The sequence below is a fragment of the Thalassophryne amazonica genome, chromosome 21, assembly GCF_902500255.1.
Source record: "Thalassophryne amazonica chromosome 21, fThaAma1.1, whole genome shotgun sequence".
Classification (NCBI taxonomy): Eukaryota; Metazoa; Chordata; class Actinopteri; order Batrachoidiformes; family Batrachoididae; genus Thalassophryne; species Thalassophryne amazonica.
Window position 1 is genome coordinate 34,168,250 of NC_047123.1, and position 71,128 is coordinate 34,239,377.

The following is a 71,128-nucleotide window of genomic DNA, read 5'->3' on the forward strand; positions in this document are numbered from 1 at the left end:
TGGGTACATTTACATTTACAGTGTATCTTTAATATTTTTATGTATTTTTACAGTGTGAATGCACAATAATAATAATAATGATTTATGTATTATTTGTATGTATTATTTTCATTCGATTCAGTATCAACATTAAAAAAACTACAAATCCCTAAAATCTTCAACAACATGGGTCCATTGCGACATGTGACATCTGATTGGACAAACTGAGTAAAAGCCGTCACGATTGGTCAACGCGTGTATCCACAGCTGACTTAATGATGTGAAAAAGCTAACCGGTTAGCACACCAAGCTTTTTACTTCATTATTTCGGAGAAAATTGGCGCCCTTCTCCGCGGCGCTACCACACTAACATCGGGCTGTGTTTTAGTCGCCATGCCTGTTCATTCCCGGGAGAAGAAAGAAAGTAACCACGAAGAAATGGAGGTGGATTTTCCCGAGCAGGACGGCAGCAGCAGCGAGGAGGAGGACACCGTTAGCTCGTCCGTGTCTGAAGATGGAGACAGTTCGGGTAAGAAATAAAAAAAAAAAAAAGAAAACCCAGCAGGCCTTTTAGATCTCGGTGTCAGCCTGTTCAGAGGTGAGAAGTAACGGTGGTGGTGGTGTGTTTGTTGGCAGAGATGGACGATGAGGACTGCGAGAGGAGGAGGATGGAGTGTCTGGACGAGATGACAACTCTGGAGAAACAGTTCACAGACCTGAAGGAGCAGTAAGTTTCAGACAAGAAAACAGGTCAGATCTGGGCTCGAGTCCCCCGTGTGTCCTCTGGCAACCTCTTCTGCTGATGCAGCAGACAAAAGCTGCACTGTGAGCAGTGTCTCCAGCCACAGAGAGAAATCCTTCAGTGTTTGTCTTGATGGCTTCCCTCACCAGTCTCCTTTCTCATTTATTGAGCTCTGCCTCCTCCAGTATGATTTACCACACTGTTTGCATTTCATAATGGTTGCTATTAATGAAGTCACACCTATTCGGTGTTCATTTAGCCTGACTTTTTGCAAGAAAACTGGCTGTAAAAGTGATGAAGTGCGTAAAATAATCCTGATGTTTCCTTAATGTCCTGTGAAGTACCGTGCATATAAAAATGGGAAGTGGCTATTCGCACGGCTGTTGTGTCCATAACTCTCATTTGGCTATTCACACGGCAAGACTCTGGTGGTAAAATTTGGATATAAACAAACATACTGCATTAAATGAGTTATGGACGCGGCAGCCGTTCAAATAGTGTCGGCCTTTTGCCACCAGAGTCTTGCCGTGCGAATACTGAAATGAGAGTTATGGACACGGCTGAATTTAAAAAAAAAAAAAAAAAAAAAAAAAAAATCATCAAAATCAAAAAATATTAAAGGAGTTATGACATCTTGAATGCAGTATGTTGTTTATACAAGTAGTTTCAGGTTTTGCCACCAGAGTCTTGCCGTGCGAATAGCCAAATGAGAGTTATGGACACAGCCGCCGTGCGAATAGCCATGGCCATAAAAATGGCTGTAATTCTTAAATAATTAATGCAATATTTTTGCTAAGCCCGTTGATTTAAAGCTATAAGTTTACACTATATGCATGTCTTGATTGTCTCATTTCCTCTATATTGTGATGGTGGTAAGAAGCAAAATTATGAGTTGTTGTTGTTGTCCATTTACTTATGGGCCTGTCTGAGGATATATAGATGTTCCACATGGTATGCAGTCAAACGAACGCCTTGTGGTTCTGAAACTCACCACCATTTCTGGAAGGGGGCTGTGTGCTTGCTGTACTGGATTGAGTCACTAAAACAGGTTGCTAAACCGATGTTGCTAGGCAGATTACTTTTTATTAAATAGTTGAGGGTTGGGGTTGATTAAGGGTTCCAGTTACATTTTTCTGAATTGCAAAAAGAAAACTTTGGAAAATTGAGATTGCATCTTGGTCACAACTTTGTGCACTTCTGGAAGTCCTGCACAGTGTCAGATTTCTAATATGGTTTGTGTCCAATTCTAGAGTCTTTGACATTTGCATAGTGTGTGAACATCGATACTGTGTTTGCTTAGTAATCATGAGAACATCCTGAAGAGTTGATTCCAAGTGACAGGTTCAGTTCAAGTTGACAGTGTTTTTCATGACAAAAAAAAACACACACACAAGAATTACTTCAGAATGTTGGATTATGTCCAAAAACCAGCATATTATACAACACAAATCAGTATCAGACAGTTCCAAATTAGCAGGCAGAAGATATTTTGGTCCAAAAACACCCACAGGTGACAAAGGGATAAGTTGATGAGCTGATGTGCTTATTTTCTTTCGCCACAGGTTGTACAAGGAGCGTCTGAGCCAGGTGGATATCAAGCTGCAGGAGGTGATGGCCGGCTGTGCCCAGGAGTACCTGGAACCTTTAGCCAACCTGCAGGAGAACATGCAGATCCGGACCAAAGTGGCTGGTGTGTCCATGTAACCTGTTATCTTTCATACACTGGATATTGACACTAAAGTTTTCCTTAGACAGAGGAACATGCTTTGGCCATTTCTGTCACTGGGTGACTCGGGTTGGTTTACCACGGGTGCTGTTCTTTGCAGGAATCTACAGGGGGCTGTGTTTGGAGTCGGTGAAGAACAAATACGAGTGTGAGATGCAGGCTGCCTGTCAACACTGGGAGGTCAGTGATCACAAAATAAGTTGTTTTCCTTCATGTTGAAGTTTGAAGCTTTTCCTTGCTTCTTCACTTAATTGCCTCCACCAAGGAGGTAATGTTTTCAGTGTCATTTTGTGACCGGTGTGTCTTTGTGTGCACAGAGTGAGAAGCTGCTGCTCTTTGACACCGTTCAGAGTGAACTGGAGGAGAAGATCAGAAGATTAGAAGAAGACAGACACAGTATCGACATTACCTCAGGTATCAACAAGGATCTGATGGATTATCGGGCCACACTCAGAAATGCGTTAAAGTTGTGCAGTACAGAAGGAAAACGTGGTGAATTTAATGTCCTCTTTGCTTTGCAGAGCTGTGGAATGATGGATTGCATGCACGGAAAAACAAGAAGAAAGATCCATTCTGCCCCGTCAAGAAGAAGAAGCCTGTTGTTGTGTCTGATATCCTTTCCTTTCTCTCATTATCTTCCCATTTGTCATCTCTGCCACGCGGAGCACTTCAGTAACACTTTGTTCCGACAAATTTTGCTGCTATTTCAGAGCGCATGTCTCCTTAACCTCTCTGTTACGGCCATATATCGTCTACATGCTGCAAGATCTGGATATCCTTGAAGACTGGACAGCGATCAGAAAGGTATTATTGTGCAAATGCTGGAATTCATCACCAGAATTAGAATTCTCTGACGTTCATGAGTTGACCTCCTAGTGTGTGTGTGTGTGTCCTCTCCCACAGGCCATGGCGTCACTGGGACCACACAGAGTGAAGGTTGATGGTAAGAACTTGTCCTGGATTACAATCAATATTTAGCTGAAAGTAGGAATCGACCCACACTTCCTCAGGAGTTTACTCAGTGCCTTCAGCTAAAAGTAGAGTTGCTTGTAGTTTAATAAGAAACCAGCCTTAAAAATAACTTCCCCCTCACCTGTGAGTCATCGCTCTTTCCCTCTGTCCTGCATCTGTTTTGTTTTGTTTACGCTTCATCTTCTTCTCTGGGTTTTTGGTGCTGTATTTCTTCACTCACTTCTCTTTTCTCTCCACTGGTCTTTCCCCTTCTCTTTCTTCGGCTGTTGCTCTCTCCAGTTCCTGCAGTCAAGCCTGAGAGACATCACCATGTGGCGCGCTCTGAGGACGGACGACTTTTCTATGACAACCAATGGTACTGTAGGGGACAGGCCATCTGCATCCACAGGAAGGATGAGTACCCGACAAGGTGTGTGTGTGTGTATACACACACGGACATTCTGAACACTGCATGTGAGGCAGGATGTGATGGCTGTCAGCAGCCTCTCACAGTTGGTTATGGGAGGAGCCGAGCACTGATGGATTCCTGTTGTCTGACTGTTACATTGTGTAAAATTCTTATTCAGGGTTTCACCAATAAGATTGTTCCTGTTCCATCAGTCACAACCAGTGTGATGGGCTTTTGTGAGCATCCTGTCAGGTTGATAAGCAGTTGGACATTGATGCTTTTTATTAGTTTATTTACTTTTGTTATTTTGTTTTTATGCACAGCTACAATGGAATTTAAATGAAACCATGAAGATGTTCTTGCAGTGGTGACTTCCAGCTTTAACTTGCGGGGTTTATCAAAAATAACTCATTTGCCATTTATCAATTAAAGCCATTTCTGTACACAGTCTGTCCATTTTTCAAACACTAAGTAAATGGACAGACTAAAAAGCATCACTTTTACAGCCAGTTTTCTTTCAACAATTCAAGGAATGGATGCATGAATGTTTTTTTCCAAGTCACTGAATATGTCTGCAAACAGTATGGTAATTCTGTAGAGTAGGTAGTTTTGAAAAAGTGAGTGACCATGCAAGGAGGAGACTAGTGAGGGAAGACACCTATGGCAACTCTGAAGGTGTTATAGGCTTTTGTGGCTGTGACTGGAGAAACTGGGCATAGTTTGTGTAACCCCTCGAGTTGAGTTGTGTCTCAGGGCTGACTTTTTGTTTTGTTTGTGTGCAGTGCCATCATCACCACCATCAACAGCGATGAGGTGTGGTTCAAGCGTCTGGATGGCACAAAGTCAAAGCTGTACGTCTCCCAGCTGCAGAAAGGCAAATACACAATCAAGCACTCATAAAAACACGCATACACACGCTGCCATCATTGTCTCCCTTCACCACGTTGCCATAGATACAATTACACACTACTACCCTGGGATCTTTACTAAAAACTTTTAAGAAAAACGCACATTCATGTTCAAACATGTCGTGTCACTACCTTTGTGGACATGCCAGAAAAAGGCTCTTTGTCCTGAAGTGGACAGATATCAGCCGGCTCTCTCTGTAAATATGTATGTATGTCGATATTGTCAACAAGATCACAGTGTCATTTTCTCTGGAACAGAGATTCATGCAAAGTGCTGCTAAAAATCCACGTCGAGAGAAGCGGAGTCGTTGTAAACTGTGAAGTTGCAGACCATAGGTTGCGTGCCTTTGTACGACAACACAACGTTTTAAAGAAGTCCCAAACTGTCATTGCAGTCAAGCCTTAATCTGTACTGTAATACCACCAAGAGGACTTAAAGCAGGTCAGACAGACTTTATTTTCAAACTCTACAATTCCCCAAAAAGCTCATGGGAGGGGCGAGAGGCACATTTGGGGTAAAACTGTTCATAGCGACTGGACACAATGTGATAAAACATCAACATCCCCAAGTTTGTTCAGTGTGTCCGTGTGATTAAATGTCCTTAGAGTCACATTTGTGAAGGCAGGTGTCCTCTGAGGAGACAGGTGTGTGCACGCGGACCACAGCTGAGCCGCTGTCGTGAACGTTGATAGCGTTTGTGGTTTTTGCGTCTGATTGTGCCACATAATATTTCAGATCTGGGCCCAAACTCTCATTGAAAGGTTCAGAGAATATTCAAATGAAAATATTGTGGTGTACGAAAAAATGACTTTAACCTCACATTAGTAGGTCATAGTGCTGCTTTTTTTTTTCTTCTTAGATCTGTTGCGTGTTTTGTGTTCACTATGAATAAAACAGTGAAAGGATTTTTTTTTTTTTAAGTCGTACAGTTTAAATGTTCCATCTCCAGTGAATCTGTTGCTGTGTTTTTCTTCATTTTTGCTGTCTGCACAGTCAGTCAAATAATTTTTATTTATTGAGCGGTGCATTGAGCTGAACTTTTTTTTTTTTTAAGTGTGTACAATCTTTTATCTGTGTAAAATTTTCTGTTACTTTATTTTTGCTGCTCAACAGCTTCAGAATTGCACACAGTTTGTTACCTGCCATCAGGATTCTAATGTGGAGTCCTTCAAACAACCTCATGTGACTTAGAATTTTCCTTTTTTTTCTTTTTATTTTTTTACATTGAATAAATCATGCTCTACTTGTCCCCCCCCCCACTACAGTTGGTGAAAAGTTTAAAGAAATATGTGACATTGTGCCAATGTACAGATAATTAAAGACTTCTTTGTATTACGTAAAGAGTCGAATCTTCAGCTTTAGTTTGACCGTCGTAGTGTTCAGGTGATCTCAACATGAGTCCTTTCTTCTCTTGAATGTTTTAGATGAGAAATATTGCATCTCTACACAGACTTGTTTGTTCCAGCGTGCACACAAATATGAATGCAAATCATGCAGAATGCTTCACTGTGTAAAGGGAGAAAGTCCTTGATGGCGCTCAGCCCAAAGTCACCCCTGAGGTTCACTGAACTCCGTCTGTGTTCTTTGACAGGTCTTATTTGAGAGAAAAATGCTGAGCTGGTCCGATTTGATAATGGCTCTTTAGTCTGCTGTGCTGTTCAGTTTCTGAGTCGCTCATCACGCCACAGGGACACTCACTAGATTAAAACCACATTCTGGTATTGATTAAAGTTCCACACTGATGTTCTTTTTTCTTTCTTCTTTCTCTCCCTTTGCCTGCACTAATGCCCATCCTGACTTTTCACACTCAGCTGCAGCCTTGCAGAAATTTGCTGATATAAACAATTAAAAAGGAGTAAACTGGTTGCATTTTTCAATTGAGTCCATACACTTATATACACTCCAGCTAAAAACAGTTAAACTCAGTTTTCTCCAACTGCACTCGTTTCATGTTCCTAAACAACACGTTAAACCGATTTAGAAGAGAACTCCTAAATACGATACCTGGATACTGTAGCGTGAGGCGGCTGAGAGTCTACGACTCCCCCTGGATGCTTCGCCAGCCAAGGCCTGTACCCATTTACAGCTGGGTGGACTGGAGCGATGCAGATGAAGTGTCTTGTTCAAGGACAGAGGCTAGTAACCTGAACCACACACCTGGAGACAAACCCAAGTCAATATATTGGTAGTCCAACTCTGCTCCTATAAAGTCACCTGTTCTGTAGTTGATGGATTTCAGTATGTGCTCACTCTTTAGGCTTTTAGATGGTCAAATGTTTATATATAACAAGTTCAATTGTCTTATACAGGCTGGAAGCTTCTGAGTGGCTAAATCTTAGCATTAGGAGATACAGTAATTGGGACACCTACATGTATAACCTGTGTAAAATCAAAGAACAGCTCGACTTTAGCTTGAAAGTTCAAGCTTGGTTGCAACTGGGTTTTGCAACAGGACTATGAGCTAAACATGTCAAAAAATGTGAGGCAGTGACTTGGAGGCAGAAAAGTGGCAGTACACAAACTCTGATCTGAACATTGCGGAGAAATTTGCAAAGTGAACTGGGAATGGGGGAGTCTCCACAAAGAATACCCAAGTTTTCTGAGTTGCACCAGTAAATGTCAGGACCAGATTAACCAAAAGGCTAGATTCAAATTATGCAGTTAGAATCCAATACCACCAAATGTTAAATGTGTTTAAACTTCTGACCAACTGCAAACCTGAGATTGTTCAATAAATCCCTTAATCATTTTTTTAATAAGTAATGGAAATAAAGTGGGTATTCTAATGGACTTGACACCTGAATTAGTTGGTAACAGGAAATCTTGAGCTTGAAAGGTTTTGTTTCCCTACAGTGTATGTAAACTTATAGTTTTGGCTGTCTGGACCGCATGCTTTTGAATTTTAAAGGAACCTAATCTCATCCCAAATAGTCTATCATTGGTCATCGTGCTTGGTGATGTGCCGCCTTCCAAATTGCTCTTCATACCTCAGTGTTGCGTCACGTCATTCCTGACCAGAAGGTGGCAGTGTTGCTCCACTCCGGAGATCCGTCACCTGCTGCACAGGCTGGGAGGAGGTAAGTGCTCCGTGAATCTGGGGCACCCTGCTGCTGAAGCCTTCCAGCTGATGAGAGGGAGGAAGAGATGAAGGCACAGTTTGATCACAGCTCGCTGGCTATGTCTGCTACCGCAACAGAGAGGCAGTTACAGTGAGAGGAAAGTTCCCGTCACCACGTCAAAGGCCTCAACATGGCTGTGTGCACATCAAGCAGCGTCTGTAATGCAGTGTGCTTTGACTCGTTCATGATTAGATGAGTATGCTCGCTTTAGAGATCCTGAAGCTCGAAAAGGGATTTCCTTTAGTTTGTCTCATTGTGGTGAGATTTTTCTGTACCATCTTAGATTCTGGTATTCAGCTCGTACTGTGACAAGTCAACTCTGAACATCTAACAGGCTGGCCACCTTCACTCCCATCTATACTTGATAAGTAACCGGAACTGGAGGGTCACTGGGACATGTTTACTGCAACAACAGAGCGAGTTAGGCTGTGAAAGTGTTGCACTGTGCAAAATTATTTCCATCCCCAATCCTCTGTGTGATCTATTTGCACACGTACTTGTAAATTAGCTTTGAGACGGTGACGTAGTGGGCGAGGATCTTTTCATGGTTGCAGTCCAGTACATACTGTATTTTCTGGAGTATAAGTTGCACCTGTTTAAAAAAAAAAAATGCATCTTGGTGAGGGAAAAACCCATACATAACTCGCAGGACCTCCCATGCTAGTTAAAAAAAAAAAAAAAAAAAAAAAAATCATTTATACTCCAGAAAATCTGTTAAGTTTGGACATGTCAGTGAGCAACTTCAATGGACATGAAATGACATTGAGCTATGGTTGTAGTATAGACTTTCGCTTTTAATTCAAGGAGTTTAACAAATATTACTGTAATTATTTTGGATTTCCAGCAGTTTTTTTCATCTCAATTTTTAGAGTTCATAAGTAATTGGACAGTTGACTGATGAGAGTTTTGATGGGTTGTTCCCTTTTTTTAATTCCATGGGAAAACTGAGCTTAATTTGTATTTGTTGGCTGTTAATTGGAACTCTTTGCATGAGATCTAAAGCAGTGTTGATGGAGATGAGTGAGGCCACATTTGTGTTGAAGAACAAAGCAAACTCACTGCCGACAGTATGGACTTGAAGATTGGTCAAATCAACAATTTGGTACAGTCTGAAAAGGAAGGAATGGACAGAGGAGATAAGCAACACCAAAGGCCTGGAAGAGCATGGGATATAACTGAAGGAAATGATGGAGAAATTCTTTCCTTAGAACACTCTGGAGGGGGGTGGACAAGTCAAAGACACGCCTTCATGAATGTACATACTGAGTGTTTATGACCAGTTACAAGCTAGTGGGCATACTCTGATCAGGAAGGCCAGATTACACTTGCCCAGTTCGGGACATTCTTTGGACAGATGAAACCAAGTCCGACTGGTTCCAAAATGATGGGAGGCGAATAGTCTGGAGAAGGAATGTAACTGCTTATGATTTGAAGTGTTGCGCATCATCTGTCAAACACGCTGGAAGCTGTGTTATGGCTGCCAATGGAACTGGGTCACTGGATGTGAAGGTTGATGGAAAGAGCTTAATGAATTCTGAAGTGCATAAGGCTTTACTATCTGCTCAGATTCAGCCAAGTGCTGCCAAACTAATCTTCACAGTGCAGATGGACATTGACCCAAAACATGGTGCCAATTCAGCCCAGGAGCTTCTCAAGGTGAAGAAATGGAATATTCTTCAGTGGCCAAGTCGGTCACCTGACATCAACTGAATATGCATGTTTTAAAAAGACCCACAAAGAGCTGGAGGGGGTTCAGTAAATGGGAGGAAACTCATGTCAAAGAATTTCAGACTGCAAAGGATTTTTGTCCAGGTATTACCAATAATAATGAGTATGTTGTCTGAATATGAAGGGATCGTCTGTAATTTAGTAATGGTTAATGGACTATTTAGTAGACTGGTAGCCTCTCCAGGGTGTACCCCTCCTCTAACCCAATGACTACTGCGATTGGCTCCAGTTACCCCAATGACTTTTAATTGGAATAAGCAGGTGTAGAAAATGAATGAGTAATACACTATTTTTGTCGTAGACTTGAGCCTTGTTATGAATACTTTTTGATGCAGTAGCTTGAAACTGAAGAGCGCCAGCTGGACGGCAGGTCTGTGCGTGTTGAGTTTATTTAGCTGAACAGATGAGGTTGCAGTATCACCTTTCACTTCCACACCTACTGTCCTCGGACTCCACACAGGAGCTCCTCATTATGTCAGATCTCATATGCAAAGCAGCCTCTGCAGCGTGGCAGCAGCAGGCAGGCGCAACACGTGTGTGTGTGTGTGTGTCAGCATGCTGTGTATGATTTCAGTTGGGTATAAAGTTTGCCACCCTCTTCGTTGTACGCGTGCACACCTTATCCACTTCTGGCAGGCTTGGTCTCCTGTGATCAGTGCAGGTTTGAATTGGAAAATTTAGTCAAATGACCAACTGGCGTCTGCGTCAGGATCAGAGTTGCTCGTCTCGGCAATTTTCCTGCAGTAAAATTTCCTTCCACCTTTTTATGTGCGTCTATGCTAAAAGCAGGCAGGACCGTCTGTGCAGCGGCCTTGTTTATCACATGCGCATAACTGGGATTTGTGCTCGAGGTGGACGTGGAATCAGCGGCGTGAGAAAGTCAAAGCTCGTAGAGGCGTTTGGCTGTGCGTGGCTGACGGTGTGCTCACAGGTGCTCTGTTCCTCTCCGTTTCATCTTCTGAGATTGTGAAAATATTTCCTGAGAGGAATTCCCACTCTGCTCGTTTCCGGCCATGAAAAACTTAAGTGGCGATCAATGACGAGTAACAAAGCATACTGGGTTTTTTTGTTTAATTTATTTGTGTGTGGATGCAGGAAAGTAGAAGGGGAGAGTGGAGGCTGGAGCAGTTTTTAGTTGGATTACATATTATTCACTGAGTGGAACCAGTTTAAGATGTTTAACTGATTTCAAGCTGCTTAACAGCCATTAAATAACACAGTCTAGTGGCAAGACACATTTATCATCTTACCACAAAGATTTGTTTATTGCAGTAATACCCAAGCAGGCAGCCAATCCTTCCCCACGTCTGGGAAGTAACCTTCTGTCTACTGCAGCCAGGTGAAAGGTGGGTGTGTCCTTGGCCTTCTTCAGTCGCCAGTGTCCTTAACACTGAGACATCTGTGTGCTGGATTGTCCACAGATATCAGATCTGGCATTTCCTCACAGTGCAAGTAATACTCATCATCCGAGTCTCACTAAGTAACCATTCATTTGACACAATGTTATTCCAGTGGTAGTACTCAATGATCCCCTGTTCCCAAAGGCTTCCAGTTGTAAATCCAGAATTTGTAAAGATGGAAATTTGCAGATTTTCAAATTTCACATGGTCTCCAAAGTAATCCTGTCCGCCAAATGATCCCGTCAGGAATAGTAACTAAATGAAGTAATGCCCTTCGGCTGCTCCCTTGATTGCACTCGGGGTCGCCACAGCAATTCCGAGGTGGATCTGCACATTGAATTGGCACAAGGTTTACGCCGGATGCCCTTCCTGATGCAACTCTACATTACATGGAGAAATGTGGTAGTGGTGGGGTTTGAACTGGGAACCTTCCGCACTGAAACCAAGTGCACTAACGTCTTGATCACCAGCCCTGCCCGAGGAATAGTAACTAAATCCGATCTGTAAAATGGTGAGATTTTATCAAAATTACTTTATTTTACATCTCATTTAAAATTTTGCCAAAAATAATTTGCTCTGTCCAGATTTTGTTAAAAATAGTAATAAAAAGTGTGCTTATAAAGGCGACTGGAAAACACTGACATATTGGTGAGAGGAAACAAAAAAGAAATACTGTAGTAATAATAATAAAGAAATAATGAATGTCAGTTCTGACTTTTATCAGTTCTGTAAAATGATCTAAGAAATTCAGCTGATGGGTTTTTTTTTTTTCCATTCAGGACTGATAATTGTTACATTTTTATTTATTTATTTTAGTTCAGAGTTGTGCTCCTTCCAGAGGTGCACGACTTGCAGATGCAGTGAAAATGTGTCGGGAGGAACTGCTTGAGGGTTAAAAGTGGTTCAAATCATTTATGGTTTTCAGGACTGATGTGATCTGTGACCTAATCCTAATTATTCATTAGTTTGCTTAAATATGATCTTTGGGGTAATTATTAAATGCCTGAAATAGCAGATTTTTTTTTTTTTTTTTTTTTAGCAAGCGTGCGAACATTCCCAGTGATGTGGCGGTTTTTGCACACGAGACGTTGCACCAAACCGCCAGCATCCCAGACCAAAACACTGCCTCCCAGTGAGCATCGAGGAGAATCTGGAGTTCTGTAGCAGCACTCACAGGACTCTTTGTCTGGTTAAAGCAAGATCTGTGTTTAATTTAGTCCAACCACATTCTTTTGCAGCCTCTGAGCATTGTTTCTTGGGGGGAAAAGAATTTCTGGAAACTTGTCGCTCTCTGGCTTCTTGCATTCAGAGTACAGTGTGGGCGGTCACTCTCGTCTGAGTCTTCATAAATCTGGGGAGAGGAAAGTGTTTTGCAGGATGGACCTGCATGCTCTAAATATGCACGTCCGGCTGGTGCATCTTTGAAAACAAGGAAGAGAAAAGCTCTGGTTACAGTGCGCAGAGTTGCTCCACGCTGCATATAGGACACCACAACATCGTCATCGAGAAGAAAGCAATTGTGGATTGCTATGTTACTGTTTAAAATCTTGTTTAATGACTATTAGCATACGTCTGACATTAAGTTTGTGTTCAGGTTGTGGATATAATTGTATTTTGTAGGTTTCCAGCCAAATGCATGATTCCACAGAAACGACACACATGATGATAATTAATGAATGATTTGCTCAACATGATTTTGTCAAATCATTGGATTAGTCACCTAAAATTTTTCTTCGGTTAAAAAGCAGTTGCAAGGCATACTGTATTTTTGTTTGTTTTTTAATGCTTAGCACCCTTTAAATTAAATTGAATCGATTTAGTTAGATTTGTATTATTTCTATGTAGTGTTGTGGGATCACAGAGTGCATTAGTAATCTGAAGGTACTTGTCAGCGTGCAGACCCGTCGGCTCGGTCTTGTCGCAGCGCTCCCAAGCTGCCATCATTTTGGATGTCACCTCGGTTTATAATCGAGCGCTGGCCGCTGTACTGTGGAAGCTACAGTAGCGGCTCGCTGTTCTGTGACTGGAGCGCTGAAAGGCAGGTGTTGAGCACGTGGTGTGAAGCCAATCAAGGACATAATGAGAAGCACTGAGTCATAAACACGAGAGAAAACACAGTGGGAAATTGTCAAAGCGCTGCAGCACCTTTCCATATTAATTCATGATGCCACTCATTGCATTTGTCGTATGTGTGTCTGATATTAAAGCCAACAGCTGGACACATCCAAACCTCAGCATGATGACTGCTGAATCTTTGTTTTCGTGCATAATGCAGCAATCGGATGCATGTTGTATGCTCCCAGTGATCATGTCAGTAATATGTTTGTGTGTGTTGATCATTTGCCAAATACGGTAATTAAACGTTCTCAGGAATTCTGCAGGTTGGTCTCAAATATTGAGGTGCTGGTCTCATAATGATTTCTTGACACTATGTTCCACTGTGCACTGACAGTGACATTTTGATGATGGCACTGGAATGACCGTATCGAGGGGAAGCACAGAAGTGGTTCAGAGAAGTCCACCACAGTTCCCTTGATTTCTGCTGGCAAGATTCTTACATTTGGCCCTAATATGAGTTTACTGTTAATAGAAATATAAAGGGTGTTTTTTCTCCAATGTAACCCCTACTAGAGAAACTACTGCACATTTCTGTAAATCTGCTAAGCAGTAAGCCACAGCTCATAAGTTGTGGGAATCAGTTTGAGCACATTTCCTCTCTCTGTGTTTGACTATCCAGGTGTCTCGCTGATTTCTCGTCGTTGCTTCCGACTTAGCATCAGGGGCTGGCTGCACCAATTTCATATGTCTGTCAGGCTGCATGACCACATTTTGGTGTGTGTGTGGGGGGGGTTGCACACGCAGCAACACACATGCATTCTGTACATCACAAGTGTACTTGTGTATTTTTGCACAACAGGGACTTCTCAGCGCTGACCTTGGCTAATTCTGTTGCATCTCCAGCAGCGTCGTCACTATGAATATTCATGAAATCCTTTTGTCTCTGGTAAAAGCCTCGTGTTGTTCTGCAGAGGCTGGCGGAGACCTGAGGGACGGGTCAGCGACGGGGTGGCAGTGGGGGGGGGGGGGGGGGGGGTTCTGCTCTGGTGAATCAGTGTTTCGTTTGCAGGATCACATTTTTGGCATCTGGTGAGAACCAACCAATGGGAGGTCATGGCACTAAGGCTTTTGCATTTTGCAAGTGCCAGCTGATTTATTCTGGAATTTTTAAAAAAGAATCAAGCTCTCTGTATTCTTTCCTTTTGGAGACATGTGCATACAGCTCTTCACGGATCAACACAAGGAGCAGAACAGCAGCCCTCAAGCTCCATGAATAAGTAAATGGACTTTCTTGTCCATTTGTCTTAACCCTGCCCACCACTTCTGGTCCTCTCTGACACATGCAGCCATCACGCCTTTGGCTGAACAGGCCTGCTTTCACCGCTGGCTGCAGCAGCACCAGTATGCCTGCATCTTCCTTCTTACGTAAGCCTCATAAGGAGGGGAAGCAGAGGCAATGGGGGCTGAACGGGGAGGGGAAAAGGACTTTATTGCTCAATTGCTGCCTCCACGTTCCGGCTTCATTGAGCCCCACTGATGCCCAGGGGTGTGCGTTGAACCCTGCAGACGCTGCACCAGAACATACATAGACAGAACGCACTCGGCACACACAGAAACCCACCCAGCCATCCACATACGTGTTAAAGCAGAAATGAAAAGGTTGATGTTTTCGTCCATTCCAGAAGAAACATTCTGTTCCACTTAATGCACACTGCTGTGCAAGTCTGGGGGAAAAAAGGAGCTTTTATCAAGAAGCAAGCACATCCATTTAATGGGCTTGGTGTAAAGACTGGGGAGGATGCACAGAAAGAGAAACAGGAAGAGAGCGGAGGCACTAATGGAATCTGCCCGTCATCCAATCATTTAAGGCCAAATCATTCCAATAGGCTTTTTATAGAGACAAATTTGCTCTGCTTTTGAGGCGATTATAACTGTACACAGTCTGATGTAACTATATTATCATATGACTCAGTGCTTTTATAATGACTGGGATTTTGTTGGGGGTTATTAAAAGTACACAAGCCCTCATTAATAATCACCAGGCAACCAGAAAATTACAGTTTCTTTAAGCAGGTTGTAGTTTTTAAGCTTAACATCTCTATCAAGAGCTTGTCTCGCAGCAAGACGCTCCCGTATTCAAAACGGGAGCGGAGCTGTTCACTTGCACACATTTTGCCTGTTGTTCATGTGTTCACATAAACGTCCTTGCGGTGTCAGCTTTCCTCCCACAGATGAGCAGGTGAGGTTGGCTAGAGACATGAGTAATTAGGGCGACAGTCTGACAGCCAAAATTATATCCAAACCACAAAGGCCTACCTGCCCATCATCACCCACTAGTGAAGTTTTGTTTGTAAAACATGGTGAAAAGCTCATCTAATTTTGTATGGAAAAAATCAGTTGAGGGTATGTATGAGGCTATGTGTGACCACCTATGACTGGCCTGTTGCTTAGGAACAGTAACCTCGGGAAACCACCCACACACACAACCCAACCCTCCTACACACAGATGCATAAATTCAGTTTATTTTAATTCACTTTATTTTATTTATATAGAGCCAAATCACCACATTGCTCCCCCAAGGCGCTTCACACAGGTAAGGTCTAACCTTACCACACACACACACACACACACACACACTCCCCTGTACATGGGTATGTATGTTTGTCCTTCCTTCCGGCCTGTCTGTCCACAACATCCAAATACTTGCAAACATTAGCTCTGAACATTAACTTGATAAGAGTATTGATCCACCAAGATATAAGCTTTAATGTGACTTAATTTTGACTTGGATGCTATTGATGGCTTTAGTCTGCATCAGTTAAAGCATTGGTTGTCGAGCAGCCATTCACCTAATAAGCAGAGCGGGATGGGGATATCTCCAAATACTGACGGACTTGGGTGTACATCAAACAAGCATGAAGTCTGGAGTTTCCTCGCAACCATGCTGTCAAAGGCAAAGCAACCACAAATGTGTACAAGCTCTTCCGAGCATCTCCTGGGTACCCTGCTAGTGTAAAATAAAAGCCTATTTTTTGGACGTCCTGCAAAAAGCGGCATATGAATATGATTGTAGCAGTTTGAACCTAAATTTTGTTGCTCAGGGAACATGCACAAATATAAGTAGGTGTAACTTGTGGATGGTTAAGGAATGGAACTGAAATAAATCCTGATCTTGGTCCTGTTGACTGAGCCTTGCTGTCCTTGCTGCTGCACCATTGGCCTTTATTTGTCCTTCTCTGTACTTGCCCTTGTCCTGGCATGAGGTGGGAGACTCTCCATTTTGTCCTGGCTGAAGCTAAGTTCTAATCATCCCCCTGCCCTCACCAGGCTACATCCACTTCATTATTAATCAGCCGTCTCCAGTAACCTCTCATAAACACTGTTATCATTTACAGTCCCTTCACCGGTCTCCAGTGGACCGCCATCCACTGACTTCACCTGACCGGTGATCCCGGCCATCTGTCATTCATCAGTCAGCACTGTCAAGCTGCTGTGAACGAGTCTTTTTGGACAGCCTGATGCGTACCCCGGTGAGAACTGAAGACACCTCGGTCGGTGATGATGCTCAGCGGGTTGCTGTTATCATCACCTCATGTTGAACCTTCAGAGTTCATCATGCAGTGTTGCAGTGATTGGTCCTGTTTTACTGTGCTCCAACCCACCTCACAGTCTGTTGTAGAGTTTGTGTCCTCTTATGTCGGATTTGCCGTTTCTCCAAATGATGATTATGATGATGTTGTTTAAACACCATAAATGTAAAATCATGCAGATTTGATGAACTGGAGACATTAAGAGGTGTGCATATGTGCAGCTTTGTATGTGTTAGTCATGTGGTGATGGTCCAGCACCTCAAGCCCAGTGTCCACCAGATTTGGCTGAAGGCAACCCACTAAGAGATACAAACACCAACAAAGTTCAAAATACTTTATAATATGATAGACCTAGACATCAGTTTGTTCCAGGAAGTGCCCGGTGAGGCCCATAGGTGCCACTCCTTTGCACAGATACTGTAGTGTGAAGCACGTATGAGTCTACCAATGGATGGCGCGCCAGTCCACCGTAGGTTGCTTCGCCAACCAAGGCCGGTACAGTGATTGGAAATTGTAGTGTAGCATGATGGGGAATTAAACTCAGTCTACGTATTGATGGCCTAGCACCAATTTTATTTAGCTGCTTTCGCTAAATTGAGAATGTATATACAGTAACCCAAAACTGCAACTTTTTATGTCATTTTTAAACATTTATTTATCGAGAAAGTCCTTTGACTTCATTGTGTAGTCTGTCACGGCACGCTAATGCCATAGTCACGGCCATTCGGGATATTGACCTTCGGGCTCCTCAGAGGTTAGTGGTGGCTGGATGGATTGCGATTGAACTAAACATGAGCTATTCATGTGGTTTCAGAGAATTTGGCTCACCAAAGCCCAGACAGATCCCTGGATTGTAGCAGTACTGAAGCTAAGAGAATGTCATCACTGATTTTAAATGGTCAGCGTAGATGAGCAAATGAAGACTTGCACACGTACGGGTCAGACACATTTGACAGTTTGGCCGTTGTCGTTGATGTTGAGTAGCGTGGCCTCTTTGTCTGGGTGTCACCTCGGACCGAGTCTTTATTAGCGGCGCTCCGGTGTCTGCTGTGGTGTTTTCAAATAACAGTCCAGAGAAGCTGCTAATTAAGGGCCATGCTTCTGCTTCTGTTTAATGAGACAATCCTCCTCATTAGTTTGCCAGGCAGTAATTAGGGAGAAAACAGAAGAGACGAAGGAAATGAAAGTGTGAGTGACTCTGCTCAGCTTGGTGAGGTTTTAATTACAACTGTTTGTCCAAATCGCTAAACCCACAGTCGGCTCATGTGTATGTGCAGGCTCATGACCGTGACACCTTTTATGATGAGAGAGTGAAGGTGTTTCACTCAATACACAAATTACAGACAAACCTGTAAACACAACACAAAACATGTAATCACATATCTGACTCTGTCACATGTGAGATCCAGAACACCAGCTTGATTCCAGTGGATATGAGCACTTTCTCGTACAGGGTCCATCGAAACTGTCTAATTTGGTTTAAAAAAAAAAAAAAAAATTAGTTATGGAATTACCCTTTTAATTTTAATATTCATCCGAGTGTGTCAAAAACAGCAGTGATCCCCTTCAGAATTGTTGCACTTGGAAACAGAAGTGTCATGTGGAGAAATAGATGGTTGACTCTTTATGAATCAATGCTTTTTAAGAAAAAGAATTTAGCCTGCAGACGGGTGGCTGATTGACGCAGCTATTCTTACACTGTCACGTGTCAGCACCTTTCACATAAAATATTATACAGAGGCACATTCGGTCTGTTCACATCCCCTTCCAGTGTCCCTTTCTGTGATTTACCTTCCTCTCCTCCTTTTTCTGTTCTCTATCTCTACCCCCCTCCCCCTGTGTGTCTCTTCACTCCCCTCACCCTGGCTTCCTCCCTGCCACCTCGAAGGCAGTGAGGTTTTTACTGCTGCAGCCTTCAACTCCCCAAGCTAGGCGGCACGGGCCCCTCCTGCTGCAGCCTTCACCCACTTTGTCTCAATTCGGATGATGGACTGCTTCACGTTTAGTGCACATAAACAATGACAAATGTATGTGTGTTGTCTTTAATTCTGATGTGTGCCATTATTACGGTAAACAAGTAATATTGGATTAATTGCTGTATCTTGTCTGAGGTAATTGGAGTGTAAACGTAATTTCGTTGTTGCACTCGTGTAATGACAATAACAATAAATCTCATATCAATTTCAGCTAAATGCCTCGTATTGTTTTTATGGATCTGGAGATCTGTGGATAATATATTTGTTTCAGGTTTCTGAAGTGGCACAAAATCGTGTATAACACCTTTAACTTTGTATGATGACAGGGCAGTTTTTGGCTCAGTGTCTTGTTCAAGGACGCGTTGTTTGATGTGTCGTTCTGCCCACCGAGCTTTAGTCTGTCCCAATCACAGTGAGACTTTGAAATACGATTATGTTTGAAAACAGTAATAGGTTGAACTCTGTCACTGCAGGTTCCTGAATCGTGTGTGTGTGTGTGTGTGTGTGTGTGTGTGTGTGTGTGTGTGTGTGTGTGAATAATAATTTCCTTCATACGGTGCATATCTGCGTCTCCTGAATAATTGAGCGTGTTTGTACACTGTAATAGATGCTTGTCTGTACAGTCTCATTTGAATTTATGGCTACGGTTTCACTTTTCCATTATATATTAAAATGTAATTCATGATATGCGTCCACCAGGACGTGTTTCAGATTCCAAGAGTGGTGATTGGTTTTCTCTTTTTTTTTTTTTTATGTCCTTGCCCCATCTCCATCCTCGGCGCCTTTGCTAGCACCACTGCATTATGTTGCATCATGTTGCCTCTGCAGGACTGGCCCCCTTCACTCCCTTTCCCCTTCTCTTGCACTGTCCCCTTTGCTTTGCCACATCACTTCCACCCCAAATCTCAAGTCTGGTGCCAATCTGCAGCACTTGGCAGTGAGCTGTTATGCATAAGAGGCAGGACTGAGCAGGGCGTGCTTTAGTGTCTGCAGCAGTGTTGTGTGGAGTTTAGACAGCTATGTGCACCATGGGTATTGTCAGGGAAAATGCACTGAGCCAAGGAAAGATTACGCTGCAGTAAAAAAAAAAAAAAAAGGAAAAAAGAAGGGGAAATACATCAGAGGGAGGAAATCCCTAGCAGGATCCCAGCTCAGCGGTTTCTCTCTTCCTCCTCCTCGAGTTGCCCTCCTCCTCTTTCCATCCTTCTGAAGGATTTGTCTTCTCCCCCTGGTTTTGTATCTTTGTCCTCTTTTTCTCTGCGTCACTTCCATACCTCTTTGGGTTTCTCTCTCTCTCTCTCTTCCCTCTGGTTTTCTTGCACAGTCTGACAGTTTATCCCCTTTGGAAGAGCTGCCAATGCTGCCACATCCAATCTGCTCCCCATAAAATCTACTGCTGTATCTCAGATTGCTACATATTAAATTTAATACAAGACAAAGATGATCTGAGTAAATATCAGTACAGAATATTTTTATAGAAGGTAAACAGTTGTGCATCCTTCATGTCACCTGTACGCAAAAGTAATTCATCAACCAATGAAGCGGATATGATGGATTAATTATAAATAAGGTTGAGGTAAACTCTGCACAACCCGTCTACCAGCCCTGTTGAACCTAAACATTTTGTGGAACTGATTCAGTAAGTTGCAGGAGACCAAAGGGTGTGATGGACTGATCTGGACAGATCAAAAATAATCAGTGGATCATCTCAGACTCAACAACTCATCCAATACAGCTAATTAACTCTCAAGTGTTGCTCAGCCATTCAGGAGCACCAGTAATCTGGTTGCCATGTAAACATGAGGGGCAGGTGCTGTACAGAAGCAGGATCCTGCTAGAACATCAAACCTCATCAGCTTGTCCTGCTTTGGCATGTTTTAGTTCAAACAGGTGGAAGCATAAACTCTGATGGAAATCGTCAGATAAAAAAGCTGCTCTCCATCTCCTGAGATGATAAATTCTGTTAAATGTGTTAAAAAACAGAAGCAGCAAAACAGTTTTCCTCGGTCCATGTTGGGAAACGACTTTGTGAGCATATTTTGTGTTTTTGCATGTGTCTGCATTCGTTGTGCAATCAGACGCGTCGTGGCAGCGCCGGCAGGCCTTGCGTGCGCTACATGTGCTCTCACCATCACATTAACACTGTCTGTCATCCCCGCTGCCGCCTGAACGTGACATCTGAAGAGGAGCGTCCGCGAGGCCGTGAACTACACGTGTGACACGCTGTCTCTATTGTGCTGATGATAATGGTGGCTGTTTTGTAGATGAGCACGGTTTGTGCAGGCGGGGGCCCCTGGAACACATGGGTCCATGGGTGCTGGTGCCTGCACCTCAGGGGCTCGGTGTTGATGAACAGGTCTCACAGCCTGTGGGCAGAAGTACTCGGCTGCACTCCTGAAGCTCAGCGGGGAGCCGGCTGTTCTGTCAGCATGTTATTAAAGGACCGTTCCTATCGCCTGCTGACTTTTTCATTAGCAGGAATCTTATATCATCACCCGTGAATATTGCATGAGGTTCAGGGAGGCTTGGTTGTCGTGACGCCGCCGTAATATTTCACGATGGATGAGTCTGTGCTTCTGGATAAATAAAAGGGGGTTCTGACGGCGAGGAGGAAACGCGGTGACTGTGACACTGGCTCCCCTAAAAGGGAGGAGGGAGGAGAAGGACGACGAGTGGTGGAGTCTATAAAAATGAAAAAGCACTGTAAGACAAATGGAGCAGGCAAAGAGAGGGGGAGGGAAAGTAAATGAGGAGGGAGGACTGGAGATGGAGAGAGTGACGGTGAGCAAAAAAAAAGATGCAATTAGAGGCTGAGGGGAAGAGTTAGGGTGAAGTCCACGTGCACTGAGTAATTGAAGAGACACCGAGATTGATTTAGAGATTAGCTTAGCCGTGTTTGCGCGGAGCGAGGCGCGGTACGTGCTGCATTGCAGAGTACGAGGAAGCGGGAAGAGCTAAAACCCCCTGCAGAGCTTTGCTCCACCACCTCTGTAGTCATCATTAGCGCAACGCAGTGAAAACGACTCTCCGCAGACTATAATATGCAGCGATGCTGCAAAAACATGGTGGCGAATCCATATAAACTGATTACTGGAGCTGTCTGCGTTTACGGCGTGAATCAAACTTGGGCCAAAGAATGCCAACCTCTTCCCAGGCCTAACAGTCCGGATTTAACAGGAAAACTACATCCTGATGTTGCTTCCGTATATACACACACATCTCACGTACACTAGGGATACAACTTTTTTGTAACCCCATAGTCCTGTATCATATTCTGATGAGCTTTTGAAAATTGATGCTTTTTTGTCGTATTTGATCAACAATGTTCACCCATGACTAACTTTGAAATTTTTATACTCTGTTGCATTTGGGTGGATTTACGTAAACTAGAACCCTGGTTGACTAATACACAGAAAAGGGAAAAAGCAGGATGACTCTGCAATACAAAATAATCACCACTGAAGTCTTACAAATGCTAATTTATTGAAAGCCAAGAGTGCGATGCAACCTCACCCATAGTATTCAAACGCGTTTGCATAAAAGTACAAACATGGTTTCATGGGTGAACAGTTTTAAGGATGGCTTTTAGTTGCTTATGCATAAAAGCTTATCTACGGGTGATTCTTTAACTACGGGCACTATTGGCCTTGTAAATGTAATTTCCACCACACCATTGCCTTACAATATAAAGCGTCTTGGGGCAACTGTTGTGATTTGGCGCTATATATATGTGCTCTGATGTCACTGTTTATCTCCATAGAAACTACCCAAACAATCTTTCATACAAACTGTTTAGGGACATTACAGTGTTGTGGTGGAAATTACGGCAATAGTGTGGGACAACTACATTGTGTTTAAAAAAAAATCACAACAGTTGTATGACATTGAATACCCCAGTTATGTTTTGATTATTTTACTGATATTTTATTCAGAGATATTTTAAAACATTAGATAAAAACGTTTCTTTACCATTCATTTTTATCATTGAAGATCAAAAGTCTGGGTGTGGGACAAGCACAAAACGGCAATATTTGCATATAATGATGCTGAAAAAAGTTGAAAAAGTCATCATAGACTACTAGAACAAATTTCTTAACACACTTTCATTGTAAAGATAACTATAAAAGTGTGAAATTTCCCCTTTTTTCTGTTTTTCATACAATATGAGCAAAGGACATAATAAGTGCCCGTAGTCTAATAATCACCCCTACGTATGATCCAGGAAATTGTTTTAGAGGGAAAAAAAATGAGAAAGTTGTATCCCTAGCATACATGCATACACCTGCGGCACATATGTCGTGGCTCCACCTCATACCAGTGCTTGTTCTTTCCATTGGCGCTGACACGTGATACCTGTGCCCGGTCAGTCCTTCTCGCGTTACTGCCTCTGCAGTGTGCTGCTTCATTTACATGTGAATTATTGATGTTCTTAATTTAACCCTCCAGCCGCTCAGGTGTCTTGTCGTCTCCTGAGGGGAGGGCTGGCGTTTTGCAGGGAAACTGCTACCTCGCCGATGTAACCACGCCCTCTGTGTGCTGGGATTGGCTGACTGGTTCATGCATGGGGTTTGGTGAGCGCTGAAGTGAGGTTGTGTGTCTGTTAGCATAAGGGTGTGAGTACGTTGTTGCTTTTAAGTGCAACAGTTGTCCATGGTAAGTGGGCATGGTTTCAGGAGGCTTTTTCATCGATCTGAGGCAGCATCCTGAATTTGGAGAAAAGTCAACGTTGTTTGGGATCTGCTTGTTCGGTCATTGGCAGAAGAACTCAAAAAATAATGTACCTGTTTTCACAAACTTGGTAATACGATTTGGTCCAACCTGGAATACAAACCCCAAAGTTATGGGTTAGACCTGAAATAGTAATTTCGTTTCTACCCATTGAAAAGAAGAAATATCCACAACATACTTTTTCTTTCATCGTAACGTGTAGTGCTTTCTCACAAACCTGAAAAACTAAAGCCCCATTCTGACTTGGACTAAAATGCATCCCAGGAGGTCAGTCTGAGACCCGACAAACTGGGGTCTGAAGAATGAATGTTAGCTAGCCTGCAACAGTTGGATGTTGTAACTCACTGTTTTTGAGCCACGTAACAAAACAGCCATAGTACAACCACGCCGCTTCTGGCAAACCTCCCAGTGATGTCACAACACATACTGGAACATCATGGGCTCCATGGGGAATGCAAGGCCTTACCAAATGGTAAATGCACTGCATTTATATAGAGCTTTACAATAATGCCTCACATTGACCCCGATATCAGGGTGCTGCCATACAAGGCGCTCAATACACACCAGGAGCAACTAGGGGATTAAGGACGTTGCCCAAGGGCCCTTACTGATTTTCTGGTGAGGCTGGGATTTGAACCGAGGATCCTCTTGTCTCAAGCCCAATGCTTAACCACTAGACCATCACCAAAGTATGACGAAGTGCAATGGTGGAATTTCCCCGTTCATCAGACCTCCGAGGTATAGACAAGGTTTCATACAGTGACCTTCTGGGATGTATATCTGTCATATTAAGAATGGGGAACTCTGGGATTTTAGAACCTAGACTGTTGCATTTTGGGATCATCTTTTTGTTCGGGACAAAAATGAAATGAAATAGTATTGATTTGGAATGCAAATACCGTCACAGGCTAACTGGCTGATTAATGTAATGACGAAAAACAATCTGAAAACACTCTGTAAACCGCTTATTGTAATCACCGAAATGTCATTAGGAGTGTCTAGTGACAGAGAGGTTCCCTGTGCAGGTAAACTCACGGATATTTACATCAATAAATAAACTTTTTAAAACATCAGATTACACAGTTAGCCACTTACTGAGGCCGCTGTGGTCTTGCTGAGACTTGACCAAGTCAATGGTCAGTTTGTTGTATGTTCACTGGGACCTGTCTAGCCCCTAGGACATGTCCGGGTTGTCTGTTTTGAGTGTGTTAACCTTGAAAGACTCCTTGAATGGGGTCAGTGGTCAAGTTTGATTGATGACCTCTTGATCCACTTCGGAGGTCATAGGTTAACCAGGGTTGTCTGCTGAATGGTGTATCTTTTAACATTGTTAGCTGGGGCAGGTTATGCATTTTAACTCTGCAAGTAGCATTTTTCGTATCATCCTGATCAATAATGGCCTTTCATTCTCTGTCCAGAATGAAAGGCCATTATTTGAATATTATGCCGTTATCCAACACATTCTGTCAGCCGAATTGATTACGGAGGCTTGTAGTTATCGATTATATTGCTTAAAGAATTTTAGAGGAAGCGGTGAGTGTAAAAAATCAAAAGATGTGTGCTGTTGGAAAAATATGCAGAGTCCGACTATCATTGTTACGATAATGCTAACTGTAGCTTGTAGCGTTTAAAATGGCTTGGTGACTTTAAATCTGTGCATTTTCTCTAAGCTTGCATTTTAGCCACGCCTGTGGGATATTTACTGTTTTCAGCTTTGTGCCATCATCCATCAGTATCACCACGTGCTACGGCTTACTCATGACAATCACAGATCGATTTGTTGCATTTGTCAATATTTTTTCAAACTAGAAGTCCACAGCAGTAGACACTCGTCTTGGTTTCTCACGGTGTGGCGACGTACTTATCTATTTCCTTGTCCTGTTTTCCTTATTAATGCTGGCAAAGATCTTTTCACGGCAGCCAAATTACAGCACATCTGCTGAACTAATGAGTGAACGAGGAGTACAGAGAATGGTCTCTGTATTTCCCTTTGACAAAAAAAGCAACGCCTCCACCTCTCTGTGAAAATGCCTCTCTGAATGCCTGAAGCAGTCAGATTTAAGTGGCGAGCTCGCCGTTAGCTCGCTACCACGTAACCTTGGTATTTTTGTATGTCTCTTTTCCAAATATGGTCAAGTTGCAGCCCAAATGCAGTAAAGCAGCACAGGACATTTTGCACATTTAGGTGCTGTTGGAATACCAGCAGACGTGTGTGTGTGTGTGTCACGTCCCCACAGCGCAGGCGACGGTACGGTTGTGGCCTGGTTTGCCTTACTAGGACAAGCCAACACGGAGTCATCAGCAGAAGCGTACTCCCACTTGTCTTCAAAAACCTCGACATCCCAGTTACAGCATGCTCCTGTTGCCTAGCAACCAGCTGGGTCTTGAGAGGGAAGAGAGGCGTCATGGATGTGTATGTATATCCACGGCTGGCCGAGAACAAACACCCTCCCCTGTGACTGGTTCACTCTCTCTGTAATGGAACCAAGTGCACCGAATGACTCTGCTCAACTACTGGCAATGCTTATTTATTTTTGACACATTTATTGCTGCGTAAACAATACACAGACTTGTTAATGCTGTTTACACAAATAACTTACATCAGGCGGCTCACAATGGTAGTGTGTCTTGTTATATAACCCTCATTACAACCGGTAGTTTTCATTTTTCTATATTAAATGTGCATTCCTAAACAGTACTTTTTGGGGGGGGTTCACATTTTCAGTGTCAGACTTTATAACACTGATACAATCCTTCAAAGACTTCCAGGATTACCTTTGATTCTGGTACTTTAGATCAGCTGAAAACTGTGACTCAGGGACATTATTTTTCCAGTAAAAAGTAGTTTTCCATGTTGTACAGGTTGTTTAGATACTTAAATTGTTTTTAAAACAGCGTAATTCCATATGCCTTGGAAAATGTAGTGATTTATTTATTTTTCCCTTCAAGATGATCAAAACTTTGAACAACTTCAAGACCATGACTTGGCAAAAATGGGTTTTAAGGTACTTTAAGGCCAACGCTGAGAGTCAAAGCATGACTGCACTGGAAAATACTTTTAATGACATATAACTGTTTTTTTTTTGTTTTTTTTCATTTTATCAAATGTTTGGATCTTCTTTTTTGATATGTGGTGCGTTTCCTACCATTATGTGCATTATACCAATTTTAAGTGGGCCATTGGTTGAAATTGTAGTATTTTACTGCCCCCTACTGGTTGTATGAAGACTTGAATGTTTAGCAGCCCTTACTCGGAGTTTGAGGACACTGATCGACACAATGAGGAAATGACACATAAAGTTCATGGTCTTTTATTTGAAAAAAAAAATAATAAAGACTAGCATGTACAACTTGGAATGAATGTAAACTGAACTCAGATGAAGAGTTGCGAAAAACTGGCGTGCTGACACTCCTAACAGCATGCGCTGCGAACACAGTACAGCCCTCACTATGCTCTCGTCTGAGTTGAAAAACAGAAGAAAAGAAAAGTGAAGGCCAGTGATTCTCTCCTGCAAGGAAGAGGACAGACACTCCATCTCAGCGACAAAAACGAAAGCTCACCATAAGACTCTTAAAGTCCCTCCCCCTTCTGTAAAAGGGCAAGGGCGCCTGACTATTAAGGTGACCGTCCAAATAACAAAAAGAAAAAACAAAAGAACATGCCAAACATTTGAAAATGTCTCAATTTTGTACATAGATTTTTCTTTTTATCGAGCATACAGTTCCACTTGACGCCTGGTAAACTCTCACCTCAACAGGACAGGGTTCCTCTCCAAATACGAAAATTAAAAAAAAAAAAGAACTACCAAACCTACAAGAGGACAGCTTCTAGTGGAATCGGCACGCTCTGGTCGCCCGGAGGAGGGATGGAGGGGTGGCGGTTAGTGCTCTGGTCTCAAGCTGCATGCATGAAGAACAGAAAACGGAGGAAGAAGAGATGGCCAGCCCAGACATTGATCACGAGCAAATGGAACCAGAGGGAGTCACCAGATGCTTTAGCTTCAGTCTGAAGGTATTCATTAACAGGGTTTGTCGATATTATTTTGCTCGTTAAGTACTGATGCTAAACTGATCTCCAGGAAGAGTGGACAAGATCACTAACCATCGTTTTCATGCAGATATTTTTGTATATTTTTTTATATTTTCCTGTGTGGACAGAAGAATATTTTATTTCAACATTAAGTTATTTTCTATACAGAAACAGTATGAATAAATGAACATTTTGTTTTTCCAAGAGGTAAGTAAAACATTTTTGATTTTTTTTTTCTTCTAAGAGGACAGGATGGGCGGGCAAGCTTCACTTTGCAGTCATCATCTGTACAAACTCTGCAGAGACACAAACAGGACAAAAGGTTTTAGTCCTGACGCCGGCCAGAGGTGCTCGCCTGCTAAACTGTCTAATGCATTATTAATTTTTTATTTTTTTTTTATCAACTTGAACAGGTTCGGAACACACGTTCTAATTAGTGTCCGCGTTCCGAACGGCTTCCGTGTTCATCTAATTAAACCCTCTTGATTAAAAAGCACTGACATTGTGCTTACAGCTGCAAAGCAAACTGACGACCGCATGCACACGTGCACAAAATCAAAATGTCTCAATGTGGCTGAGCACAGAGTGTGTGTGTCTGTGTGTGTGTGTGAGCACGTTCCAACCACGACGACTTATGGAGAGCCCAGAATACATCAGCAGCCCTCCAGAAAATAAGTGCAGTCTCTCGAGTAACGTGCCACTGCCAGGGGACCAACAGGAGGAGGAGTGGAAATGGAGAGAATGGAAGAATGAAAGTGTGAGAAGGCTCCTGGCACGATGACGACAATTCAGATGGATGCGTATGATACAACTATAGCCCCAGTCTAATATGCGTTACTGGTTTCTCGCGTCCCCAGAAAGACGCACATGGAAAATGAAGTGTCGTTTAATCAAACCTTCCACCGTGGCTCAGGAACTAAAGCTGCTCATGTGTTGGGAAGCAATTGAGTGTCCTTTTTTTGTTTTGCTTTTTTTACCTTCATAGTTGACTTGTCCGTCTCCATCAATATCTGCTTCTCTGATCATCTCGTCCACCTCCTCGTCTGTTAGCTTCTCTCCCAGGTTTGTCATGACGTGACGAAGCTCTGCAGCACTGATGTAGCCATTTCCGTCCTGAAAAAAAAAAAAAAAGCACCAAAGAGATTAAGTGTGAGAAACACAAATGTCCCACAGGCTGAAGTCTCACCAGGTCCGTTTAATGAGCAGATGTGGCAACAGGAAGTCACAGGCTGATGACTGTTTCCTTCTTCCTGTACGACAGTACAATTTTCTTTCTGATACTTTAAATAGTCTTCAGCGAGGGAATGCATCAGCGCAAACAATGTGACGACAGGTTTTTACCGAATGCACATATCTGATCATCTTGTGGTGGAACGTGCAGCTGATGACACGGCACTGCTGTATCACATGTAAGATTCAGCACAACTACCAAATCTGCTTTGGATCTTTGTCTTCCCAGCCAAAGCTCCCAGAGACACCTCATCCCTGCAACGCCTCTTCTACCTCCATCCATCAGGCGTGACGGAGCGCCGGCTGCACCTGGACCATGCTGTGGTCAGCCCTGTGTTCGTGCTCCCCATCTGTGAACCTGAGCAGGGCTTATATTTTAATTTTGGTTTTCAAATCAGTTTTGGTGTAGTTTCATGCATTACTGCCCGTCCGTGTGTGTGTGTGTGTGTGTGTACGTGCATCACCAAGCTGACTGTGTAAGGCCGATCAGAATACAGCACTGTATCACTAGCAGAAAAATCTACACTCTACTTCCTACTTTGGAACATGTTTTTGACGCTCCACGGCACAATCGCACTGGCACTGCACTGGACCACACCTCCGTTTTAAAACCGGCACACATTAGTTACAAAATGTGGGTGTTTGGCGTGAAAATGACAACCCTTTTGGTTGGAAACTACCATCGTCTCTTGCGCTGCACTGCTCACTGACTTGTGCTGGGTGTAAAGGTGGCACTCTTGAGTCACGCTGTTGGTTATGGTGGATTATCCTGAAAACCTATGATGTAATATTTTAACTTTTGCTCTCCTATGATTTAGTAAATCATAAACCAGTAATTTGATGTTTACAATACATCAAAGTAAACACTTGGCTCATTTGTGGGCAACTGTTAGTCGCTGGTTTGAATTTGTTGACAAAAACAAGCAGCCTATCGCATTTCAGCAGCAGAAACGTGGCAGTTATTTTATCGCTAAATGACAATTAGGTTTTGTCAATTTGATTAAAATTTTGTCTTTTTGCCACAAGCGTAACTTTTTTTTTTTTCTTTTATTTCATTTTTGTCAGGTGTTCAAGATACTGATCTACAAGCTAAAACACAGTATAGTAGACTAGCAAAATAATTAAATTACTGTCTGTTTTTTGTGACGTTCTTTAAAATCTGAACTTCGAATACCTTGTCAAATACCCGAAAAGCCTCGCGGATTTCCTCCTCGCTGTCTGTGTCCTTCATTTTTCTGGCCATCATGGTCAGGAACTCGGGGAAGTCGATGGTTCCATTACCTGGAATGGGTCATCAGCGAGAAGCATTTAATCAACACAAATGGCAATCGCTTAAAAGCAAACAGGTGAGTCGAGATAACATAAAGCATTTAGTTGATGAAACCTGCCAGACTGAAAAGCTCTACTGCCTGTCCTTCCATTCCCACGTGTGACCCGTAGTTCTGGTTATCACACTGCACCCGAAGTTCTCCAGAGGCCTTCCTGCGATAACGCTGAAACTTAAGACACGCGCAATCATAGAAAGGGGACTAGTGTTTATTTTAGGACTAAAATAATTCAGCCTCCACCTGCCTTCCTGCGATAAACACGGCCACCACAAAGTGACAAAGTGTTTCACATTCTTCCTCAGGGAAGTCCCAGGAAACGGTTATACACAGCACAGCAGGATTTCAGGGAAATCCACAACCAGCCATCCATAATGCAAGCACGTGCCGTGCAGTCTGGCCTTCCAGAAGCCTGAATAAATCACGGGCTGGGCCCTGAAGCGGCTGCTGGTAGAAACCCGGGTGTCGAGGAGCTTCAAGAACTCAGCAGCTGAGTGGATAAGGAGCTGGAGACCTGGATTGACATTCTGTCTATGTGCTTGGACACAACATTTAATCTACACTGACGCAGCTGGAAAAACTGTTACCAGCCATGACTGGGGAAGGAAATGTGAGGCATCTTTGTAAAACGTTTTGAACATCTGCGAGATGAAGTGCTATAAAAATGCAGTTCTTCAGACGTTCCTCCTTCATATCTTTCTTTTCCACTGATTACCTTAAAAATTAAATGATCGTGTAATCAACTTTATTTGCAACACAGCAATGTTTGCATCCGAGATCAGGCAAAAGTGGGAAGACTTCAAAGAGTCAGTGATGTTTCCTGTTCAAACACCGGCCAGGGTTGGATCTTCTCAACAGAATCATTTCTGCTTCGAGTCCCATCACTGCTTTTTCAACTTTCCCACCATATCCATGGTATTGCTGCAGGGACACCTGCTTTTTGGCAGTGGATTTTCCCAAACAGATGAAATATTTGCTTATCTGCATTGAGGTAATCTTTGGTGAACTCTAACCTACAGTACAACTTGGTGTCAACCATGACATTTGTTCTACTGTCGAACCCTGAGGCAGTGGAATTAGACTCCAAAATGGCATTTTACAAAAAGAATTTTGCGGTTCTATGTGCCGAGTTCACCGATTAATCGTTTGTGAGGAAATCGTGTTTTTAAGCAGATGTATGTTTTTACTGTGCAACCAGTCAGTGGTTTAAAATAATAACACTAGTTGTACTCTATGTACAGATAATGATGATTACGACCACACTGACAAAGCGATAACCACACCAGGTCCTAAAAGAGGTCACTACAACCGCCACCCCCCCCCCCCCCCCCCCCCCCCAAAATTAATTGGAATCAAAGTCTCATAAATCTGAGTGAACTGAACTGAGCATGCTGCAGGAAGCCAAAGTGAAAATGGAATCACAGATTTTGGAGATGGACCTCCTCTGTGCTGTAAGTAAGCAAGCTTTATTTATAAAGCGCCTTTCACAGACCAGGGTCACAAAGCGCTGCACATGGCATACAAAAATAATCTAAAAATAACATACGAAAACAATAAAATACAATATTAGGCTAAAAAGCTAACTTAAAGAAATGCATCTTTAGTTGCCTTCTAAAAGTATCTATACAATCCAGAGAACGAAGGGCACAGGGAAGCTCATTCCAGAGGCTAGGCGCCACCGCTTTAAAAGATCTGTCCCCGCGAGTTTTAAAACGGGTCCGAGGAACCATCAACAGGTTCTGATTGGACGACCTGAGGCTCCTGGAGGAAGCATAAGGCTGGATCAGGTCCCTGATGTACTCTGGTGCTGGTCTATGCTGAAGGTTTGGTATGCATGTGTTCGAATGGATATCCATGTTGTTATTGTCGGCGCAGTGGAAGGATCTAGGAGGATCTCAGTGGCTCATTTACAGCGAACAAGGGAGGGAAGCTTGGGTCTTTGGGTGGGGGTCCTACGTGCAGCAGTAAATATGTAGGAGCTGGGAGGTGTATTATAATTAAGAACTGACAAAAACATAAACACTAGTATCTGGATTGATATGAAGGTCCGTCATTTTGTGTAACGTGTCTGGAAGGATTAACCCTGCGGTGGCAGAGAAGGGGGGGGGGGTGTTGTACACAGATTAACCAATGGCAGTGAAAGGCTGAGAGCAGGATGGGGAGCGAGAACAAGCACGTGTAAGAACGAAGCGCAGGAATGTGCAAGTGAACAAAAAGACACAGTAATATGATTGGACAGATGGCGATCTGACGGCCCCGGGTAACGATATAAGAACCTGTTACCTAACGCACACAGACAGTCAACAGCACCGAGGGAAGACGTGGGGTTTCGAGTTGGACAAAACTGCGACTGGAAAACTGTCATCAAGCAAATGGGTAGGAGATGCAAGAAAGCCTTTAGGTGATATCTGAGCCCAACTGCACCGTAACCGTGGGCCAGCTGCTGTCCAAACGAGGAGGGATGAGGATGGCAAGCAAGAGAGAGAAAATGGTGGGAGGAAAAGAGAACAAGAAAGGCAGTGGGTGGTAGAGAGGGAGATGTGAAGAGAGAATATAAGGAGAGAACTGAGTGGGAGTGTGTGCCATTGCACATAAGAGGTGCTGAGGCATCTCAGTGCGGTCATCAATCGTGCATTACAAAGCCACTGTCGATTCGCTGAGCGCTGTATTACCACGAGAGCTGGTCTGTAATCTGCAATGTTTTCTTCAGCAAAGAAGTGAAAATATGTCAGTGAATTGTCAACTGTTTGTTTTGTTAATCAAAAAGAAAAATGCTAAATTTCTAAATTTGAGCGTTTCACAGGTGAGGATACGTCATTTTGGTCAACTTAAACTTTGCTTCATCTCACCATGAAATCTGTCCATGTCAACTTTGGAGTAGAAGCTTCTTATTTCTTGGATATCAGCCTCTCAGTCCTTGGTTACTTAAATTTTGCTTTACTGTAGATGGTGACAGTAGCCCTCCAGCAATTTCCACTTCAGAACAGGCCTGTACCTTGGTAGGTCCTGGACAGCTAAACCAATTTTTTCTTGGCTGAGGGTGGTAGTTTGGGGTCTTGTTTCCCATCATGGTAAGTTCTATACACCTCCCAATAATTTATCTGTTTGTTGTAATTGAGTTCTTTAGTAATGAATATTCCTGATCCTTGGTCAATCTTGGTCAATCCAGTGAGTGCTGTCAAACAAACCCTTTTTATGTTGGCACAGAGAGGTTACCAGCTGTACCAGCTGTAGGAATTTGAAAAGTCTTGGCAAGTTGAGATGTTTGGAACTCTTGGACAATTCTGCGGTAAAAGAATTACAATGACGGCAAAATCAGGCCAATTTTAGTTTTAAAAAATTTGACCCTATTCTGTAGAATTGCCCTTTCAGTACCGCTGGATGAAGTGGAGATCTGTGAACAAGGTCACAAAATGCCTCCCCCCATTCTGCCATACTATAGTTGCTTGCATGTAACAGGAGTTTCAATACCTACTGTACGACTTTGCAATTGTCAGGTTATTTTAAATACTGTAACACTAACTTTTAGTGGTGTCACAGATCACCTGCCTTATTTCAGTATGGATACAAACCACTGATTAAGTGTAAAGATTCCATAATAGTGGGACATACAGATCTCGATACACCATTAGTGAAATTCCATTAGTTGTGAATAACAAGTAAAACAGCAAAAATTAGTCATAGATTCTTAGAAATAACAATACAATATACTGTAATTTGTAAGTGAGGTATGATGACCTTCATTCTTATTTTTGTCCTGATAAGGCACCAGAAGCTATTAACATACACATAGAAATGGTTAATTTTCTGAGTATTAAATTGATCTGGTAGAATTTCCAAAAACTTTTACAAAAAAAAAAACCTATTCAAGTGATACTTTTCCAATCTGGCTCATACAGATATGTTTAACTAGCAGATGTGACGTGTTGCCAAAAGACATCCACAATGTAAGGTGCTGACCCATAATGGAGACGCATGCCAAATGAGGACATAACAAAAATGACTGAGGGTTTTTATTGCGTTCACTTGGTCCAAGAACGTTATCTTGCCAGGTTGGTATATTAATTTTTGGAAGTTATTTTTTGTTCACTGTAAAAAAATCTACAGACTGCACAAATTAAGATATTAATAATAAATTCTGACCCGTAAAGAGAAGTGTGGCATTGAAGATTTTGGTGGGTCAGGGGTATTAGTCAACTCTGCTTATTTTTACTCTTGTTTATGCAGCAGTAAACTGAAGCGGTTTAAATCCACAGTTACTAAGCAGTGGTTTGGTTTTTAAACAGCAGGACGCTTTTCCTTAACATGACTACGTCCAGCTCCTGTCCTCTGTTTATTGGTATCCGCTGCCACATCCTCACTGTTTGGTAAATAAAGCTGATTTTCAGTGGGCCGGCTGACGTTTCATGGCTGCCGATGTGGGTACTGGATGTGCACAGCGCAGAGAGGCCTTATGTAACCACTTTTATTTTCCATTACTAGCTTCATTGCTGTCTGACCTAGATTGCATCAGCCAAGGGAGGCAGAGGGAGAACAAGAGGATGTTAGAGAGTGTGTGTGTGTGTGTGTGTGTGTGTGTGTGTGTGTGTGTGTGTGTGTGTGTGTGTGTGTGTGTGTGTGTGTGTGTGTGTGTGTGTGTGTGTGTGTGTGGTGGGCTCTTGGATGTAGCTGATGGGAGGGGGTGAGGATGGTGGGAGGACATTTCAACAAAGCAGCAGGCAAACTGCGGTGTGATCGATTTGTAGTGATCAATGCGGTCCCATTTACAAAATCCTGTAAGCTGACAGAGCACCTCAGGAATAAAAGCCCCTCTGATGGTGAACATCCTCCAAGGACAAACCAGCTCCTGAGCCAACTTTCTCTTTAAGGCTTCGAGATTTCCATTTCCGTGTGTTGTTGTTGTTTTTTTTTTTTTAATCACGTACCATGTCTGTACTAGTCTGTTTTTTGTAGGCTTTGGAAGAGTCAAGGCATGTATCCTCTAAAATCTAGTCAATGAACACATGAATGGATGAACGATATGTCCATCTCCTCCAATTTAAGGCGATGACTCAAAACAATGCATACTGTCATCCTGTAATCTGGTGAACTTTGGTGAATGAGCTCATATCTATAGATGTCTGCCACCTAGTGGCTGCTGGATTGATGATGGATTTGTTGCAACTGTGCTCATCCTGAAAAACAGCAAATTTCAATGAAGTAGACTATTATACTGTATTTATTGTCTTCCTGCTGTCTGATTCTGTTTTTTCTCTCTGTCTAAGGTGCGGCTCCATCCAAAGATGGGAGTGGGTGTTTTTCTTCCGCAGGCCTTCCGTCTTGTGCACCAGCATGAACTCCCAAAATCTCCTGTATAATTTCCTGTATTGTCTATTGTGTTTGTAGCATGGCCCAAGCAGAGGGTCACCCCTTTGAGTCTGGTCTGCTTGAGGTTTCTTCTCAAATCATCAGAGGGAGTTTTTTCTTACCACTGTCGCCTGTGTTCTTGCTCTAGGGTAAGGTTACTCGTGTGAAGCGCCTTGAGGCAACTTTGTTGTGATTTGGCACTATATAAATGAAAATAAATTGAATTGAAATGATTAATTTGATTGTTTCACCTTGGTTCTGCTCTGAAACTCAAACAGGATCATACCTCTACTCAAGCAAACACAAAGGATTTTGTATGAATTTAGTCACAAAAGAAAGAAAGCGAGGCAGATGGTAAATGGAGTGTGTGAGAAAGTATTTCCATTTGCGAAATAGTCTGATTAACAGCTATTATGTTCTATAACTCAATAGCAGTCACAAATCCTCACAACCCCACAGAAAGGACCTTTTTTGTTTGTTTGTTTCTCTCACACAGGAGTACCCAATATGGGGTGGGGTCCAGGTCCTTGTTTGGTCCACCTTCCAATGCAATATCTGCCCCTTGTGTCTTAATAACATTTTTTTTTAACATAATGAGAAGGTGACAAATGCTTGTTATAATCACAAGAGGGAGACAAAAAAATAGAGAGTGCACCAGCCAGAGAGCTGTGGTTTGACTTGAGGTCTCCCCTGACAGTACATGTTGGTCTGCCTCGACTAGAGCAGACAATCTGCAGCATTACGTCCTGGGATCGTATTCTATCAAGTGCCTCGAGATATAAAAGTTCATGCTGCTCCGTCGCAGTACTACACTGTCACATTCTGCTTAGCTACTGTATAGCAACAGCAGGTACCACAGAGAAAACCTCCCCCAGGTTTGTGTTTATTTATTTATGAAGATATCTACGTAGGACTTCCTGTAGAACATCAGTAGTGAGGAACGCAGGGAGATGTACGGATGCGAATTTCAGTGCAAACGGCAAACCTCTGCGTTTCTGTCAATTTTCTGCACCACGACGGTGTGAGCAGAGGAGGAGCAAACGGGAGGAAGAAACCAATAAAAAGAAGCCGTCTTAAATGAATTCTGGCACTTGACGGTCAGTCAGCACCAGCGTGAGACCCTTGACAGGCTTTTGACACTTAGCCTGCTCTCCTCACCGACACTGAAAGCACCTCCTGCTCATGCACGTCGCTGACGCCGTCGGCTGTGATGAACCTGAACACGCAGTGACTAAAGTGCTGAATCCCAGCGACACGTCATCTGAAAATAAAGCTGGCTGGACAGTTGGCTGACAGCTGACAGAAAGGGGGGGAGGTGGGACACGCCGCCGCTGATGTTTCATGATTGGACTGTAATGGATGCCTCCTCTTCCCATTTGGAGCAGAGGTTTAATGCAACTAAATGTACTTTTTGCACCAATTTGACTGAAGTGTTGAGCTGTAAATCTGCAGTTATGATGTCAGTTTGAACAGCCAAAGTCGCTGAAAACCCCAGTAAATTTTTTTTAATTTTTTTTTTTTTTTTACAACTGCATTCTACAATGGCTGCAGTACAAGGTCCTGACAGTAGGGTGTGCAATTCAAGATGGCAACTTTTAAAAAGCTTCAAATCAATGAAAGCAATCATTGCTTGACATGTTTTAAACGTGTTTGAAAACTGCCAAATTTCAGGCAAAATGAGTGGGGGGGAAAAAAAAACTATCCAACTCTGTAGCATCCACCTTGTACGCCACAAACTGACTTGTGACTAAATTAAGGCAGAAATGAAATTCAGAAATGTCAAATCGCACGTCTAGACAAGAAATCTAATATAGATCTTAAGAATAAAATAAAGATAGTTTTGTAACGAGACGCTGCTTTGTCAACATTATGGTAAATATATTTATGGGCCTTTTTTTAACGTGCAAGATAATGTTTGTTGTGTGAACACTCTGCTCATATTATTGTTCCAATAGCATGTTAAGACAATAAAATATTTCCCAACAATGCAGCGTTGTAGCAAATAATCCTCAACCACAGGATTACTTTCTCATAAATCATAGAAAGAGAAACACTGTGCAGCCTTTTAATTATGTAACGTCAGCTTATCGCTGTCACCCATTAGCCTGAGCATTAACCTTTCACAATAAACCTCCTTACTATCCTGTGAGTGCAGTTGCCAGAGGTCTGATATGAAAATGCTTTTATTCTAACGCACACTCTGGAGCATGAGTTATCGGCGTGCGTGCATCAGATGTCTTTATGAGCTGGTGGAAGAAGAAACACCAGCCACAGCTTTCAGAAAAGTATTTCTTCTTCAATGTCATTCATCTGACTATCCTGGCAAATTGAATCTAATTCTCTCCAGTAGTTTACATTTGTGGACATGCCCTGTATAATCCAGATGGATCTATGGACATGTGCACTGCCAGATGGACTAACGGATGTTTGTAAGGAACACATTCCAATGTTTCCGTTTGTGACCCTGTGGTGAGAGATGATACGGTCAAGCTTATCATTTAAAACCGATCTAGAAGCTAAACATACCCTCCCCCACAAATAAATATCCATCCCTCCGTCCATCCAAAGCAACTCTTCTGAAACCAATTGGTGGTTTTCATGGTAGACCATGTGATGATACGCACGGAGGAAAATAATGCCCAGCATCATCAAAGAGAGATAATTAGACTTATGCTGAGGCTTTTTAGAAATCGTTTAAAACAGAGATTGGCCAATATTTCATCATTTTGGGGGCTTGCTCAAAGATTTCATTTACTTTTTTTTTTTACCTTGTCCCCGCCATGAAGCACTTATTTAAAGCAAGCAGTGGCTGCGTCACTTTTACATCATTAGCAAAACTTAATTTGTGCATACTAACCGTCTGCATCCACCTCGTTGATCATGTCCTGCAGCTCGGCCTCTGTAGGGTTCTGGCCCAGCGACCTCATGACGGTACCAAGTTCTTTGGTGGTGATGGTGCCGTCGCCATCCTTATCAAATAAGGAGAAAGCCTCCTTGAACTCTGCAGGGGTGGAGGAGAAAAGTAGATCTTACTGTTCCTATGCAGCTGTCATAATACTTTTATTCATACAGCACTTTGATACAGTGATTTCATGCAGATATACATACACCAATAAGTAAACCCATAAGCAAGTACTAAATTTCCCTTTGCTCTCGTGTTAGGATGCAGTATTCAGGTTAATGTCTAGCGATACAGGACAAGTTCATGGATGTCAGTAAAACGTCCCAGGAGCTAAACTACACTTAGAAATTCAACAACAGATTTCTCTTTTATACTGAGGTAAAAAAGAGACGGAAGCAGATATTGGAAGCTGAAAAAAAATATAGAATATACCAGATTTCACAGTTCAAACCTCAAAGTCTGCACCAGTCTCCAATTTTCACAAAAGGCCAGAAACCCCATTCAACAACTCTCTGACGATCGGCTATATGACTTAGCCTCGGAGCCTAAGCACAAGCTAATTAGCCACAGAGGGGTTCTGACAAAGAAGAAAGTGTCCTGGATTCAATTTTAGAACAAAGCTCACACCATTTGTTTATGAATAATAGTGCAAGATGGCTCAGTGACTGAAAGTCCTCGCGCGTAGTCAAACGCCGACTGTGGCTCGGTGAGTTTCTGTCCTGAATCGTGGCACGTCATCAGTGATTCTACCTTTGTTTCAACTTAATGTGCAAAGATATAATGAACTGCCATCAAAAGGCAGCTCAGAAACCCTGCAAGTATTTTAGTTTATCTCCATCAGTCATGTAACGGCAACAGCTATTATCCTTACTAATGTGCCAGAGCAACATTATTGCATAATACAGGCTATTGATCCACATACAACCAGTAAATGTCAAAGTTTTTTCCTACCTGCAATCTGCTCCTCTGTTAGTTGGTCAGCCTGTGGGTGGGGGGAGAGAGAAGCGATTACAAATAAATTAATCAACAGACGGTTATTCAAAATCCCAAAGTGTTTGGTCATTACATTCCACATCACTCCCACCTACCAACCGCGAATGTCAACACTGGAAACAGTGTTCAGGAACATCACTGGACACCTCATCCGGTCTCGCGCAATGTTAGAGAGGCATAATTACCAAATCTTCCTCATTATCTCGATTGGATACAGAAATCTCTGTATTCTTCCCACCTCACATCAGGTTTTATGAAAATCGCTTCAGCAATTCCTCCTGACGCTCACACAGTCTGCACTGGAACCATGGAAGCAAATATTTAAAAGCACTTTGAACTGAAAAGAGCAGCACAGCCTCTAGGGGCCACTAGTGGGCTTTTTTGGACTCTTGTGGAACCTTTGTATTCAAAGCCTCGCTGTTCATTTTTAGCTTTAATCATTAAATGCCATAATCTTCTCTAAGCAGAATTATCGAATGCTCGATTTACTTTGTGTGTGTGTGCGTGCGTGTGTGTGTGTGTAAAACCTGAATGCCAGATGACGACATTTCTTTTTTTATTTACCATAAAACACATTGATGGTTGTCTTGCTAGGCAGTGACTTGGCTGCCTTCTAATCTGCATAACGTTGAGTATGGCAAAACGTGACTGTAAACCTGCAGCTGATAAGATACGTTTGAGAGTTGTTCAGCCTGAACAACTCTCAAACGTAGGCTCGACTGGAACAGCAGGGCAAAGGGATGCAATAAAACAGATAAACTGCTGTCTCCAGGGTTGTTTCAGGGCATATTGGCATACAAGTGCTTTCCACAGTCCATCAGGAACTAAAGGTCTGCTGGGTTTGGCTCCCTCTTTGTCTGGACCCTGTACTCACTAAGCCAGGGGTGAGCAATTAATTTTTACAAGGGGCCACATAGGGAACCTGAATTATGTCCGAGGGCCACACCATTGATAACTCGGCTGTCTCCCATTACAAATTTTACAAAAAATTACCTATTTAATAGCTTTTATAGGTAATTTTTATTATTGTAATAATACGTAAATATTTAAATATACCTAAATAAACCTCTCTAATGATCTGCAACACACAAGCTTGACATTTTTAATATATGTAATAATAATCACAGACCTCATGAGGGCCGGACAGAGACATGCAAAGGGCCACATGTGGCCCCCAGGCTGCAGTTTGCCCAGGTCTGCGCTAAGCTGTCTAAATGCTAACTGCTGGGCCTTTAAAACTGAGAGGAAGCTACTGACTTCAGCACAAAAGTGGAAATGTGGTGCGAATAAGTCCAACGTGTAACCTCCAATACCAGTTTAAGAGAAGTTGTTCATTATCAATGTAAAGAGACAATATAACGTCCTCTTGCATGGCAGCAAACAACCGCTCACAGATTTGCACATACTAGCCCTGAGCGATAAAACAATTTTATTGTGATTGTATTAAAATCCCAAACAGTATGAGCATGTGAGCTGTCACCAAGCACCCGAGGCAAGAAACCAGCTATCTCCTGACACTCCTACAGTCAAACCTACGTGTCATCTCGAGACCCTTTGATACGTCTCAAGTCGTCGGGTAACTTTCTGCAAAGATGGTATTCGGTAGCGCATTCCCATTGGCACAGGTGTGACACGGCAGCCAATCAGTCTATTTTATTCAGGCAGATCATCAAATGGGCGTGTCAGTCTCACTTTGTGTAATACGCTCAGTGCAGACGCAGCGAAAACAACCAGTATATGTTATCACTCAATGTCACGGTTCACGTCAGTGATGCAGCAAAACAAATCATATTTCACTCTCCTTTATTGCAAAGTCTGTTTCTGATGTATGGTGCATATTATATACCCCGCTTACCAGCCAATCAGGTTGCAATTTCCACATAAACGAGTTTCCCCCCCTCATCGTATCGGTTTTCCTCTGGGTAACAGGTGCGCAGCCCGAGGAGCAAGGGGACCCGTAGCAGGCGCCCCGGCATTTTATACCTTGCTCCGCTTGGCTATATGACACCCCTTTCTCATGTTCTAGATAACACCCTGCTCACAATGGTGTTGGAGGGGAGGGGCAGGATTTAATCAACTTATCAAGTGATTAACTTGAGTATGGCAGGAGAAAAATGCTACACCAACTCAAGACAGGTGATGCATTTAGCCAACATCACTGCTCTGTAATAAAGCCACAGAATGGAAACATACAGAGCACCAACAGTGGAACCATCATCATTAACTGTCAAATTAAATGCGACTGAACAGTAATGTTCCTTCTGATTTATTTCAAGGTGAATATATTTGTTGTACGGTGTGTCTATAAAGTATTCACAGCACTTCACTTTTTCCACATTTTATGTTACAGCATTATTCCAAAATGAAGTAAATTCATTTTTCCCCTCAAAGTTTAACTCACAACACCCCATAATGACATGATTTTTTTTTTTTTTGCTAATTTATTAAAAATAAACAACTAAGAAATTGCATGTACATAAGTATTCACACGTTTTGTTCAACACTTTGTCGATGCAGCTTTGGCAGCAATTACAGCCTCAGGTCTTCTTGAATATGATGCCGCAAGCTTGGTGCACCTATCTATGGGTCGTAATTCAATTTTTTGCCCATTTCTCTTTGCAGCACCTCTCAAGCTCCATCAGGTTGGATGGGGAGCATCAGTGCACAGCCATTTTCAGATCTCTCCAGAAATGTTCAATCGGATTCAGGTCTGGGCTCTGACTGGGCCACTCAAGGATATTCACAGAGTTGTCCTGAAGCCACTCCTTTGATATCTTGGCTGTGTGCTTAGGGTCATTGTCCTGTTGAAATGATGAACCATCGTCCCAGTCAGAGGTCAGGAGCGCTCTGGAGCAGGTTTTCATCCAGGATGTCTCTGTACATTGCTGCATTCATCTTTCCCTCAATCCTGACTAGTCTCCCAGTTCCTGCCTCTGATAGACATCCCCTCCAGCATGATGCTGCCACCACCACACTTCACTGTAGGGATGGTGCCTGGTTTCCTCCAAACCTGACGCCTGGCATTCGCACCAATGAGTTCAATTTTTGTCTCATCAGAACAGAGAATTTTGTTTCTCATGGTCTGAGAGTCCTTCAGGTGCCTTTTGGCAAACTCCAGGCAGGTTGCCATGTGCCTTTTACTAAGGAGTGGCTTTGTGCCTCGAGACAAGCCTGTCTCTGAAGTCTACAGACAATTTCTTTGACTTTGTGCTCTGACTGTCAACTGTAGGACCTTATAAGTAGACAGGTGTGTCTTTTCAAATCATGTCTAGTCAACTGAATTTACCCCAGGTGGACTCCAATAAAGCTGTAGAAACATCTGAAGGATGATCAATGGAAACAGGATGCACCTGAGCTAAATTTTGAGCTTCATGGCAAAGGCTGTGAATACTTATGTACACGAGATTTATTAGGGATTTTTGTATATTATTTTTAATAAATCTGCAAAAAACACACACACAAAAAACTTTTTTCACATAGTCATTATGGGGTATTGTGTATAGAATTTTGACTGGGGGAAAAAAAGAATTTCATCCATTTTGGAATAAGGCTGTAACATAAAATGTGGAAAAAGAGCAGCGCTGTGAATACTTTCTGGATGCAAGGTACTTATAATTAAGAGCCATTAATTGTACATCATGCTACCATACACCAGCATGGAAGAACATTGCGATAGAACCTATAACCACTAACTAATGTTACCAGTGTGAATGAAACTATATTTGTGTATGCACATGCAGAGGCTCCACTGTCCACACAGACTCTCTCTCTTTACCCCATTATTCCTTTTCAGTAATATTTTCCATGTTCCCTGTGAGTTCATCAGAGTTGCCGTTTCTGCCCCCAAAGTGCATTCCTGCAACCCACTAGTGTGTTTGTGTGTTTCTACAGCAAAGTACACAGGAGTCGTGAGCCGTGCCAATTCCATATTTGCAGGTATTTTATAAATGAAGCAGATAAAATTTAATTTGTCACCTAATGACTGGGTTCAGTGATGCCACATGACACAGTGGCAGCTTTGACTTTTTAAACAAGCGGACTTCTCCTCACGGCCTAAGTGGTTAGCCACAGGACAAATCGATGAATCTGGCGAGGGCTCGTGGATGACCTCAGCAGCCCTCATACAATTAGCTGACAGGATTCAATAATGTGTTCAGCACATAAAAGCGTTTGCTCTTCCTCTCTGTGCCTGCATTCATTCCTGTTTGCATTTCCACCTGAGAGATTGTGAAATGTCAAGAGACAAAGGTCTCTGTCAAAGCTTGACCAAGATTTCACCGAGCCTGTACCGTACGTTCTGGCCACTTCCCCATCCCATTTTCTCTTAGTCGCTGTGTGGCATTCCTACTTTTTTTTTTATCTGCGCTGTCTCTTTCTGAGCCTGACTGTCTAAGTTTTCTGGGTGTGGACTTTGGTGACTCAGAACTGACTCTGGCCCTGGCTCAGACCCAGGCTGTAGGGCCTCCTCATGCTGCTGCGCCATCAGGCCCAGTGCCGGCCCATCCCAGCCTTTTTTTCCCCTTCCCTTGGCAAGTGGAACTCAGCCAGTACCACCACCTCCTCCTTCTGCAGACCTTTCCCCTCTGCATGTCTATTTTTCTTCCTATATTTCTGACATAATGTTCCAAGGTAACTCCCTGTGACTCACGAAACCACACTGTCTTACGGACAGTGTTGTTCGTTGCCAGGCTTCCAGTCTCAATGACAGCTTGCAAAGGAGTGCGTGTGTGTTCGTTTGGCAGTGGTTTGCTGGCACGAGTGGGTCAACCACTCCCCCAGTTTCCTGGGCAGCCTGCCCTCGCAATGTACTCCCAAGAGGACCATGGGAGGCAGCAGGCAGTTCAATGGGACAGCAAGGAATATCTTTTTTTTTTTTTTTACTTTCACTTAAGCCTTCCACATGGACCACCTGGTGTATGAATGTTGGCTCACTCACTATGCCTTTCTCATTTGCACTGATGTGCAGAGTAATGCCCACAACTGATTAACCACTTCACACCAAAATACCCAGTCAGTTGAATAGGGTTCTCGACAGAGAACAAGTGGACATTCCTCATCCGTTTAGCCTTAGGGGTGTATGTTTCTGTCCAGTGGAACCAAAAAATCCACATAAATTATTATTATTATTAAACGAGAGGGGGAATGTCATGATGGGGCTCAATTACTTTCAGCGTGAGTTTAAAACCAGTATTCTCCCCCACATGGATCTCACATTTGCTACTGTACAAACACCTAAGGCATTTGTTAATGCTTTGGCGCAGTCTGAACTGTTAGCTCAAGGCTGCTTAAATGCCACAGGGAGCTCAGTTTGCACTGCACTCGCATTTTGTTGTATCACTAACACTCACTTCAGGTGATGTTCAACGTGCTACCGGTATAACCAGCTCCATACCCAACCACAGATGGAACAATGCCGGCACATACCTTTTGTCTGACCCACACTTTTGTCCACTGTCACAATTATTAATAAGAAACTATTGCATTCCTAGACGGCACTCTGCACATGGGAGTCAGCACATCCAGCCTGTTGCTAAAGTTGTTCAGGGGATATGCACAGTTCCACACACAGAACAAAAAAAAATTCCACCTGCGCAGTCGCTGTATTCATTCGCATGTCGAACCACACGTCCCGCACTGAAATGTTTCAGTATAATTACACGTACCTTTGTAGATTGAGCCTAAACCCTTACCCGAACACTCAGCCCAGTCTTTTCAAGGTTATGATCTTTCTTCTTCATACTGACATTGTTCAACCTGTGACAGGTGTTTTGCCTCCTAAAACGCTTTATATATTGTTGAAGAAAGTGTAATACATGTTGAGACATCTTGCATAGAACTGGAGTTATGTCAGCTAACTTCAAGCCATCTCTTGTCAGTTGTTCTATCAAATACAGCTTTTTTTGGTGATTGCTGCAACACTCAATAAAACAGACTGTGTATTGTTCTAACCAATAGGAACAGCATCAGTTTAACAGTAATTGCTCGTCCGGATATAATTACTTTGTCCTCGCTTTGGTCAAACGTCTCAGATGGAATCCGCTGTTCTCAAATAACCCTACCCTGGAAAACTATTTAGGTCTGAGGAGGACAACATTAGTCACAACACCCCACCCCCCCACCCCCAAAAATGCACATTTTCAGATGTGGCGACTGTGGTCAAGATTAGGAACATTCTCCTCATGAGACTGCACGTGTCAAAGGTGTGTCAACGTCATAGTTCGCTGCTGCGCACGTATCTCACACACACACACACGCTGCAGTTTGATTCGATAAGATGCAAAATAGTGTGAAATCAAAGCTGCTCATCTCACCATTTAACAACTCGCCGTGCTTGTGAGCCTAACACTCTGATTTCCACAAACAAGTCCTGAAGTCGTGCCTCTATGTTCACCAAGTAAAAGGTGCAAAAGCAGTCACTTTGACGGATGGGTGTGACACACGCACACACTCGCATTCTCTGCGGCACTTGCACAAATGAAGTTGTTGTGACAGACACACACACTCTTTATGTGGGGACGCTAAGCTCCACAGAGCGCTGAACGCCTCTTCTCTTTGAGGCTGGACAAAAGACAATGGGGACCTCCGGGTTCAGCTGTGTCTGCAGGGGAGGAGGGAGAGGTGATGGCGGGGGGGGGGGGGGTAAACAACACCAGCCGCTTGACAACCCGGTTCTCCATATGGCCTGGTACTGGTTGGTCACTGGGTACTCCTGTGCACCATAGAGAACACTTTACCGCCCTCGGACACGGGGAACATGTCTAGGTGTTGCCACCAAACATCAATTATTCACCACATTAGATCAGATGTCCATCAAGTTACTAAACAGGGATCACTAAACAAGAGCGTAACAGGAATACGATCGGGCCTTAGCACGGACAGACTCCTTATCCGATACTTCCCCCTCAATGGGGGTTAGCTGTTTCCACATCAGTGGGCGCACTGATGCAGGCAAGGGGTTTGCGTCTGGATTAAACTTTTCAGAAACGCTGATATGCAGGTCAACTCCATAACAATTCCACTTTACACTCCAATTCCTACTCCGTGTTGCAACATGAAACTACAATCGCAGCTCAATACCACATGTGGGATATTTGATCACAGCAGAGGGGGGTTTAAGAGGTTTTACTCTTAACTCTCTTTGTCCATTAATGATCTATCAAGCTTTGATAATAAATGGATTAGCTTGAAGGCCTCTTTTCTGCATCCAGATCATTTCCGCTGGATAACTTCTCCTGATGTGACATCCTCAGTCGTGTATTTCTGTTTCATTAGCTAGAATTGGTTAGGAGGGTAAATTTGCATGTTAATATAGTATCTTGAGGCCTTGCATCTTATTCGCAGAATAAAATACAGGCAGAAATGGTGCATAAAAACCTTGTCGTCATGTATTTGGTCGTCTGTACTGATCTGGAAAGTCATCTGAACTTCACAGCTGTTGATGTTTTGTAGTGAAAGCCGCGTCATTTGCGTAACATCAAAAAAATGTGCAAAGAGGCAACCAAATTAACACAAATAGATCATTTAACCTAAGATAAACCCGGAGAGTCTGCAGTGAAGGTGGGGCTGCTCTCTGCTTTTTAAGATCCCAGAGGCGACTTTTATCAAGCTATAACCTTGTAATTACAGAACACGGCGTGTTTGCATTGCGGAACAACTGTCACTCTCAAAGATGGAACAGATAGGCAAGAAGAAGGAAAAAATAAAAAGACAGCACAGCAGCAAGATGGTGCAACCTAAAATGAGATGCCAAAACGCAGCCGGCTGGTTCTGCGCATTTATGTGGCTGGAACAAGGATCAAAGCCAGAACACCTCCAACTGCACCGGGATTCAGATCCCACGTTTTAATAATAACATATGTTTTGGCACTTAATCTGTGCGCAGAACAGCTCGCGAGTTTATGCCGATGGCGCGAAATCTTATCCAAGAATGAATTCGGTCTGCAGCCGCGGATCGGCGACACATTCAGCCGGACGGTTCTCTCAGAACTGCGCAGTCATCGCCAAAAACACGACGGGAATAAATCCGCAAAAATAATCCCGCGGCAAATCTTCGCAGTGCGCCACGCGCTCAATAAAAGATGAAATAACGGCGGGTGTTTCGTTCCCGCGCGCGGCGATGAGACGAACGAACCGCGGGAACGGGCGGGGAGGAAAAATAACAGCAGAGCCGCAGTATGTTCGTTCCTAAGTTGAAACTGGTTTAAAAGAGTATATAGAATGAATGGTGATACATACCATGTTGGGTGGGTTGTGTGCTCGGAGGTCTGTGGAGGAAGAAGCGCGCTGGTTCCTTAGATGGAGTTCCACTGGCGGGTTAGTATCTGTGTGGATACTGGCCGTGGCCTGAGTGGGGATTGCCTGTGTATCCCTCCGCCGCACTAGCACTTAGCACTCACTTCCTGATTTCACTTCAGGGTTGTTCAAGATTATATGGCTGCAGACCAAACCTGTGCCAGGCACCAAAAACCGCCGAATGGAGTTTAAACCAACCATCTCCAACATGACTGAAATCTTGTGTCGCAGTTATCACTGCAGAGCACCAACATCCCAACATTTGTGCAGTCAAGTTCAATGCCGTGAACATCCACATTCTGAAATGTCACTTTCTGCTTTCATTGCATTTTATTTAAAACGAGGCGTCCACAAGATGGCCAGCTAGCTTTTTTTTTAACTTTGTTTGCAGACGTCTATGCAGATGTAGTCATCGGTGCATACTTGATGACCTTTGGCCTTCACCTTAGACCTATATCCTTGAAATGACCTGTGCTGAGATGGAGTCCACTGAGTTTGTCCACCAATTTTCATTGAAATTGCCCTTTTTTGAAGATATTACTGTGAACTTGGGATCAACTGATCATCAACACCAGTAATCAGTCAACATGGGGTTGACGACTTCTTGGCCTGGCCAATGAGAGGTGTCAATAATCGCTTCACCCCAGTCTAATATAGACGGGTGGACCGATTGGTGACGAGACAGACGGACAGACTTGTCATCCAATGTACCTGCCAAATTATCTGTTCGATAGAGACAGATGTTCCATGTGTGCCCCTTTAGCCAGTCTAGTTGCTGAGGTCCTCAGCAGTGAAGCACCTCCATGTTGGATTGTGTTCTTCTCCATCGCCGTCCTTTGTTATATCGGGACCCAAGGGTTCTCCAGAGGATGCTAGCCAGATGACATATTTCCTCGGGTCAATTTTGGGACTATCCACTAGTGCCGCACCTACCATACTACAGGCCACTCTGGGTCCTGGATGACAACCACCCAGACAGAGGGAAAACCAGTCTCTGCAATATTACGTAAATTTCCACGTCTTCATCAGAAAAGCCTTCTTTGCACCACTCTACTGGTGACACAGCAATTTCTCAAATCACGGTCACAGATGTCTGTAATATCAGAGTTATCTGGGTGTCTTGGTGGTTTTCCTCACTTGGTTGATGCAAATGAAGTCTTAAGACATGTCCAGTGACTTGGGAATATTCACAAATGCATCCCCTGACATACTGAAAGAAAATGGGCTGTAAAAGTGATGATTCAGTTGTTGTACTTGAAGGTATATGTATAGTTATGCATGCCATTGGTCATGTTGTAGAGATTAGTTTTCACTGTGAATTTAAAGAGCATCATTTTACAAATTTTAATATAAAGGTTATTATTTATTTATTTTGATGTCATTACAAAATTCAAATGTGTTAAAACTCAATGGTACACAAACGTTTGTTGGCATTTTCCAGTTGCTGGGGTCCTCAGCACTGTGTGCTAGAACGCGTCCAGAGAAACGCATCACACGGCCAAAATGTTGGCGCTGGCATTCCCTCACAACGCCACTAGAACACCTCATCACAGAGGAGGTCAGACAATAAAAACTGGACACCTTTTCTTCAGATTTATGAGGTTGCAATGCCAGGTTCTGACAGTAGGTTGTGCAAGAGTGTCAAGACGACAATTTTGAAAAAAGTTTCAAAAGTGTTTTAAAGTTTGCAAATTGTCATCTTTAGTTTGAAGGACCAATGTGATGAAATCTATTATTAAAATTTACAGATCCAGTCTATTTACTTCCTGATGGTGGCCGGTGCGGTTTATCATAGTCGGTTCTTTTTGACTTTTGGTGTTTATGATTCATTACTGCTTCCTGTTTTTGGTTCAGTCCTGTTGCTGAGGACTGCGTGACAGTGATATGTTTGGTCAGAAAGTGTTTAAAAAAACCCCCACAGGGTTCCATGTAACCATGTCACATAGCTGGCTAACCTGGCATAATCTATAGTCACTGCAGTACTAGATTCTGTCAGGAGGGGGTGCACCATCACCTTCAAGACAGCAAATTTCAGAAACTGTACGAAATTTTTTAAGAGATTGTTTCAATTGGCTAAAAGTGTTCTGAATACTCTTTAGAGAAAATCACCATTACCTCTAAATTTCTAGCAGTCACATTTTTGGAAGTTTGCTTGGCAGGACTTTTGGAAAATCTTTAGCTTACGTTCGAATGAAGCAGTAAAAGTTTAAATAAAATTTTGTGTAATGTAGAGTGGGTGTAATTTTATTTGAACAGATTTTGAACAGATGGAACAACCGACCAGCTCTTCACTGTCACAAGGTTCCTGGAGGGTGCCTGGGAATATGGCCATCCAGTCTACATGTGTTTTGTGAACTTGGAGAAGGTGTATGATCAGGAGATATTGCGGAGGGGTGCTGCGGGAGTATGGAGTGAGGGGTCCCTTCTCAGGGCCGTCCAATCTCTGTACTCACAAAGCAAGAGTTGTGTTTGGGTGCTTAGCAGCAAGTCGGACTTGTTTCCGGTGGGGGTTGGCCATCACCAGGGCTGCGCCTTGTCACCAATCCTGTTGGTGATATTCATGGACAGGATATTGAGGCATATTTGGGGGAGTTTGGTGGGCTCAGGGTCTGATCACTGCTTTTTGCAGATGATGTGGTCCTGTTGGCTTTATCAGCCTGTGACCTCCAACACTCACTGGATCAGTTTGCAGCCGAGTGTGAAGGGGCTGGGATGAGGATCAGCACCTCTAAATATAAGACCATGGTTCTCAGCAGGAAACTGATAGATTGCCTACTCTGGATAGGGAATACGGCCTTGCTCCAAGTGAAGGAGTTCAAGTATCTCAGGATCTTGTTCACGAGCGAGGGGACAATGGAGCATGAGATTGGCTGGAGAATCGGCACAGCAGGGGTGGTGTTGCATTCGCTCTGGTGGCTGGTGTCTCCCTTAGAGATAGGGTGAGAAGTTCGGTCATCCGTGAGGAGCTCGGAGTAGAGTCGCTGCTCCTTTGCGTTGAAAGGAGCCAGCTGAGGTGGTTCTGGCATCTGGTAAGGATGCCCCCTGGGCGCCTCCCTATGGAGGTGTTCCAGGCACGCCCATCTGGGAGGAGACCCTGGGGGGACACGGGGCTAGGTGGAGAGATTATATCTCCACACTGGTCTGGGAACACCTCAGGATCCCCCAGTCAGAGGTGGTCAATGTGGCACGGGAAAGGGAAGTCTGGGGTCTCCTGCTAGAACTGTTGCCTCCACGACCCGATCCTGGATATGCGGTTGAAGATGAGTGATGAGTGAGATTTAAAAACTGAGCTAAGTTATCATTGTTTTCAACTTAACATTAACATATCCTATTAACCTATCAGGTTTTAGCAATTGGACAAAGTCCAATAATTCTAAATATGAAGACGAAATAATTACCTTTATAGTTAGCTTTCTTTAGCTAAGACAAAAATGGATAAATGAACATTTCTAAATCACGGAATAAGTATTGGACTCTTTTCCCTCATTCATTAAAAACAAAAAACACAAAAAAAAACAAAACAAATAAATACAAACAGTATTGTACTGTTCAGTAACTCTGTCTGGAGTAGGCAGTTCTTAAAAACCGGGTGTCTGTGCAAGAGAAACGCTTGTGAGGGAAGCCACCAAGACCCCCATGTTGACTTTGAAGGAGTTCAGCGTTTCTGTGGCTGTGATTGGAGAAACTGCACATCATGCAACTTTTGTCTGTTACATCAACATTTATACAGCGAAAAACTTTAATATGACAGATCAAATTGTTTTGGCGACTTCCCTCACTAGCCTTCTTGTCGCACAGTCACTCAGTGTTTGAGAGATTTACCAAACGATACCATTGCCATTTTTATTTCCAAATGATTTATGTCAAGACACATTCAGTGACATAGAAATTTTCACCTGGCCATCCCTTGACTTGTTTAAGAAAACTTTCTGTAAAAGTGATTTTCACAGAGAATAGTTCTTATATTTGGGTTTGGCCAGTTATTTATGATCTCTGAAAATGGAGTAAGTACAAAAGGCTCGAATTCCTAAATGGCTAATGCAGAATTTTTGAATCCCTTTAATTAAAGCTAAGAACCACAAGGACATGCTGATAGTTGCATTTTAATGCCATTGCGGTGTCACTGTCCAAATACTTATGGACCCGACTATATTCCTGATTATTACCATCAATCATTAAAAGTATGATTTTATTCATGTTGACAAGAAAATAAACAGCAAAACTATAATAATATTAAACAGGATGTCTATTTCTTAAAATATGAATACTTGTATACAAAGTTTATTAGTCAAATAATTCTAAACATAATCTAAATGCATTAACTTATTTTGCCATAGACCTGTTTGCTGACTCATCAGTGTATAATTTTAATTGATCAGGAAGCAGTTTAGAAATCTAGAAAAAGTCAATTTACTTCTTTATATCCCTGAATATAACTAATGATGAACTGCATACACAAAATCACGTAGACAGTGGTTCGAGGTTTTTTTTTTTAAGTTTAAAATTTTAATATATATATATATATATATATATATATAGTTTAAACTAAGAAAGAGACGCATTCGTCAAATATAGAGCACTAGTTGGCAGCGGCGGAAGGATACGTAGCGGAGAGGAAGGTGTCAGGCTGACACTGGAGATTTTGCTGTGCCGGTTTGTAATGTTGTTTTTGATTGGTCGCTGCAGACCTGCAATATTATACTGCATGTGTCGGCCACGCTGATTGGCTACACGGGACCTGCATTGCACCAGGCAGTAGCGTTTGATGGAAATATAATAAATATAAATACGGGAAGCGCAGATAACAATAAAGCGGCTTTCAGCGCCGTGTTTTCTCTGCACACGGCAACATTTGTTTTTCCGGCACAGGTGGAAAATGGTCCGAGTTGGACGTACGCAGACTTACATTAAGCTCGGTACGCTTAATGCGCATTTATCTTGACGTCGGTGGAATTAGATTTAGAATTAGACTGTTTTTAGTCGAGCTTTTGTGGTATTGATCTGCTTCCAGTGTAGAATCAGACGGAATTTGACATTAACGCGTTTGGCTAAACGAATATAATGACAGTGTTGCATTTGTAAAATGTTGCGCTCTGTGACGTCTTTGTGTTTGTACACTCTGATAACAGTGCCCCCTGGTGGACACACAGCAGAAATGAGTCTGCAGCAAGTTGTCACCAAAAATAAAGTCAAAACGGCCGTCGTGTGCACGCGCAGGGCGCTGTGCACACACCAGGGCCGGGGGGGGGGGGGGGACCAAAACATTATAAACTTGGGTTCACTTAAATGTCTCCGCGAATGGGAGGGTGGCTGATTTATTTTTGAATGTTTGCACTCAGACGGCCTTTTACTTGACATGACACAAAATCCGATGATGCATTTTACCGAAAATGCAGTGAGGGCAGGGCTGGACTGGGGAAATTTTTCAGGCCGGGCATTTTTAACCAAGACCAGGCCACCACCAGGTATCAAAGGGGGAAAAAAAATGAAGCCTGCTGTGACAGTGGTTTTTTTTTTTTTTTTTTTTTTGGGTCCCTTAACCGATCAATGAGCACCAGGAGACACGTACATTTGAACACTATAAGAAGCATTATGAAAAGTTCTCCCGAAATACAGTTATCATAGGCTTATCAAAAGTACGATCTATTGACAGTAGGTCACATTACTTTTTAGACATAATAAGCCGTCATTTCATTCAGCCTTGTTACTTAAATTTAGAAATAGAAATTATATAAAAACATTGGTTATAGAAATACTGTAGGCTATACTATAAATAATATATCATTACTTGTGTGATACAATTCATCATACACTCACCAAAAATATAAACGCAACACTTTTGGTTTTGCTCCCATTTTTTTTGAGATGAACTCAAAGATCTAAAACTTTTTCCACATACACAATATCACCATTTCCCTCAAATATTGTTCACAAACCAGTCTAAATCTGTGATAGTGAGCACTTCTCCTTTGCTGAGATAATCCATCCCACCTCACAGGTGTGCCATATCAAGATGCTGATTAGACACCATGATTAGTGCACAGGTGTGCCTTAGACTGCCCACAATAAAAGGCCACTCTGAAAGGTGCAGTTTTGTTTTATTGGGGGGGGGATACCAGTCAGTATCTGGTGTGACCACCATTTGCCTCATGCAGTGCAACACATCTCCTTCGCATAGAGTTGATCATGTTGTCAATTGTGGCCTGTGGAATGTTGGTTCACTCCTCTTCAATGGCTGTGCGAAGTTGCTGGATATTGGCAGGAACTGGTACACGCTGTCGTATACGCCGGTCCAGAGCATCCCAAACATGCTCAATGGGTGACATGTCCGGTGAGTATGCCAGCCGTGCAAGAACTGGGACATTTTCAGCTTCCAAGAATTGTGTACAGATCCTTGCAACATGGGGCCGTGCATTATCCTGCTGCAACATGAGGTGATGTTCTTGGATGTATGGCACAACAATGGGCCTCAGGATCTCGTCACGGTATCTCTGTGCATTCAAAATGCCATCAATAAAATGCACCTGTGTTCTTCGTCCATAACAGACGCCTGCCCATACCATAACCCCACCGCCACCATGGGCCACTTGATCCACAACATTGACATCAGAAAACCGCTCACCCACACGACGCCACACACGCTGTCTGCCATCTGCCCTGGACAGTGTGAACCGGGATTCTTCCATGAAGAGAACACCTCTCCAACCTGCCAAACGCCAGCGAATGTGAGCATTTGCCCACTCAAGTCGGTTACGACGACGAACTGGAGTCAGGTCGAGACCCCGATGAGGACGACGAGCATGCAGATGAGCTTCCCTGAGACGGTTTCTGACAGTTTGTGCAGAAATTCTTTGGTTATGCAAACCGATTGTTTCAGCAGCTGTCCGAGTGGCTGATCTCAGATGATCTTGGAGGTGAACATGCTGGATGTGGAGGTCCTGGGCTGGTGTGGTTACACGTGGTCTGCGGTTGTAAGGCTGGTTGGATGTACTGCCAAATTCTCTGAAACGCCTTTGGAGACGGCTTATGGTAGAGAAATGAACATTCAATACACGAGCAACAGCTCTGGTTGACATTCCTGCTGTCAGCATGCCAATTGCACGCTCCCTCAAATCTTGCGACATCTGTGGCATTGTGCTGTGTGATAAAACTGCACCTTTCAGAGTGGCCTTTTATTGTGGACAGTCTAAGGCACACCTGTGCACTAATCATGGTGTCTAATCAGCATCTTGGTATGGCACACCTGTGAGGTGGGATGGATTATCTCAGCAAAGGAGAAGTGCTATCACAGATTTAGACTGGTTTGTGAACAATATTTGAGGGAAATGGTGATATTGTGTATGTGGAAAAAGTTTTAGATCTTTGAGTTCATCTCATACAAAATGGGAGCAAAACCAAAAGTGTTGCGTTTATATTTTTGTTGAGTGTATAAAGCAAGAAATGACTGGATGACTGGACCAGTGACTGGATACAAAGGTTGAACTTTTGAAACTGCAATACACAAAAAGGCCACAAGATGGAGACAGTTGTCTATCTCGCTACAAGTAACATCAAGGATTTCTTTTACCAATTTGTGTTGCTAATCAACTTAGAGAATGACTCTCAATTTAAAGTAAAATGTTAGGTATGTGAAATTAGGAATGCCAGGACTTGGGAAAATACATTTTAGACAGGGACACCGTTATACCACGCCACCGCACCGCAGACTGTGCAAAACAGCATACTTCGTATGACCGATGCACGGCTGTCACACAAATAGAATAAAGAATAAAGAAACAACCTGGCGGCGACAGCATGGTAGCTAGCCATGCACACCATTTGCACAAGTTACATTGCTAGGCTAGGTTACGTGACTGGCGGAGTTAGCACGAACGGAAATAATATCCAACCTTAATTCATATGAGTGACCCAGTTAGACAGCACTTTACTTCGGACCAGAAGATCAGAATGTCTCTCTCACACACAGATGTCTGATTTATGAACAAGTTAGGTTGCTGTTCATCAATTAATAGCTGAAGTTAACCTTCACTTACCGTCATGGCCGTAGTGGTCCCCGCCTCACTTTATAGTCACCCTTTCTTGACTTCAATGAAAATATATACTTGTTTTATAAAAAGTAAAATAAAGACCTCTTTCTTGACCTTATATTTAACTGTTGACAGCACTGTATAAGTAAAACGTGTAATTTCTAACCTACATTGTTAATAAATGTAACTATTAAATTCTAACATTTTTCTAACATTTAAATTTTCTCTAAACATTTTACTTGTTGAAATTATTATTTTAAGTAGTATTAGTAGTTGTAGTAAAAAAGGCTTCAAAACTGGACCTTTAATCTAGGGGTGTTGTGAGGGGGGCACATCCTTGCCCCACGCCCCCATTCCACCTGGATGCGCCCCTGCTTTGGCGTTTGAGCACAAAGAATGGATAACATTTATTTGTGCAGAAAACATGACCAGATTTACAGGTCAGAAAGTTGTATTGCGTTTTCACATCATGCGCTCCCCAGAAAGAGAGTTTAGGTGCATTTGAGTGGAAAATAGTGTTAGTTGTTGACGCGTCGTGGAGGATCAGGTGTTTTAACGTGCAGATACGGAGCAGCTTAGCTCTAAATAAAGGAGGAAAAAAAGCATAAAAATGTCTTTGTAAAGCTCAGTACAGGTGTGCTGTTGTCACCTCACTTTAAGAGGTGAGGACGAGTCGTAGCTGCTACAAAAAAAAAAAAAAAAAAAAAAACAGTATGAAAAGCTCACAGCTCGCTTTACTTCGTAAAAAAAAACAAAAAAAAACAAATCCGTAGGCCATCAGGCCACCGGGCAAATGCCCGGTGTGCAATACTGTCAGTCCAGTGGTGAGTGAGGGACTTTTGTTTGTTGCGTCACAACTCATGCAGCTATGGAGAAAGCTTTTTATAAAAAAATAGTGAAATTTAAGCTACAGCTTGGGACTCTCAAGGCTAGATTTGTTCTGGTTTCTTGTGTCTAAATCGGTTTTATTTCCCTCATCATGAAATTGTGATACCTACAGATTTGCCAGTCACAGCCACTAAAGCCTGTAACTCCTTCAGAGTTGCCCTGGGTGTCTTGCTGGCTTCCCTCACCGGTCTCCATCTTGCACGATGATAGTTTTTGAGAACTATCCACTCCAAACAGATTTACCATGCAGGTCCATTCTGTTGTAGTTCTTAATGATCTATGCATATTATGTACAAGCCATATTCAGTGATTTGGAAGTCTACACATATCCATACAGACTTGAAAACTGGCTGTAAAGGTAACGATGTGTATTAACAATAATAACGGACTGTGTATAGAGATGAGCAATTCCTAAATAGATGTGATAGTTTTACTGCACCCCTTGAATTAAAGCTAAAGGTCTAAGCTACAAAGCGTGTTTCAGTTCCACTGTATTGGACATGTGCAGATGCAAAAGTAGAAATTGCATCACTGTCCAAATACTTATGTGCCTGACTACGTGGCCTTGACACTGACAAGACCCTCACAATATGGCTGCCAACTTTATGCACAACAGCTTATGCAGCGTCAGGAGCTTGGTGATGGTGCCTCAATGCCACATGCAACCAAAAATGCCTCATATAAGAATGCATAATGGAGGTAAAGTATCTGTCCAAGTAATTTAACATGAATATTTAGTAATTTAACATGAATATTGAGCATAATATGGGTCTCTGTGGGATAGTGTTTGGACAGCCAATATGTAGAACAGGGTTTGACTGCTGGTGTGTGCTTCAGGCGCTAACGGTGTCATTGGGTAAAATGCTTCATCTGTTGTACCAGTCCGCCCAGCTGTAAATGGATACCGGCCTTGGCTGGGGGGGTTAACCTGTGATGTACTGGCATCCCATCCAAGGGACATTGTAGACCCTCAGCCACTTCATGCGACAGTATCCTGGGATAAGCATCGGTTTGCTGGGCCTTGGTGCCTCTATGTGAGTGACATAAGTCTTGAGCTTTCACATGGAAGCTTTCCTTGACTGTTCTTGGAAAAACTAATTCTGCCACCCGAGGTGCAGGAAACAAAGTGTTCAAGACGGCGAGGGATCTCACGCTGGCTGTCAAATAAGGCAATAAAAAAAAAAAAATTCTGCCAAAAATGTTAAGGATTCCCAAACATTATAATTTGCAGTTAGTTGAAAGACAACGCAGGACAGAAATATATTATTTTGTTGATCACAAGAAGGTTAGCTAGGCAGCTAGCAATGCCTCGCCACGGTCTAGGTAGTTAAGAAAATGTCTAATCTTGCTGCAGGCAAATGTATATTAATGTTTGTCAGCCTGAGTTTTAGCCATGTTCAAAAGTAAACTAAGGCAACAATGACTAAATTCCCTTTGGAGACGCATGACCTTGACCAATAAATTATTACAAAAGAAATGGTACATATTACTGGAACGTAGTCACTCAGCAGGAACAGTGGCCAACGAGTTAGTGCACTTGGTTTGAGTGTGGAAGGTTCTTGGTTCAAACCCCACATTACATTTCTCCATGTAATGTGGAGTTGCATCAGGAAGGGCATCTGGCATAAAACATGTGCCAAATCAACATGCAGGTCCACCTTGGATCTTTTTTCAAAGCTGGTCATATCTCCCATCAGTTGAGTTTAGAGCAGCGGCGCACAAAAACAAACACATTCCACCTCCTGTAACCTTCTCCCTACTTTGGTCCAGTGTGTCAGACTTTGATTTAAATGTTTGGTTTTTTTTCTCCGTGGGTTTGCTGACTGGTGCTGCAGTTGAACGGCGTGACTGATTTAGTGTGAAAGGCTGCAGCAGCAGTGTTGGAACCTGAAGACGGCCCCACAGAGCAGCTCTGTGCTGCACGGGACCGCTTTTCTGCTGAGCACCAAATTCCATGTGGCTCCACATCAAGAGGAATTAAATCAAGGAGATGCAGTTCTCCCCATGTCACCCTGCAGTCCAACTGCACGGCCAGCGAAGCTGGATTTATTTACCCGCGCTGCAGTAACCTAAAGGCTCATGTGAATGTAAATCACAGACTGAGATGGAGCACGCACTGACCTCAAAGTGCCACATGTACGACTTAAACTTCTTAATTGTGCACAAAAATTACGCAGCTCTTATCCTATAAAGATTGTTGCAGCACTGAGAAACCACGTCTTAAGCCTGTAATTTAAAACAAAAAGTTGCATATTGATATAAATGATTCAGTCTGACACTAACGGCAACAGCAAAGGCTGGATGAGCTGAATAATTCATGTGACTAATTGAGTTTTAACAGCACGGTTTGTTAATATTCAGTCAAAAGGAACACACGTCAGCAGCTCCTGCACACTACATACAGATGACACAGAACCCACCATGACCACAGTGTTTACAGATACATTTTGTCATTTTATTTATCATAACGGTAACAAGAGTGGTGGACAAGTAGGACAGGATGTGCAGAGAAAAAAAAAAAAAAACCCAAAACTCATACTAGAAGCGACTGGTTGCTATCTCACACGGTGTTTTGTAGGTGAGTAAAGTTAGAGGTAAAGGCCCTCCGGTGTGCCCTCCTGCTTCTTGTACAGGACGTTTTCCTTTGACTTCTTAAAGTCTTCATTGGTGACTTTCATCCGGCGCTCTCGCAAAGCCATCAGTCCCGCCTCTGTGCAAATAGCCTGCAGCACAAATGCACCAAAGTGACGTCAGCTTTAAGAAAACCAATGATTATGGTTTTAATCACCCATGCTGAAAATAAAGTTTCAGTTCTAGTTAGTGAAGATCCATCCTCAAGTTTAAAACAGCCACTTTTTAAGCGTTTATTCCATGTAAGTTTATCTTTACACTGAAAGGATCATTATGAAGCACTTAAATGTTATTCTGTAAAATGCCACAAGAGGGCAGCAAAGTTAATGGCAGAAATCGTCAGATGTTTGTACTTGACTCAAATACTGTCTTTCAGTACCAGGACTCAGTTTGAGCAGTGGTTTGTGGATTTTAGTTCAGCTCCTGTGAGCAGCTGAAACATTTTGTCTCTGACCTTTATGTCTGCTCCCGATAAGTCGTCCTTTGCCAAAATGAGGTCATCAAGCGTAACATCGTCCGCCACCGTCATGCGGCTGGTGTGGATCTGGAAGATCCTCCTTTTGGTCTTTTCATCAGGGAGGGGAAACTCGATCTTACGATCAATTCTGCCTGAGGTGCAGAACAAAAGAAAATAGAGTCTGATTGAGAAGCGGCGTTCTAAATGCAATTCTTCACGTAGGAGCAGTAACTATGGGTCAATAACAATGAACAGTGAATTTAGCACAAACTCCCGCCCCTGCTGACCAGGTCGAATGAGGGCAGGATCCAGCGTTTCTATCCGGTTGGTGGCCATGATGACCTTGACATCGCCCCGTGAATCAAAGCCGTCCAGCTGGTTGAGCAGCTCCAGCATTGTCCTCTGAATCTCCCGCTCACCTCCCGAGTTTGAGTCATACCTACAAGATGATGTATTTTTAACGTTGTCCTTCACAAATTTGTTTTTAAGTCACTTTGTCCTTGTGACGTTCACATGAATCCCAGCACGTCTAATGCTCTCATTCTCACATTTAAAGCACCAATGTCGTTTTACCTCTTTGTGCCTATGGCATCAATCTCATCGATGAAGACGATGGAGGGGGCGTGTTCCTCTGCCACCCTAAAAAGCTCTCGGACCAGCTTGGGCCCATCTCCCAGGTACTTCTGGATCAGCTCGGATCCCACCACACGCAGGAAAGTGGCTGATGTCTGATTGGCTACGGCCTTAGCGAGCAGCGTCTTCCCTTATAAGTAACAACAACAACAAAAAAATAATAAGTTGTGTAAATCCTCGTTCAGGACAGGGTGCATAATCGACCAATAGCAGAGATCCTTTTTTTATTTTAAACATTCTGTTGTAGAGCTGTTAATTACTGGTTAGAGTAAATTATTTCACAGGGCTCGCTCACCTGTGCCTGGTGCACCGTAGAGGATGACACCTTTGGGTGGCTTGATACCCATCTCCTCATAATACTCGGGGTGTGTGAGAGGCAGCTCCACGGACTCCTGTTGAACACACGGAGCAGGACCATCAAGTCCACAGTCTCAGGAAAAACTACTGAAGAGATACAAAGTTCTACAGTGCTGCCAGAAACATTTAACTCAGGCTTCTTTATATCAAAATTTCTAAGAAGAGTTCTCAAAAATTGAAGCAGAAAACTCTTTCAGGATTGCCATAGGTGTCTGGGTGGCTTCCCTCACTGGTTGTCTTGTAGTATAGTCACAGTTTTTGAGAACTGCCTGTTCCAGACAGATTTACCATACTGTTTGCATTTTTAAAGATTGATATAAATTAAGTCCAAGACATGTTGTTGAGATTAGTTTGACTCCGAGTTGAAAAGGCATCATTTTATAAATTTAATATACATGTCATTAAGCTTGAGTGCACAGGGGCGTGCATCTGTGAACCAACTCATTACAATAGTATGATGATCACTAATCAAATTACCTCATGTAAGCATGTTATAAATCTGTATTTGAGCACAGAATGTGGAAGTGAATTATGCTGCTGGAGTGACTGACAGATTTTCCTGCTGTGAAAACTTATGGGATAACTGCAGAGAGAATTACATCATTTCAATCTAATATTGTCACTTAAGGGGTAAAGCTGCCGACACACAACTATCTGAATAGCACACAGCAGAATAATTAAGTCAATATTCCACAGGTTGTAGTCAAAACATACTTTTTATGAGGGCTGTTGGATTATCTGAGACTCTTAATTTAATTTTTGAGCAAAAGCAGTCTGCTGCATGTTTGCTTGCTCCATTTCATATCACGACATGAAAACTTCAGCAGATCAGTTTATGTTTGGCATCTGTGACTTGTTGAAGAGCGACTGAAAGGAAAGAATGCTGGTGCTGGAAAACTGGATGATGTTTATGTGTTCACTACCTCAAACCCAAAGATTACAAGTAAGTGGATGAATCACTGACCTTGATCTCTTGGATCTGGTTGTCAAGTCCTCCGATATCTGCGTAAGTTTCTTGTGGGGCTTTCTCCACCTTCATCACAGTCACTAAAGGATCTGTATCATCCATCAGCACCCCGATTACAGCGTGGACCTACAAGACACCCACCAAACACAAGAAATCCAGTTAGAATTTGCTCCACAGCTTTTATACGTATGTTTGTTTCAGGGAAATGATCAATGATGAACAGGTGCATGAGGATAAAAGAAAAATAAGGCTGGTCAGTGTGTGTGGAACCTTGTGGTTGAGCAAGACAGAGCAGCCTGGCTCCAGTAGATCTTTATCCACAAAGGACAGGATGCTGACATAATGTTCTGATCCCACTGAGGTGGAAACAATCGCATGGTTGTCATCAATTATTTCCTCCAGAGTGCCCACAGACATGGGAGTTCCTCGCAGGTCATCCACCTTTGACCTCTCCTCCTGTTTAAATAAATAAATAATAGGACATTTTGTCCAAATTTTCCTCATATATACCAACACAACAACAGAAAGCATGATCTGCAGTCAGGTTAGTACCTCCTGTTTCTCCTCCAGGGGCTTCATCTGCTCCTGGTTCCTGATGAACTCCTCCTCCATCAATAAGTAGTCTTTGATCCGCTCTTGCTTCAGCAGCTTCAGACGGCACTGGGTGTGAGGAGTAACTGGACAGCAGACACAGATCAGCACGTGTAAACTTAAAACACGCTCAAAATACAGCCATCAAGTACACTGGATGATACCATAACTGTCTGTTTGCAGTTTATTTTTAAATGGTAATTCTGCACTAGTTAACAGCAGTGAGGATGATATAAAACTCTCAGCTGATTAATATAATGCTTCTCTTCTGTGACGTGAAAGCTTTAAATCCTTTCCTTTATTTCCGTTCCTCACCCAGTGGCAGTTTGCTGGCAGCGTCTGGTCCCTTGGTCTTCTTCTTTTTCTTGCCAACTCTGGTTGGAATTGGAGGTTCATACTTCTTTTTCTTATCCTACCGTGAGCACCACCAGAAACAAGAATTGCAAGAAAATAGTAAGGTTTAAATTTCAAGCACTGATTATTTATGATCATTATGTGAAACTACGTGTGGCTGCCAGTAAATCTCAAGGCAGTGAATTTTACAGTTTAAGCTGTGTGGTTCTCACCTTGTCGTCCTTCTTGCCTCCTCCTGGACCGTGGCCTCCACTCTGACTTTGACCCTGGAAATTTGTTTATTTGATCATATCGATCAGATTAACAGATCAGCAGCAAATACATCCGACCAAACACAAATCTGAGCTATCATCAGCTTAAAATAGCACATTGAATGTGTCTGTTGCTTTATATTGTGATGTTTTCTGCACCGTGACAGCCGCTTCCAGTCAGAAATATCGTTGGTTTGACTTAAATATAAATAAAAGATCGAAGAGCTGAGTACGAGCCGAAAGCTAACACAGTTAGCATACTCTTCTTAAAATATAACCGTTACAACGTTACAGACACTAATAAAATACCTGACCCTACGCGGAAACAAGACAGCCGTTCTTCCCGCGATATCAACGCTTTATTTGGAATAATCAGATTTAAATGTAATAAAAAATAAAATAAAATCCACACAGAAAAGTGCTTGCTCACTTACCATTATTAACTTGTCGCTAAGAGATGACGCTCCTCTTCTTCTTAATGTTATATGTCGATCGAAAACTATTGATATGGTGCGCTACCGCCGCCTAATGGTACAAAGTGTACTGCAGAATCTAAACCTCGACGTCAAAATAAATAAAAATACAAATAAGCACTGTGGGATCAGAAAGTCTCATATTCATCCACTAACTTTTTAAATGTATTATTTATTTATTTATTTTGCTACAGTCAAACACCTGTTTGTGGTCCAGCTTCCAACTGATCAGTTATTTCTGTTTCTTAAAAAAAGAGAAACCACACGCATGCTGCAAGTCCTACATTAATTAACCGGTTATTTATATTAATCCTCTAAACTAATGAAATCTGTCATTTCCCACTACAAGTCATATGTACTACTTACTTTTACACAAATGTACTGTAGAAATTAAGAACATATTTTATAAACTACACAATTTAAATGATTTAATTTTTTTTATTTTACTATTAGTTATATTTTTGAATTCTTTTTCTTCTTTTCTTCTCATCCTTATTATTTTGAATAAGTCCGTGAAGAAGCTTGAATTAAATTTTCTAAATTAGATCTAATAAAAACAAACAAAAAAAAAAAAGACAAACACGTAAAAGCTGAAGGGGTTGACTGAATTTCATCAGCCCCTTAATGAATTAATCCAAAAGTCTATCTCATCCACGTTTAATAGATTAGACCTTCTTTCACTTCATATTAAAATATCTCTAATAATTTCTGATGGAAAATTCTAAACTTTGAGTTTCTCAGATCTGAGGATTTTTCGCTTTACAGTTTATTTTGTTTATTTATTTATTTTATTTTTTTCTGTCAGCATCTTCGAGTACCTTCAGAAAAAACGAACTTATATGAGAACATGATTTTGTGAAACTGAGCTCTTCATTATTTTTGTCATATTATTATTTATTTAAATTTTGTATTCTGGTTTTGGAATCACACACGTGTGTTTTCTCACACCACTCCATCTGGATCGTCTCACTTTGTGCTGTGAACTGAAAAATATTTGGCAACGTTCAGATGACTCACAGACTCATTTATTTTCAAAATACTTTAAATAATCCTGGCTGATCATGACCCAGTGCAAAAATACTACAGCATATTCTTTCCTTGTTGGTTTGATAGTTTTATTTCACAGACAACACAGGAAGGTGGTGTTCTCTTTCATTTTATTGTATTCTAGAATTATACACCAGCATTAAAAGAAACAATAAAAGATGGTGATGTCACAGATGGAGCCTGGAGGATTCTGCAGTAGAGGACACGACGGCGTCTTTAAACCACACGTTTTGTATTTCATGTGATTTTTCTGACAGTAACAGCAGCAGAGATGCTTCAATTACTCAACACTGTTTTCCCACAATCCTCTCCTCCAGGGGGCAGCTTTTTGTGCACAACATGCATGAGTCTGGGTTTTGCAGGAGCATTGACCAGCTCGACACGCTGCATGAAGTGGGGCTTTGGAACTGCTTCATTCTGCTGAAGCTCTTTGGATCAGCTTGGTCTCAAGAATGCTTGATCTTACTTTGTTCAAATGTGGCAGGTGCACTGGGTGTACAGAGTGGAAGAAATGATTTGATTTAACTTTGGATCAGTAAATGATCAAGGTCAGAGGTGAAGGGCAAATCTCCAGCTCCATCCTTGCTTATTAATTTCATTTTCTCTCTTATGTCTGGGACCATGTGCTCATTCCACATTTCACTGCATCCATCACATCATCTTGGTGTAACAAGGCTGCAAAACCACTCACGCTGCAAACTACGAGTTATAACCCAAACCTCACAAAGTGCGTTCAATCCTCAGAATCAGACCCATTCTGCTGGGAGTCCTTCTGGGACACTTTGTATTTGGTTTTCACACAATGACTGATGAATGCAGACAGAAGCTTTTCAGTCAGGACACAGTGTGGCTGTGAAAATTTCATCTGCGCGCTGAATAGATTTAATCAGCCTGTATCACTGAGATGCATCTTCTCTGTTGAAGGCCGACTTTCAGCTGTTCTGTTCTTTAATGACACCAGTTTAGATTTTTGTGTGTTGCTTTATTGAATGCATGTTACAATTTCATTTAAGCAATATTGCCTGTTGGTGTCATTTGCAGTGAATGGGCTCGTAGAACCGTAAAGCATTAAACCAGATGAGTGTAAAACATGATGTGAAATACTGGAGCGCATCAGGCTTTTAAAGGGGGCATATTTTGCAAAAAGGCTTTTCATTTGCCTTTAATACTTGGTGTATATTTGGGCTTTTATGTTCAAAATCTGCAAAAACCCACAATGCTGCAACTGTGCTTGGAGAAATTGCCGTGCTACAAAACGAAACCTATGTTTGAAATAACTTGTTATAGATGTGCGTGACATATGTCATAGAAGGGCTTTGTGAGCTGTGCCAACTGAGGGGATCTGCTCTTTATGCAATGTGCCCACACAGTCTGTGGAGCACTAGCATACTAAGCTATATCAGAACACAGATCAACTTGTGAGAAAGTCTTTTCAAGAACAGTTAACTTGGTGCTAACTTGCTTCTAACTGCCTTTTCTTAGGTGTGGCTGCCCCAAAACTGCTAGGCTTCCACCATGTATTGTTACCTGAAACATTTAGCACTTATTAAACCAAAGTAGAAAAAGGTTAGCAAATTGAACTGTTGCAGTTGACCACCAACAGCATGTTGCCATGTTGTGTAAGTACATTTCTATTGACATCAGTACAACGTCTGACTTTCCACTGACTGTTGGTGCCCATTCACACTATGACGTGGCGTGGCTGACGTAGGCTGACATAACAGATTCTCAAAAATTGAGAAGGCTCGCTCCAGGGGTCCAAATTTCCTGTCTTCAATGCAGGTCAACGTAGTTCAGCAGAGGGCGACGTTTGCTGATGACTCACTGACTTACCATTGAACATAGCTTAACTTTGGCAATCAAAGGGTGGGTACATTAGTAGCTCATGCCGTAGAGCAGTAGCGTAGCTTGGTGGAGCTGATCGTTGACTCAACATTTGAGACATCACGTGATGTAGTCTACATAAACTTGATGTTATTGTCATCTAGCCAGTTTCTACATATTCTTTCACGCCCAAGGGATCCAGAGGAGGTGGTGCATCCAATCAAGCCTCTGATGTTGGCCTGTGGTTTCAGGGGGAGCTGTAACAGCGTTCTAGCAAAGGTGACTGTCAAGGATTTTATATAGTTCATGCTTATATTATCATTTATTTTATATAATTCATGCTTATATTAACATTTATTTCCTTTTATGACTACGTCTCTTTGTGAGAAGAGGAGGTTTTAAAAAGAAAGACTTCTTGTCTGCATTCTTCATGATTGAGCAAATTGAGCAAAGTGCCTTATCCTGCTTTGACGAGCCACAAGGCTCATGTTGCAGGAATGGAAGGTTCCAGCCACTTTGCTTTGCGATCTCCCTCATGGAGACATGACTCATGTGTAACCTCTCCCTGACTGTCCTTTTTTGTTTTTTTTTTTCATGTTGGTGAACTAAATAAAAAGCTGAGCCAGAGGAAGGGATTTTAGGAGAGCTTTGGAGTTGAGCACTTACAAGCTGCTTCTTACCCTCCTCCTCTGTGCAGAGCATAAAATATATATATTTGTCTCTCTCTGACTGGTTTCTTTACAGTGTTTGTGCCTCTCATTTCTTTAAAATAGGGTGCAAACCCAACAGTGACGTAGCTGTAGCGGAGCTCAACTCTTGCTAACATTTTAGCATGAATGTCAAAGATTTTAAGCACATTGAAAACTTTTCCAGGACTATGGCAAGGATCAGCGTTGGCCAATTGATGTCCACTTGGCTGCTGTGGAGTTTGTTAGACCTTGGCGCTGGTCAACATTAATCAAGTTTTCACTCTCTGTCAGTAAATTATGGACTAATTGTCAGAGTGTGAATGAGCCATTAGCAACATCACCTCAAAAAGCTCTGATTAGGTGACCTGTCTCATGTGAACTCTGCAAGTAGGAATTTTCATGCCTGAACTACATAAATCCACCTCGAGAATCCTAATATGTAATTGTGAGGTATTTTTCTGTGACTTTGAGATCGGTTTTTAAGAAGCTTTATTAGCTTTCTAAAAAGGGGATTAATATGTTTAATTTAAAGCTTAGAAAATAACAGCCCCCCCGACACATACACACGCACACACACAATCACCTTCCCAAATATGGAAACTGATTTCCCTACAAAAACAGAAGACAAAAACTCCAGAAACCAGTCATTATCTTTCTGCCAGTCTTCAAAGGTATTTGATGAGCTCATTGGGAATGCTCCGTACGCTGAGGTTCCTTCAGCTTTGGTTCTCTGGAAATGTGTTCATGTTGTGTTTCTATCTGTCCTCGCTCGTCTCTGCCAGCCGGTTGTTCATGATGCCAAGTGCGCCCACCCCTCCTGAGAAACCGTTTTGGTGTACGGTGGAGTTGGCTTGTCTTGGTTGCCCGGCAGCCATCTCCGACAGCTGCTTCTGCATGAGGGCCATATTCACCTGTAGGACAGCAGAGATCAAGAAGTCAACAAACGCAGAAATATTTGTTTGTTCTATAACTGATTTTGAACACGACTCGGATTCTGACAAGATTTTGAGAACATGCTCCTCACAGCATGCGCCGTCAACCTGCACAAAACCTTCCTGTTGTTGAAGTTCCACCTGCATGTCAGTAAAGTTCTGCAGGTGGCACCACGGCAGCAGATCATGTTTGCATTTTTATCCTTAACTTTCAGTTCCAAATTTAACTCACTGGGCTTCCAGGAACACTTAATCCAAAGCTCCTGGGGTCCGTTCACTAGCAAAATGGTGAGTAGCTCTGCGTTAGCATGCACATCTCCTAAAATCATTCTGATGGAAACATAACTGTCACATCCACCATATCATCAAACTGAGGAGAAAAATGTTGACATGCATCAGTCATTCTTCAATCTGCTGCTGTTCCCTCACATCACGCTGTAACAGTGTTTCAGGGTAATTGCACTTCCTGAATAGGAGCCAACATATCCATTTTATTCTTATACAGCCACCAAAAAATGTGCCTGCAGCCTTGACAAACGCTTCTTTAATAATGTTGCCATCCTTAAGAGCTTTCTTGTATTTTTAAAGAATGTGACTGAAGATGTTGATGCTCACTGGCCCTTCAGCTCCAGCAGTTTTTGGGTGCATAGGACCATTTCACTGTGTTGTACTTTATTGTGTCCGCCAAGGACGTAATAAAATCATCAGCGTTTATTTATTTGTCTGTCTGTCTGTTAGCAGAATTCCGTTAAAATTATTGCACAGATTTTGACAAAATTTTCACCACAGATAGATATTAGGGCATGGAAGACTCCACTGAATTTTGGAGGTGATCCAGATCTGGATTGGTGGACGTCAGAAATCTCTGACTGCTCTTGGTTTGAAATGCGGCTCCAAACTGCCCGTCTTTGATAAGACGATGCTCATATTACAGTTAAAACTCCATTCTTGTCCTTACTTGTTAGAGGTTCCAAACACGTGGTCTCACACTATCTCGGTCTTGTTGAATCTGTGTAGGGATTTTCGACGTGTTCTGTCACAAACTTTGACATGCTTTGATGATAGTTAAAAGGTATAAAAGGTAACGGTTTTCAAGTTTTGTCTGGAGATCATTCAGGTATTTTATTCATAATGTTCAACAAGTGCAAGATTCAGGCAAAAGTAACCCTGCAGTGAACATGTTCTTGACATTCAGTAGCTCGATGTTCAGTCCTCTTCTCTCTAATGTCAGGAGCCCGTTATGTAAATTTGTGAACAACTGACACTTGAAAGTGGATAGAAGTGCGACTGAAGGGGTGATAAGTACATTGGTATTCAGTAAACGAGTTCCTGCATGCAGCCTACAAAACCTTCTGTTTATTGTTCGTTTTTTATCATCTTTGTCAGACGTCACCGATTGCACAAACAGATCACATGAGGATGAAGAAAAGAGTGCTGTGATACCTAACCTCAGAATTTTAAAGTCAGAATGGATCTTGACCTAACTGCAACATTTATAATAGCTTAAACACGGATATTGTAAAATCAAACAAACAAAATCAAACATTCAAGCCAATCACAGCAAATGGCCCCACCAGTCGCAAAAATAAATCACCTCAGTGGCTGAGACCTGGAAGTTCTAACATTTGTTTGAGGACCTCATTGAGGTAAACTACGTAGAAATGTTAGTGTTTTGATTTAACCAGCCTGAAATTTCTAGGTGCTTACTTGGAACCAGTCATGCTCAGTAACCAAATTCTCGCCGGATGTACTGTCGCGCAGAGCAAATGTTTTGAAAGCAAATCTTGAGGTAAATTAAGGAGATTTCTGGTTGTATTATGTGGGATTGCTAGCATACTGATATATTTGCAGGCAAATCAAAGTCCAACTCTTTAGGGTCCTCGTGCTGCCTGTCTTGGTTGTGAGTCTTGGATGTTAACCAATGACGACTGGATGTGTTTGGTCCTAAGTGTCATCAAAGGATTCTTGGGTACTGCTGGAGTGACTCTGTATCAAACGAGCGGTTACTAAGAGACTAGGCTGAGGATTATCACTTGCATTGTCAGGGAGCATCCGCTACAACATTTTGGCCATGCGGCCTGTTTCTCTGTGCACAATTCAGCACGTAGGTGGCTGAGTGTTGAGGACCCCAGTAGGTGGAGAAGGCAAAGAGGACGCTCACGTTTCACCTGGCTGTGCCAGATAGATGGTTACTTTAGAGAGTCTGCCTGGGTCGTTGCCATCCGTGACCCAAGATGGTTTCCGTGGAGTTGTGGATCTAGTGAAGCACAGCACCAGCGCATGCTTGTGTGTAACAAAAGTTTGGATTGAATTGGGCATAAACTGTCACACCATCCGTGCTGCTGCATCCTTGAAGTTCTCACCTTGTTGGCTGCCAGGAAGTCCCTCATGGAGATCATCTCCCCAGACATCCTGCGTCCAGTGTCCGTTTCACTATCATTGATTGCATCTGTCTCGATGGACAGTTCTCTGCAAACACGAAGATGATCAGGGGCCACAATGTTACGTCGGGGGTATCTGTGTGGGTGGGGACCCTTAGTGGAGAAGCAGCAGCGACACTCCAGCCTCCTCAGCAGCCAGTTGAGAACCTGCTTGATTACTATGGAAATTACATTGAAGAGAGAGTAGATGCAGCAGACTCCAGTCAGGACAAAGAAGAAGTTGCCCAGTCGATATGTGTCTGTGGCATGGCCTTCATAGACAACCTGCTGGCTGCTCACCATATCTCCAAATCCAATGGTGCTAAAGGCAACAAAGCAGAAGTAAAGTGAGTCCAGGTAGCTCCAGCCCTCAGCTGCCGAGTACATCAGCGAGGCACAGCAAGACACCGAGATGGCAGCAGCACCTAGGATGAGCACGACACAGTAGACTGAAGGTTTCCAGCCGACCAGAGTTTCTCTTTTGCCTGCTCCACCTCCACTCGTTCTACTTGCTCCACATTCCTCAGATGCCCGCTGGCCATTTTGCTGCAGCACAGCGAGGTTATCGTGATACTTGTGACAGAACTTGAGGACAAAGGCAATGATCGTGATGACACGTTCCAGGAAGAGATTGAAGAACAGGATGGTGGCCGAACAGCCAAGGAGGCCATAGAACATCAAGAAGACTTTCCCTCCAATGGTGGCAGGAGTTGTCATTCCAAACCCTGGAAGACATAAAAAACATAAAGCAGTTTGTTGAAATGTGTCCCATCTTTGCATCTGGTTTTTATTAAAACTAAGCCCTTTGGCTTCTTCCTTTGTTTTTCATGAACGGACCTCCACGTTGATCTGACACAATTTTTGCCATTCATGATGCAACTCCCACATTTAGAATGAGCAAGGGGGATCTCGAACCGGGAACCTTGCACAGTGGAAACAAGTGGACAAAGCACTTGGCCACCACCCTGCCCAAATTAAATGGACATACAGTAGATTCATTGTCAATGTCTATATACAGAGAGATGTTCATTGACCTTGAATCATTAATGCCACTATCCCCATATTTGGTCGAAGTCACTATTTCTTTGTCCAGAGGACTTCAGGGTCTCTTGACCCTATTTTTATGATAAAGCAGCATTCTTATAAATGTGGG

General features: G+C 42.6%; 4 protein-coding genes and 2 long non-coding RNA genes across 6 annotated transcripts in view; 2 read left to right on the forward strand and 4 right to left on the reverse strand.

Moving 5' to 3' along the window:
* The first annotated feature begins 231 nt into the window (after nucleotides 1-231).
* Nucleotides 232-4,999, forward strand: LOC117503251 (breast cancer metastasis-suppressor 1-like protein-A). Its single transcript, XM_034162458.1, has 10 exons — nucleotides 232-508; nucleotides 616-706; nucleotides 2,284-2,411; nucleotides 2,548-2,627; nucleotides 2,765-2,861; nucleotides 2,969-3,058; nucleotides 3,187-3,251; nucleotides 3,351-3,390; nucleotides 3,699-3,828; nucleotides 4,590-4,999. Exons 1-10 carry the CDS (start codon nucleotides 373-375, stop codon nucleotides 4,705-4,707), a joined length of 975 nt encoding a protein of 324 aa, XP_034018349.1. The 5' UTR covers nucleotides 232-372; the 3' UTR covers nucleotides 4,708-4,999.
* Nucleotides 5,000-27,565: 22,566 nt separating this feature from the next.
* Nucleotides 27,566-47,523, reverse strand: LOC117503152 (calmodulin-1). The gene is made up of 6 exons (XM_034162331.1): nucleotides 47,378-47,523; nucleotides 39,101-39,131; nucleotides 38,105-38,248; nucleotides 29,751-29,857; nucleotides 28,324-28,459; nucleotides 27,566-27,642 (listed from the first exon to the last, which is right to left on the reverse strand). Exons 1-6 carry the CDS (start codon nucleotides 47,378-47,380, stop codon nucleotides 27,614-27,616), a joined length of 450 nt encoding a protein of 149 aa, XP_034018222.1. The 5' UTR covers nucleotides 47,381-47,523; the 3' UTR covers nucleotides 27,566-27,613.
* Nucleotides 41,808-42,090, forward strand: LOC117503153. Its single transcript, XR_004558499.1, has 2 exons — nucleotides 41,808-41,850; nucleotides 41,889-42,090. It is a non-coding gene; the product is annotated as an uncharacterized LOC117503153 (long non-coding RNA).
* Nucleotides 47,524-58,919: 11,396 nt separating the features above from the next.
* On the reverse strand, nucleotides 58,920-63,098 carry LOC117503130 (26S proteasome regulatory subunit 4). The gene is made up of 11 exons (XM_034162304.1): nucleotides 63,025-63,098; nucleotides 62,552-62,605; nucleotides 62,301-62,397; nucleotides 61,947-62,071; nucleotides 61,665-61,850; nucleotides 61,392-61,520; nucleotides 60,366-60,462; nucleotides 60,011-60,200; nucleotides 59,725-59,876; nucleotides 59,435-59,589; nucleotides 58,920-59,072 (listed from the first exon to the last, which is right to left on the reverse strand). Exons 1-11 carry the CDS (start codon nucleotides 63,025-63,027, stop codon nucleotides 58,938-58,940), a joined length of 1,323 nt encoding a protein of 440 aa, XP_034018195.1. The 5' UTR covers nucleotides 63,028-63,098; the 3' UTR covers nucleotides 58,920-58,937.
* A 988-nt stretch (nucleotides 63,099-64,086) lies between these two features.
* LOC117503029 lies at nucleotides 64,087-65,169 on the reverse strand. The gene is made up of 2 exons (XR_004558460.1): nucleotides 64,336-65,169; nucleotides 64,087-64,300 (listed from the first exon to the last, which is right to left on the reverse strand). It is a non-coding gene; the product is annotated as an uncharacterized LOC117503029 (long non-coding RNA).
* Nucleotides 65,170-67,293: 2,124 nt separating this feature from the next.
* Nucleotides 67,294-71,128, reverse strand: part of LOC117503443 (potassium channel subfamily K member 13-like) — a 7,862-nt gene continuing 4,027 nt past the window's right edge. Inside the window, exons 2-3 of the mRNA XM_034162671.1 lie at nucleotides 69,919-70,700; nucleotides 67,294-67,534 (exon numbers count right to left, since the gene is read on the reverse strand). Coding sequence (XP_034018562.1) covers nucleotides 67,379-67,534; nucleotides 69,919-70,700 — 938 coding nt within the window. The 3' untranslated portion in view covers nucleotides 67,294-67,378. The remainder of the gene's footprint in view (nucleotides 67,535-69,918; nucleotides 70,701-71,128) is intronic.

What these genes read in the sequence shown, in the direction of transcription:
- LOC117503130 (XM_034162304.1), bottom strand. An exon ending in TGCCAGCAAACTGCCACTGG is followed by an intron (nt 62,072 to 62,300) that starts GTGAGGAACGGA and finishes TCTGCTGTCCAG; the next exon opens with TTACTCCTCACACCCAGTGC. An exon ending in GATGCCATAGGCACAAAGAG is followed by an intron (nt 59,877 to 60,010) that starts GTAAAACGACAT and finishes ATCATCTTGTAG; the next exon opens with GTATGACTCAAACTCGGGAG.
- LOC117503251 (XM_034162458.1), top strand. Translation starts at nt 373, where the DNA reads ATGCCTGTTCATTCCCGGGAGAAGAAAGAAAGTAACCACGAAGAAATG. An exon ending in GAAGCCTGTTGTTGTGTCTG is followed by an intron (nt 3,059 to 3,186) that starts ATATCCTTTCCT and finishes CCTCTCTGTTAC; the next exon opens with GGCCATATATCGTCTACATG. An exon ending in ACACAGAGTGAAGGTTGATG is followed by an intron (nt 3,391 to 3,698) that starts GTAAGAACTTGT and finishes TGCTCTCTCCAG; the next exon opens with TTCCTGCAGTCAAGCCTGAG.
- LOC117503152 (XM_034162331.1), bottom strand. An exon ending in AACAGAGGAGCAGATTGCAG is followed by an intron (nt 38,249 to 39,100) that starts GTAGGAAAAAAC and finishes CCACCCCTGCAG; the next exon opens with AGTTCAAGGAGGCTTTCTCC. An exon ending in CGGACAAGTCAACTATGAAG is followed by an intron (nt 27,643 to 28,323) that starts GTAAAAAAAGCA and finishes GTGTCTCTGCAG; the next exon opens with AGTTTGTACAGATGATGACT.